Genomic DNA, 61,642 nt, shown 5'->3' on the forward strand with positions numbered 1-61,642 from the left:
AAACAAAAACAACAATAGCATCGTGTGATCTCATGTAGCGACAATAAAACATGCACTGTAACACATGCTTATCGGTGCTAGAAGCTGTTGAGCTGGGTACTCAGAAGCCACCTGCTTATCTGCAGACCATTGCTCCCCTTTCAGCATTCCTTCACTTATGCTGTGTGTTTTATGACATGGCAAGAACCTTTCCTAGCTAGAACTAAGTTTGTAGTTCACCAATTATATCCATTTTGTGCTTTTATTGGACAACAGAGAGAAATTTTAAGGTAATGACTAATGAAAGCCTCACAAATAGGTTGCATTATTTCAGACATTTCTGATAGTGTGTAGGCAAATGTTTTTGTTTTTGAGAATGCAAGACTATTATCATTTTACTTTATTTTTTGCTAGTAGCTGTGAACTTTAGACAGTTTTAACTAGGTTAATTTGGCTGTGAACAATAAGACTAGACAAACGTACATGTACATATTTAAATAACCAGATACATATGACACCATTAAGTATATGAAGGGCTCCTCAGAGCAATGTAGGCTACACACCTGAGTGATCAACTCTCGAACGCCATTGGTAGGCTACCTGCGTATCGCCTGTCTTCAGATGAACGAGATCATGGAGGGTTTATTCATCAAAGCCAGAACCGTGACCGTCACCTTCTCACAATGAAGCCTTAAGTGTCACAAGTGTCATTGCCAGCAGTCGCTGCAGAGCGACCGAGGACCATGGAAATACCAGAACTTGTTCTTTCTGAACAAGAAGATACGGCGGTGAACATCATAAACGAGAGTCCGCTCACAGCACATATAGAGTAACTGTGACAGATCAAAATTCATGGTACAGATCATTGGGAAGTTATTTAAAATTTTCGACATTTTATATAAGCGATAGCGCATATCTCTTTTGCGTTTTAAATGCGTTGGCGTTAGGTTGTTAAATGTCACGCAACCTAATGTCAACTCATTCTGATGTAGAAAAACGGTTTCATAGAGAGAAGACTGCTGGTGGCGTTAAGTGAATCGCCTTAAAATAGCTATTCGATGCAGTACCCTAATCGACAACGTAAAGAATATAGGGTAACCTACGTTTCATAGCCTGATCAATTTTGTGATGTAGCCTACGCTGCGCTTAAATCTCCCATTTACAGCCATCTACAATATCCGGGGCGAATAACGTTACATTAAGCAACTCGAATACATTTTCAACTAAAAAAAATGCGAACAGTCGTGAAAACTATTGTGGTGGTAAATTATTTGGAAATGCAAGATTTCAATATTCTGTGTAGTCTAATATGTGATTAAGAAAAGCCTAATGTGACATAAAACGCACAGAGTAACTTATGTGGGAGAATGCAAGTTTTGTAAGGCATCAAGAGGTCAATGGTCGCTTAAATTAACTGTTAAGATGTAGCCTAGGCTATGCTATCAAGAAGTCAACACAGACGGTACATGCTAAGAATCTTGATTTGTGGTTCAGTAGCCTGTGCTTCAAGTCTTTCTTCTATTCGCACGCCTTTTCTTTTACTGCCAGTTTTAGCGACCTGGTACCTGAATTGCTTGCTGGTAAAGTGCTATTGACAACCCCAGTCCAATGTTTTCATGCCCTGTTTAAGAGGTCATGGTGTCAAAGCTGGCTGCCGGCGCGAGTTCGGAATCCCTGGGAATTCTGCCACATGCGTCCAAGACACAGTATCTGCCCAACTGAGAGCAGAAATACGGTGCGCCCGCTGTCCAGATTGCCAGACAAATTAGAATCCGTGGTGGGGAGGGAAAGATTCGTATTCAGAAGGAATTATAAATAGCATGGTTTCTAAAACGTCACATTATTAGTCTTTCACGCTGAGAGGCCGTTAATTTTCCAAAACTGTTGAATAGGCTACCAAGTTCACGTGCATGTAGGCTATACTACAGGCAGAAAAATAGCATGCTACGAGCTGTTTTATGAGAACTATTACAGTTGGTAGTGGTACGTTTTTAAAATAAAAACAAAAAGTTTGTTAAAAATCGATTTAATATCGTTTCAATTTCATAATGGCCCCGAACCAACAATTTTTGTAATTAGCAGCGCTGTTAATTCCCAATGCATGCATTGCAAAATAACTGGTAGGCTAGTTAATCTTATGATCTCTCGAACTAAAATGACCTTCATTGTTTCTTTCGCCGACGTCCTACCACGGTGCTTAATACAAGACGTCTAAAATATAATAAACTGTTTTATCGACATAGCCCTACGTGAAACACGAAATAGTATTATTATATGATAGAGAAGTCATATGTAGCCAGGATTTGTCATCTATACATCAATAGAAAGTTATAAATTAAATAAAATTCAACAGCCTTTTGGCAACTGTAATCGTCTATTTAGTCAAACGAATACAAACAACGTATTCTATCTGCTCAATATAGACACGTTTTTCGTTCTTCATTGGACAAAGTGCAATAAAGCTCAGTGCGTTGCATTTTGAGTAGGGTCCCAAATGATTGAAAACGACATGCGAGGAAAATAATTTTAAATAATTAATAATAATAAAAAGTTGAGTAGGCCTATTATCGAATGACGAACGGGTCTAAATAACTAAACAACTCAAAATAAACAATTGCCATACAATCTGAATCCATGGCCACCGTCATAGGCTAGCCTATGTACTTGAACGTAAACATTTCTAATGCTGGCAAACAAAAGGTACACAACAGAAATTATAGATTCAAGCTTTAAGAGATTTGGAACACTATTGATTCACTATTCCTCGGACTAATTGATTTTAGTTTTAATCTGGGACTCTTTGGGTGGCCTCCGGCGGTTTCACACAGAGAGATTAGCGCGGTGTATTCGCTCCGTAGCGTCCTGCTTAAACTGTGGTGCCACCCTGCCAATTTTACATTCTCCATTAATAAGCGTGAGAGTACACTTACCAACATCATTTATATATTTCCACCCATGTGGCTAGATGTGCATAGCATGTGCCTCTATCTCGGGAATCTGTGAGTTATAAATAGCACTATTTGAATATTATGAAGGCACTTCTTATTCACAATTAAAATGCAGTCATAGCCGTTCCCAGTCTCCTCCTCTGAAACACAAACACAGTTATTCCAGTAAAAACACGCACGCACGCACACACACACACACGAAGTTGTGATTGGGTTTCTTAAATTATCAGGAAAAATAGCATTAATAGTAGTCCTCCATAACGAGATCCCTAAACTGATGAATGTTGAATTGATCTGACATTTTCAGCGCTAACCATGAACAGAGAAATGTGTCTCTAGCATACATTATGTAGATATCAATGTTGTTTTAGTGGACTTATCCATGCACTGCACAGCCAAATATCATGCTCTTGTAATCTGTGGATAGGGTTTAAATCCTAAATCCAACTAGAGGATAAACAGGTGCACCATGGTGTCCAATGGTCGATTCCTCCCTATGTTTTAGACAAGATATCAGTAGTCATGACTTGAATAAATTGCAGTAAAAATACGTTCTTAGCAGTACAATAAAATAATATTACATTATAATATAGTGACCCCTGGTGGAAGAGTAAAACTCGTGCAATAATATGTTTTTGCATTTATTGTGTATTTATAATCTGTGCATTTATCATACACAATGTTCTTAACCAGAACATTGAACATACGCAGCGTTCTTTACCTGGGAATTCGACACTCACAATGTGTTTTACCTGGGTATTTAGATCACGTTATTATTAGGTTATTATCATGGGTGTTCAATGTTCTTGACATTTTCCGTATACCATGTTGTTAACCTGAACAGTCAGCATACACATTGCAATTTCAGTTTTTATTAAAATAACTTAAGTAATTCTTAAGGCTTTATCCTCCAAATATAAACCTGAATAAACCTGGGGTGAAGAGAACATGCTGCACTTACTTTTGACTTTTAACTTTTTTTAAATTGCTTTATTCTTTATGTTCTAATGATGTTATAATAATAATAATAATTACAACAATAATAATCCTAATAATAATAATAGCTATTATGATTGTTATTGTTGTTGTTATTAGTATTATTATTAGTTGGTCCACCCTTTGCTGCTATGACAACCTCCACTTTTCCGAAGGCTTTATGCTAGATGTTAGGGTATTGCTGCGGGGATTCGCTTCCATTCAGCCAGAAGAGCATTAGTGAGGGCGATCACTGATTAGGCCTGGGTGATTAGGCCTGGCTCGCAGTTGGCTTTCCAGTTAATCCCAAAGGTGTTGAAAGGAGTTGAGCAGGGCTCAGGCCAGTCAAGTTCCTCCACACCATTCTTGACAGAGAAATTTTTATATGGACCTTGCTGTGTGCCCAGGGGCATTATCATGCTGAAATAGGAATGGGCCTTCTCCAAACTGTTGTGGAAGCACAGAATCATCTAGAATGTGACTGCATGCTGTAGGATTACGATTTGTCTTCACTGGAACTCAGGGGCCTATCCAAATCCATGAAAAACAGTCCCAGACCAAGGGATGTCCAGGTACTTTTGGTCATACAGTGTATGTCATGTTATTGATATGAACATATATTCTGAATACAGTCAACATGATAAATAAATAAATACTCTCCAAAGAGCAACTTTTCAGGAAATGAAAAACAGCTTATTAAGTCAGACACATTTTAGTTGCTTGTTGTTTTTGAATATCCGTACCAGGAAAATTAAATATTGACTGTAAACAAGACATGATATGCACTTTCTGTTTAAATATCAAATTGAAACATGAAAATTTCATTTTTGTTTTATGCCGTTCCCCTTTTTTATTCATTTTGAAGACTCAGTCTTACTCACTCAGTTCTCTTTGTTGCAACCTCTGCTGTCATTTAGAGGGAGACAAACATGTCCTCTTCTCCAATGCATGTAATGTCAGCTGGAATTTCTTATCACACCGTAGTGTACCAGATTGGCTTGCACAAACATGGGTCATTAGAAGACAGGCCATGTGCAGTTCAACAGGCAACAAGCTACAAAAGTATATGAAACACAATAACTAAGTTTGGTTTGCTTTTTTGCCATTCTGGAAATTAACAGGCATTCAGCACCACTTTGGAATTCGTTTTTAATGCACTTGACCCCCTCTAGTGGCCAAATCCTGGAAGCACAAACGCTATTAGTAAACGGGGTTATTGAGATAAGTGGTTTTTACGCAGTCAGGAACAACCTGAACCCGTGCAATATATCTAAAAAAAAAAAAGGTTTTCAACATGCGAAAATAATTATCTATCTATAAACGGTATCTATTTTAGAAGCTGTACTTATTTTAAGTTGCAAATATACGAAAACGTGTACATTTTGTAAAATTGGCAACCAAGCATAAACATATCCTTTCTGGAGTGTAATTTTTATCAGCTGTTTAAAAGATTCATTTAAATGGTGTATTCTTCCATGAGGTATTTTTTGTTATTTGACACATGTAATACAAAGTTTGAATGACCCCATTCTATTCAGAATGGAAAATTTCAGGTTTCATGAAATAAGTTTCATGAAATAATTTAGGTTGCATTGCTTTGGAATAGGGCTTGTTTAATGTGTGTGAGCTAAGATAGCCAATATTGTTTGTTGTAACTTGGTCTCATTTTGATGTCAAACCTTTAACGGCAGGCCTAGATTTATCAAGTTTTAATTAATGACTTGTAGACGGTGCTTTGTGTGCATGAGTAACTTGACATTTTTGTTGAGATATCATTTCTTTTTGCGCTGTGTTTGCTCTTAGCTGATAATAATGCATAAAATGTATGAACCATGACATAATTAAATCTAGAGAGAGACATACATACACATACATACATGTAAACATATACATTCTAGCTCAAAGAAACAGATAGATATGAATTAAGTCATTTTTACTTTACCATGAATTACAAATAATGAAAGTTTGTCATACTTTTTATGATATGTGTTTTTAATGTGTTATTGTACACACAATATACTTACTAATTGTTTGTATGGCAGTAGTAATCTATAGGCCTAGCTAACATTAATTTAGAAATGTGGTGTTTTCAAGGTAGCTACAGTAGCCTAGTTAAAAGGTAGTTAACACTAGAAACGGCACAGTGGTGAATTTTACCATTGTCACTTTAAGAAAATTGATAAACCAGCTGTCATGAAATCCTTAAGGCTCCCCTCTTCGAGAGTTTTCCTGAACTTATGTATCGAACATTTTGATATCATTTGAATATCAATATTGTATAAGGAAATACATTTATAAACATATAAATGGCCATTAACAGCTAAATGTACTGTCATTTATCTTGCCTGTCTGCTTGATCATTTTCATCGCTGCATGTAACGTTGTTGCCAAATGACTCCACAAATACCCAGCTCCAGCTGCACAGAACAAGATTCTGGCTGGGTGAAGCCTCCAATAGAGGTCTGAGGTTTTAGGATCTACCTTTTAGTCATGTAGTTGTGTCTGAGTCATTAATAGTGTTGGGTGCCAAATCTCGGTATGACGATTTCCATATGACCAGGTACCTACAAGACCGAATCTCGATGCAGATTTGAGTACTTTTGGGGCTGTTTTCACTGACATTACACTAGTTCTGTCAACTCATTCAGTGACAGCAGGTACCGTTAACAAGTTAGCTAACGCTAAACTTTGTCAAATTGCCAAAAGCAAAAACTTCTAAAGTGTGGCTGTGTTTTACCAAAAGGATTCAAACAATGGGATGTGCCTTTGCAATTAAAGAGATGTTCTTTAATGTTGTCATTTGCTCGTTTTTTTTAAAAGAAGGTAGACTACTGGTTCAGGCACCTTTTAAGCACCATACCATTTCAAAAGTGTCATTTTAGCACGGGTATCATTAAAGTCTAAACGATACCCATCCCTCACCATGAAACAATATTAGGTGGGGTTTGCATGTGATACAATAGAGAATGCATTTCAGAAATATAAATGGGATTATATTATACAGCTGTTAAATCAATAGCTTTAATCTTTTGGTCATTATTAGTTAGCAAGCAAGCGACCTTCCACACAAAACAAAGATGGTGACCGCAAAATGTATAAAAACGTGTTCTACTGGCTGAACTAGCATCACATGCACTTGCATATATGTCCATTTTGCCAATCAAACTACTTTGACCAATTGTTGTTATTGGCAGAAGATATAGCTAAATGTCCAATGGGGATAATTATTGATTGTTGGACTGGAGCATGTGTGATGATGAAATCGGCAGGAAAAAGGAGAAAGATCCGGCAAATCCTCATGCAGACTGGATATTTTGCTTGGTATCTTTCATATATTATATTGATTAAAAATAAATGGCAGATGCATTTATTTTCTCTGGGTACTTGCCGATGTTGGTATAGAGGGAAATGATGAAACAGATATACTGGCCAAACAGACTATAATGCTCCAAAACATAAACCTACAAGTTCTACTTAGTAAAGCTAAGGCTAAGGTTTATATTAAATTTCATATGCACAAAATAAGAAAATGCATACACTGTAATGAGCCGGGATCAGTAGAACACATATTATTTCAATGTAAAGCATACAGTAAAGAATGAAACCGTTTATTTGAATAATTGAGGAATTGAAAACACAGTATATCATTAGCAGGTCTTCTAGGAAGGTCATCAAACAAAATATTCGGTTACATCATCAGCTTTATAAAAGGAAACTGATTTAGTTGAAAGAATTTTGTAGTTTTTCGCTGCCAGATATACCGCCTCACACTCCAGTCCAATTGGTGGCGGTAATGCACCAAAAATATTTTTAAGCAATTAACCACAGAAAAAGAAGGAGGAAGCGGAGGAGGAGGAGGAGAAGACGAAGAAGAATGTGAAGTGATCCCGTGCCCCTTTTTCTTGCTACGTAGTATTTTGCTTCTTCCTTTTTCTTGTGCGCTGCAATCTACCATGATGAAAGTTTGTACACAAACATTCCGAGATGGTTGACAGTATCCAGTTGCAACCGCTGCAGATAAACTCTAAGAAACGTGTTTATTACAACGCAGGGAGTCACAGCAGGTACGGGAAACTGGTTATATTTGTAACTATGGATGAAACGTGTCATTTGCAAGTTGTGAAAAAGTATTCTCGTAAGAACATGGATGTCTCGAGTCGAAGAATAAAAAAATATATAGAAATGAGTGCTACCGGGGTGTATACGTAAAGATATTAAGGATAATGGTAGTTGTTCGTTCTTAACGGGGTATTAATGCATGAACAAGAAAAACCAAGGCCCTCTTCTATAGAAAACACTTAATAAAAGGTATCTCTTCCATGGCACGTTCCAGTTAACGATTACAAAAAGTCCTACGATTTTTGAAAAAGTCTGCGTTAGGGAGTAAAATGCGTGTTTCCACTATTGACGCTAGCTAACTTAGGAACTTTGACGGCACAATGAGTTTTAAACGCTGTCCGCCTATGTAGCCGAGTACGTTTAGCTCGCCGAGTCAAAATGAGCCTATATGTAAATTAGTAAAGTTTCTCTGACGACAGAGAACAGAGTAATTCATTTTAGAATTCTTAAGATTCTTGGGCCTGTATCACGAAACACGATTACTGAGTTAGCTGGATAACGGCACTGAGTAAAACCCAGAACAGTTCCTTTTACTTCAATTCCGGTTTGGGAGGGTTCTGGGTTTTAGGCTACTTAGTGAAATTATCAAGCGAAATCAGTAAACCTGTATACCCTAACACCAACCATAACCTTAGTCACACCTGAATGTGTAGATAGTGGCCATAACCATGGGCTGGACAGACCATAATCATTTACAAGATTGCTTGGATAAGATTACCGTTTTTGAATTGATCTTCCTCTGACATCTGCAACATCCACCTTTTGGCTTAGAGGAACAAGGCCCTCAAAAACGACAATGTCTAGTTGCGTTGACACTCTACCGTGGTGCGATTTCCACATTTAGGATTACTCACCCTTGTGATGCAGACCACTGCGTCATTTCATTGAAAGGAAGCAAACCAAGCTCACGTATGCAGCTGCCCATTCAACACAGGAACTAATATTGTTATTTAGGATTTCCTGCTTAACACAAATAATGTCAGTGTGAATGATCATCACTTTTTTATTTTAAAATTTTCTGGATTCAGATATTTTCATGTATTTTGTGGTAGTACAACTATATTAAAATGTGTGTAAATATACACCGATCAGCCACAACATTAAAACCACCAACCTAATATTGTGAAGGTCCCCCTCGTGCCGCCAGCTCTGACCCGTCGAGGCATGGACTCCACCTCTGAAGGTGTCCACTGGTATATTAGGATTTCTGTATATATTTGTATCTACTGTATATTTGCATCTGATATTTTGTATCTACTGTAAATTTGTATTTGATTGTGTTATTTTGTTGTCTTTGATGCTGCAACAGTGCAAATTACCCCCAGGGATAAATAAAGTACACTACTACTATTGCTACTACTACTACTACTTATTACATTATTGGTTTTATTACATAAAAAATTTGAAATGGATTACATAATTGGGAGTTATTACACTATTCATAGTTTATTACATTATTAGTTGCTACAGGGCTATAAAAAGCTAAGATATTGTTAGAGGGTGAATTATTTCCACATGATTTTAAAATCTCTCGGGTCAGAGCTGTTTTGACGGCACGAGGGGGACCTACACAATATTAGGCAGGTGGTTTTAATGTTGTGGCTGATCGGTGTGTATATATATATATATATATATATATATATGTATATATCGTTTATCGTTTATATTTTTTTGGGGGGGAATTGTATGCACCTAAACCTGCTCACTTCCATTCCACATTTTGAACTCCGATGTGCTGTTTTAGTAGCATCCCTCCGAAAGTGCAGCCAAACATGTTTCTTCCAACCCTGTGTCTCACAGCTCATAAGAGAACAATACCACACTCTTCAGATTATCAGTGAATCAATAAGCACAATTACAATGTTTTTGTGCCTCTATGCTGCCTGACCAGGCACTACAAAGATGTCATTAATGACTCCAGTTCGGCGATGCATTCTTATCGGTCTACGTGTTTATGCATGTTGAATGACAGTGTTCAATATCAGATTGATAACAGAATGTTGGTGACAATGTAGCGATATCCATCAGCCGATCATTCATCGCCTTGTGTAAGGCACCGGCCATACAATTTTAAATATAGTAATTAAGTCAATGAGCACTCAAAGTTCTCCTCACAGAACATTTTTTTATTTTTAAATGCGGTGAAATCTACCACCGTGTTATTTTAACAAACGGATTCTTAATTGACCTTCAATGTGTAGTGGAGCTTTATATAAAAAAACTTGACTGACTTGTTTCAGTTGTATTTTTCTGAAGTCCTTGTTCCCAGGTTATGCTCTGTTATTGATGTTTGCCAGCTTACCTATGTCTACAGGGTCATTTTACAGTCATTAGTCTCTGGTTTTTTAGCATCTTATTGCATGATGCTTTTGCACAGTTTGTACCATGCAAAATTAATCCTGAGTTTTACACCAGTGAAAAACCCCTAAATCTAAGTTTTTCAGCACAAAATGTGTTCACATTTTGTGGAGTGACCCTACCATTAGATAAAGTTAAAATTCATAGCAGTAGCTGTAGCCTACCTAAAAATAAAGTAGGCTATACCACGCAGCCCTAATTTGGAGTGGTGGGTAAGCATTATCAAGCTTTAAGATTCCAATAAAACATAAAAGTAACTGGAAAAGTTGGCATACTTTGAGTGGTGTTTCTTCAGATGCTTTATTAAATTTGTTGTTAGAAGCTGTGCTAATGCCACCTTTTGAAACATGGGTATTGCAAATGTTGCAAGTGGCCATAGGGCTGCTTTAGGATGCCATTTTGTGTACATTCCTCACAGCAGACATTGTAGCAGATTGTACCAACTCGCTTCATAAACCACCTTGTAGAGTTTAGCGTAAAGAGTATAGACAGTCAGAAAGTACAGAGGCAAAGCTTTGCTACTAGCAAGAATTAATATGCATATTAAGCATCACAGTGTCAAGACAGGATAGGATTCAGATCGGGTGTGTCCTATTTATGATCACTCCAAGGGAAATTTTACGTTCATCCAGCACATATCAGCACGCAGCAAATTTGAATGAGAATTAACAACGAATCTCATTTTCTGCTGTGATGTGTAGGTGGTAGGGTCAGAATTTGGCATAAAGGGCAACATCAGTTTTGCACAATCACTTGTACAGTCCCCAGATCCCAGTCCAATGTAACACCTTTAGGATTGTGTGGAACGGGAGGTTCGCTGCATCGATGTGTGGAAAAACGAGCAGGAACTGCATGATGCTATCGAGAGTCAGCATTGACCAGAGTCCCAAAGGAATGTTTTAACACCTTATTGAATCCATGCTGTGAAGAATTTAGCTTGGTCTAAGGGCAAAAGGGGGTCCTAGATAGTTGTGCCTAATTAAGTTAAAGTGGCCTCTGAGTGTCTATTTCTGTTTTAAAGTAATTGTTTTTAAGTTATGTTCTCTGTTTGCTTGGTCTTGAGCTGCTGGTGGTGGGTTGTCTTCACTCGTGTGATTAAATCTGGCTCAACAGGTACCAGGTGGAAGATGAGGCCTCCCACATGGATGAGATGCCCCTAATGATGTCAGAGGAGGGTTTTGGGAGTGATGAGAGCGACTATCACACCCTTCCTCGGGTTGGAGTTAACCAGAGACAGCGGGGGCTGGGTTGGTTCCTGCTGGGGGGCTGGACGCAGTGGTGTAGCAGGTAGAATGGGTGCTTTTATTTGGTGTCTTGTCTTATGCTTTAATTGTGCATGTTATCACTGTTGGGGGTGTGTCTTTCTGTTTCTGTCTTCTTAACCTATTTTTATGTTGGATGATCAGTCTCCATTAAATGGCCTTTCACATGTAGACAGCATTTGACCCCTTTTTCATTGACAGTTGGTATTGTTTGTCCAGTAGAGGCAATTACATTAGTTACATAGGCACAAATTGTGCATTTTATACTAGAGTAGAACCTAAGAAATATGCCCACCTCAGGGATGTGGGGTGTTCGGAAGTCTGAGATGTTTGTCTCGTTCAAGGTGAAGTCAAAATATAACCGGTATAATTTGAATCATTTATTTAAATGGTTTATTCACTACTCTAGCCCTGTGTATTTTTTAAAGAAATGAATCAGGGTGTCCTTTTGTATCAAAGTTTTAGAGATTAGTAATATAAAAAAAAAGCTGTAAAGTGGATCTAATTAACCGCTTCGAGAAGATACAAGACAAAACGTTTAACCAATCAGTTGCATTCTCTGACAGTTAGCAAAGTTCAATGTACTGAGAATCACACCACATTTTCTGCGGACATCACGATGTTTCTCTGTGAGAAATTAGTCCATGGATGAAAGTCGTTTTTACAAATGAAATTGAAACATCAATCTCTTCTTAATCCCAACATAATTGCATAAAATTTGTTGTAAATGAGCTTTAACATCCAAAATACAGATCTGGTCCTTTAAGAGGGTAAATATTCCCTCAAAATACGTAAAGCATAATTAAGAAAAAAATACAGCTTATTGAAATTCTGCGATTGCGGTTGGAGCAAAAACCTGTGTACACAAGGTTCCCCCAGGACCGAACTTGAGAACCACTGATCTAAATGAGTCGCATCAGCCTTTGATTTTATTTTGTGGATTTTTGGCTCTGTCCCTTATATGCAGATGCTGTGATTGCTTGTTATATGCATGCTGCCGTAAGAGAGAGATGAAGGCCCGAACTGTGTGGTTAGGCTGTCCAGAGAAATGTGAGGAGAAGCACCCGAAGAATGCCATAAAAAATCAGAAGTACAATATCATCACCTTTATACCTGGGGTAAGTTGTAATGAGAAATATTTGAAGCTCTCTTTTTAAAAATGTTCTTCTTTGTTTATGCTTGGTGGATTAGAGCTGTCACTGTTTCATTATAATGAGGAATTTGGCTTACCCTTTGAAGCCCTGTTTCCCTGTGTGAAGCCAAGGCCAATTATGGTGACCTTCCTCTGAAAAAGTAACTCTGCTCTTTCACTGAAGGGTTGCTTTGCACCTCAGTGAACCTTTTGTTCTTTCCATCACAGAGAAGTTCTGTGTACGTATGGCATAATTATGTTCAGAGACTCTATTTTTAAGATGCCTCTTGGTGCGTCCCAAGTAAAAACAACCACAAGTACAGAGGAGACGACAACCACATAGGTGGTATTGCAATTAATGAATTATTTTTGTTTATATATTTGTTTTGTTTTGAAATTGGCAAATTCCTTCCCTTGGGTGATGTTAGAACAATGGTTGCATGTAGTGCATCAGAAAGTACCAGTGGGCTTCCTAATCCATGTCTCCTTGGGTTCAGCTGGAAGACAACTGCACATTAATTTGTCTGTTAAAGTAAGTGCACGTCTGTATTTCACCAAAGGAGGCTGAGGGAAGACTGACCCTAAAGTAGGATGTGATTCAATAATGTCCCGATTGGATCTAATGATGCGTGTGATATGTTTAACTTATGTGCTGAATTTTGTGATGGGAAGATTTTAGTTGCCTGTGGGTCTTGCGCAATAGGTCATGATGATAGGTAGTTGCAGCTTTTTCATAAGCCTGTTTGATGATCTCTCGCTAGTAACGTCGTTCGCAGAAACGCTCAGACATATTCTGTGCTTGTGTGGCAAAATGTACTCCTTTGTCACAAATGTGAACTGGTTATTGGGGATCTTCTGTCAACAAGGTGAGGATTATGTTTAGTTTAGTTTAGTTTAAAATCCAGCAGTTTTAACCAATAACAACCTCGTTTGATGTCCAGCACTTTGAATACCAAACTCAAGTGCATCAGTTGTTAAAACACCTCACTTATCCAACATGTAAAATATATTTATTTGATTTAATTTGGTAATTATTATCAAAGATAATCAAAGATTATCAAAGATAGCCAAATTCATTGATTGGCAGAGCAATCTGTTGGATCAGCCTTTATCAAAATGAACAACTCGCCACCAGATGAAAATTACATTACAGGCATTTGGCAGACGCTCTTATCCAGAGCAACGTACAACAAAGTGTATGACCATAACCAGGAACAAGTGTATCGAAAACCCTAGAGAGAAGTACTGTTCCAAGTGCAGGGAACAACCGCATAGTTTAACTTGGACCCTGTAGGTTAGACTGATTAACACTAACACAAACAAGAACAGCAACAACGCAGTCTATGCAAAAATACAAGCAGTAGTTAAGACACAAAATTAAGACATTTATTAAGTTACAACAAATATTCATGTCTAATCTAAAGACGAGGTTCAACTACCTTAAAATAACAGAGGAATAGAAGATGGCTGCAATACCAGCCTGACAGAGCACCACCAAGGAAGATACCCAGCATCTGGTGAGTTCTATGGGTCGCAGACTTGTTGCAGTCATTGACTGCAAAGGATACCAAATACGACAACTTTATTTAAGATTTCTTTTGGTCTCCTAAAATAGGGACCCCAAGTCAGGCTCACAGGCATCCAGGGGATCATCATCATATGTTGAAAAAAAAAAAAAAAGTATTATATTTTGAAATATTTCCCAACCTATATATATGGTCATTACATTTCAAGTCTGGCCAGGTACCCCCCTACAGTACGTTCAAGTACCCCCAGGCCCTAAAATGGGGGAACTACGTATAAAAAGGGTGGTAACTTCTACACGGATTATGCAATATGGATGTAAATATCCTCAAATAAAAGCTGACATTCTGCACTTTAATCGCATATTCATGGTTTAATTCATGGTCTAATTCATGCGAATTTCCAATATGCTGGAGTACAGAGGGAAAAACAACAAAAGTTGTGTCACTGTCCAAATACTTACGTGATGCACTCACATACATATGATGTCTGTGTCATATATATGCATTTTCTAAGTTGCTAACTCTCTTTATTTTTTGTGCTTTGTTTTAGGTTCTGTACCACCAGTTCAAGTTCTTCTTGAATCTTTATTTTCTGGTGGTGGCCTGTTCTCAGTTTGTACCTTCGCTGCAAGTTGGATATCTGTATACCTATTGGGGCCCTTTGGTAAATATATGTCAGACTTTTTCAATGTTTCTATTATTTTAACATATTTGTTTTTTCTCGTTTACTTTTCCTTTACTAACCTATTCATTACAGCCTGAGGTTTGTGGTGGTCAGGTTGGTGACAAGAACCTTTTTTTTGAAAGGGCATGTGACATTCTGCCAGAAGAATTTTTTTTTTTTTTTTCATGTGTGTTGGCTACTTCCCACATATAAAAAAAAAACGTAATATAGCATGTCACTACAAATATGGTACTGCCACTTGTCTGTGGCTCTAATAACTACACATGATAGTGTGGGACCATTGCTGTCACCATTAAGTGGCAATTGAGTTATCAATGTGGATGACTCAGGAAGGATAATGTGCTTTTTTTCAATATATGCATTGAACAAAATGGGGGGTGAGGGGTTCTAATCATTATGACCTTAACTGTATGTGCATGCCTATAGTGGGAACAGCAGTCAGCTTCCAGCCTGTGGATGTACATGTGGTGTGCATGTGTTTCTGTCCCACAGTGCCTTGTGCTGGCTGTGACAATCATACGGGAAGCAGTGGATGAGGTGCGGCGCTGCCGGCGGGACAAGGAGATGAACTCGCTGCTCTACAGCAAGCTGACAGTCCGAGGTGCTGCTCATTTTACCTTACTTCATTATTCATTAACCTTTAATCACCGGTCCTTATCACAATGGTTTTGTGACTTATGAGAGCAATCCCCAGTCTCCTCATGTGGCATAATGTGCATTTTGAAATGGTAATGCATTTAGCCAATACTGTTGTTTCCTCAGGGAAAATTCAAGTGAGGAGCTGTGACATACAGGTTGGAGACCTCATCATTGTTGAAAAGGTTAGTCTCTATTGATCATTACTAAGGCTGGGCTTTTGTCACGGAAGTTGCGGGTATTATGGATTTTGTGATTTTTTAATTTAATTTTTTGGCATTTCCATGATTTCCTCCTACACATCTTTTTGTGTATTTAGTTTTGGATGATAACTGCGAACCTTAACGTAGCCTACAGTGATACCTTATTTGTATAGGCTAACGCTTTTTAGCAATATTGCCAAATGCTGGGAGAAACGGATTCTGGAGTCAACTGGGATCAAGATTCCTGTCATTGTCAGGTGATGCAATCAGGTGTTTGACGGCCCCTGTTAACAATGTCCAGCACTCCTTCCCACGTTAAGGTAACATTTATTGACCAGAGGCGTGCCGTCAAAGACCAAATCTACAATATGCAATATACAATATGTTTTACCAAAACAAACTTTAAAGAAATAAAAACGGACCCACAGTAATTGTTTTATTTTAGTAGTGCAATTTCAGCATGCTCTGTTTCTAACAGCATTATGTTGAAGACAAAATCGCATACTCTTTCTGCAATGGACTCGAATTAAGTGATTAAATGCACCATCAATGTGCCTGTCAATGTATTTTACTTGTTGGCTATTTGTTCCTAGAGCAGCTGGTTACTGTCTGTTGATTTTCAAGCACTTCAAGCTCTTTTTACTGTTGCTTCAGTTGCACATATTATTTCAATCGTTTCCCACTGCTGCGCCTCTAGTATCTATTAATTTAATAAAAAGTCTTTTTAAACGTCATGAATTCTTACATTTTTTTCAAGTTTTCTGTGATTTTCAACTTTTCCATGGCTGCTCCGCACCTTCAGCCAAAGTTTTCCGTGACAAATACCCAGCCTTAATCATCACCCGTGTTAGTCTATCTGTAGAACTTGGACTTGAGGGTTGCTTTTTTAAAATTTATTTTTTTATAAATCTAGTGCATGGATGAGCTCCAAGGTCAAAGGCAAAGAATGTGGGTACTTGTGCTTGAAAGTACAGGTCCTCATGGGTTGATCTTAACACAGATATCTAATATACAAATACCTGAGTTTGGGTCCAGAATTTGAACTAAGCGTTTGGGCCCAATTTTGATGTAGACAGAATGCCTTAGGTCTCATTATGTAATGCACAAGAGACCCACAATTCTCAGCTGCCTTCTGTGAAACTTCACACTGCACTCTATTTTGTAGCTTCTGTGATTGAACTTGTGTTATGCAGAAATCAAGTATTATTTAAACGTAGAATAAGAAATAAGGCATTGTGTGGAGTTTTACCTTTTTTTGTATATAATGCCCCAGAACCAAAGGATTCCTGCAGATATGGTTTTCCTGAGGACGACAGAGAAAACTGGTAAGTATCACTGAATTATCTGTTGATCTGTGTATGTACAGAGAGCTCCATAATGTTTGTAAGCATATTGAATATATAGTAAGAATTCTTAATGTAATGAAGAAAAACTCCCAAACGCCTGTCCAGCAGATCGGAAACACTGTTCAGGAGGTAGGTGTGGATGTGTCAGTGACTACTTTCCGCAGAAGACTTCACTTAAAGAACCAGTAGTTAGCCACAAAAACAGGATGACCAGGTTACAGTTTGCTAAGAAGTACCTAAAAGAGTCTGCAGTTCTGGAAAAGGGTCTTATGGACAGATGAGATCAAGATTCACTTGCATTGAGTGATGACAAGAGCAAAATGTGGAGGATAAAATGAACTGCCCAAGATCCAAAGCAATCTGTGAAACGTGTTGGGGGTGCTTTGGTTTGGCCAAGTATGGCTGCCACAGGTACTGGCTCACTTGTCACTGATAGCAGCAGCAGAATGAATTCTGAAGTTTACAGAAGTATCTTATCTGCTCAAATTTAAGCAACTGGTCAAAACTCACTGGGTCATCCTAGAGCAAGAAAATGTTCCCGAACGTACTGCTCAAGCAACAAAGGAGTCTTTCAAAGCTGAAAACTGGAAAATTTACAGAAAAGCACCACATGCTCAACAAGTCAGCGCTAGGTGAACTCCCAGTGCTACAAGGAATAAGACTGCAGCAGCCTGAACATGAGAAGTATATCCTTTGCATGCAAAGTGAATTAACAATATGCCATAAAAAACACCTCCTCCCTAGTCACACCCTGAGGAAGCCCTGGTGTTTTTGAATCCAGTCTGACTTTTGATGAAAATGTCTTCGTCCCAAACATTATGGAGCTCACTTTATATGTACCTGTGAGTGCGTGTGTCTGTATACTTCTGTCTACTTGACTTAAGAGAAAGATTTGCCCGATTTGTATGCTCCATGCTGTTGGAGCTGTTACAAATAACTTTCACACATCATATAACTGGCTTGTGAAGTTTCAGATTATTCAGAAGCCCAACAAAATACTTTTTCTGTATGCACAGGCCCAGTGACAGAATTAATGTGATGGATGGGCTTTTGATTTTCTGCACCTAATGAAGGCACCAGTGAGCCTAATGTGTCTAAACGTATGAAGATATACTTAAATCTTTTCCTAGGGTCTTGTTTTATCCGAACTGACCAACTGGACGGTGAGACGGACTGGAAACTGAAGGTGGCAGTAGCGTGTACACAGAGACTGCCCGCATTGGGGGTATGTGTTTATGTGTTTTGGATCATTCATTCTCAGATTCATTTTCACATTCCTTTCATTTGTGACCATTACCAATGTGAAAGTTTCAAATAACAGAACACGTGTGCTTATATACCTGGGTAGAGGAGGCTTTGAGATATAAAACTGGGCAGTATGCCCAGGGTCAATAAGCACTTTCTGCAAGTGCAAAGTCTCTGTTTTGTATTTTTCTGAAAAAAGGAGTGCTAATCAAGCTATAGTTAGCGAAAACAGTGCCATCCATAACGTTTGGGAGAAAATTATATATTTTTTTTTCCCCTTTGTTTCTCATTTTGGATCCCCAGATGATTTCTCCAATATTAACATACTGTATCCTTTATTTCACATCACTGCAGGATTTGTTCTCCGTTAATGCCTATGTGTATGCTGAGAAGCCACAGCTGGATATCCACAGTTTTGAAGGGAACTTCACAAGGGTAAGCGAGGGGCCACAGGGGGATTATGTATTTAAAAATAAGGCTGTAATTCATACAAGGCTCACTCAATATGGATGTAAATACCATACGATGATTACTACCCATCAACTGGACCCTTCTGAGTTTGTACTGAACAATGCACCTGGAAATCAACAACTTCTTGTTGCAAATAACCTTGCCAAAATAAGTTTACTTGGCTTCACACATCTAAGACTAATCTCTCCTCCTTTGCCACATTTCTTGCAACTTGAGTACTTATTTTACCTACACTACAGGCCAATGATATTAGGCTACCTGTGGTACCCGTTCCATTTAACTGGCAGTTGACTTAGACTTTTTTAAATGCCTATTGCATTTCACTCATTTGTCAAAAACGACAGGATTTGAAACTTAGGTTTCTTCACGAATTCCCAGTTCTTGGAACTTTGGAACTGGTTCCAATTCAGAACGAGTTCTCGATACCGAGCCATTATTATGATTCATTACAACACGTGCAGTATGGACAAGTTCGTATGTATTCTTAACCTCATTTATATTGTAAAATATGTTGTATTTTCTCTGGTGACTGGTGTGTTATTTTTCCTACAGGAAGACAGTGACCCCACCATCCATGAGAGTCTATCCATCGAGAACACTCTGTGGGCTAGTACTGTTGTGGCGTCCGGTCAGTCTTTCACTTATCACAGTGGTAACCAACCCTGTCTCTGGATATCTACCATGCTGTGAGTTTAATTTCAACCCTAATTTGACACACCTGACTCTGCTAATTAACAACTCAATGATATATTTTGCTGTTGAATGAGGTGTGCTTTGTTAAAGTTAGACTGAAAACCTACAGGATGGTAGATCTCCAGGAACAGGGTTGGTTACCACTTGCTTTTCAGATTTGTTACATTGCTTACACATATTAAGATATGTTTACCTCTTATATTTTAAAGCTATTTTGCTTGGATATCTTAACACTGCAATTCCTTTCCTGTGTGACAGGAACAGCAATAGGGGTTGTGATCTACACTGGCAAAGAGACCAGAAGTGTGCTGAACACATCCCATGCTAAGAATAAGGTAAAGGCATTCTATCTCTTGTGGACTCAGATGAGCACATATACCCCCCCCCCCCCCCCCCCACCATTGCACATAATATCCACTTCTGAGAACAATATTTTAATTCATGATTATGTAAGAGGTTCAAAAGAGTTAATATATTATCATATTATGGATGGAACTTTAAATGATTTATTGAGGACTTGCAGATGTTGTTTTTGACCACATAACGTTTTCTAGTGGATGGCAAAAAACAACATTGTTGGGGCATTTGTTGTGGACAGCATGCAGTGGACAAATCGAGCAAGGAATGACGAGTCGAGCATGTGAAAGATAATCATGAAAATAATACAATTTGATAGAACTTCTCTACATTACTCAATTTAACATAATAACATTACATTTGGATGTAATGTTATTATGTTAAATTTGGTTTCTCAGTGGGGTTCTTCAGGGATAGCATTAATCATGTTGGAAAACAAACACACAGCAGTTGTATGCCTCATTCTGTCTGTCATTAGGAAAAGCTGGAAGGGTAAGTGTATGCATAGATCCTGCTCCCTGAATCATATACTTATACCCTTTTCCAAGTTCAGTAATTATATCAGGGCTTGACATTAAGAACATTTTTCTCCTTTGACCAATCGCTGATGCAAAATGTTGGAAATTGGCTTAGTTTGCCTGGGGATTTTGAGTTTCGAGGCAAGTGGTTGTAGTTTAATCGAGGATAAAACAATTAGGGCAATTAGTCAGCTAATATCTAGTTAGTTTGTTAGCTTGCTAGCAATACATAGATATTGATGAGTTGGGTAAATAGCTGCTGTTGTCGTTTTAATGTTACTTCAGTAAATAGCTGTTTTATCTTACAAGTTAATGTCAAACCAAATGGAAATGTGAGTTGGTACAAATAAAATGAATGATCAAGCTTTAAGGCTTAGGTTAGTTGTTGGTACACAAGTGTTGGTACAAAAAAGTTATTGAATCATTTTGTATCAGATAATGTATTTCAGTATAATAAATGCTAAGATTCACCATATCATAAATAAATGAATTTTTGTCATATGTCTCATCAACCGGTCTTTCTGCAAAGAATGGGTGCAGTCAGCACTCTTTTTATATGATTTATAAAAATATGATCTAAATCCTTAACCTGTTGACTCAGCCCTAATCTGTTTTAATATTACTTGAAATAGCCATTGACTGTTTGTACTATTATCTTGTTCTAAGCCTCAAACATGGAATAATTTGGAATAAAGCAGTGGTTTCTCTCCCCCCTCCCCTCACTTCTCTCAGGTGGGCCTACTGGACCTGGAGTTGAACCGGCTGACCAAGGCCCTCTTTGTGGCCCAGGTGGTGCTGTCCGTTGTCATGGTGGCGCTGCAAGGCTTTCTGGGCCCCTGGTTCCGAAATCTTTTCCGCTTCGTTGTGCTCTTTTCCAACATCATCCCAATCAGGTAATCATGTCCCGGCACCTGTTTTATTCTGCGTACATTTTCAATAACATCAAGATAATACCTGCAAATACAGGCATGAAATGTAATTCATTACTTAATAATAATAATAAATGTATTTTATTTAGCGCTTTTCATAGTCTCAAAGACGCTTTACAATACATGAATACATACAATGAATCATACAATGCAGAAAATAAACAATGCAGAAAAGGCAGTGGGACTAGTGGTGCAGTGGTGGTGGGAGGGGGAATACAAACATCAAGGGAAGGCTAGGGAAAAAAGGTGGGTTTTAAGACATGATTTGAAGGAGGTGAGTGAGTACTTCAGTTTTCTTTAAATCAAACTGCAAACAAATTTCGATTGGAGACCTTTCTGCATTCACTAAAAGATAAGAGGCTACAGTCCCTCATCTGCATGCTTTGACACTCTGCATAAATGTTACAGAGGTAAGCCGAGAACGGTTCATGTTAACTGAAATCAGATAAAGAAATTGGAGTTAGATACACAAATTGAGGATAGATTATATTTATTTAACCCCGTTCCTGAAACACTACATGCCATCCTTCTCTGCTTAGAACAGTGGTGTCATTTTGTGTGTTTAAGCAGAGTCCTACAATAATTAGAAAACATAAGTTTAGACAAAGGGAAACTGAGCCATATTTTTGTTTGATTCTGATTCCTATCTAGCCCTTCTGGTTTGTTAGCTGATGGTATTTTGTGTTTGACCATTGGCTCGTGTTTGTATGTGCAGCTTGCGGGTCAATCTGGACATGGGAAAGTCAGCCTATGGGTGGTTGATCATGAAAGATGAAAATATTCCTGGCACAGCTGTACGAACCAGTACCATCCCAGAAGAGCTTGGGCGACTTGTGTACCTGCTGACAGACAAAACCGGTAGGAGCTGGCTTACATATACTTACAAATTCCACATAGATTCGCTTGCTTTCTATTTTCTCTGTGGCTGAATCACTAAACACAAAATATTCACACTTGAAGGGATCCATTTCATGACATTTTGGGGTGAATTACCCTATAGACATGATTTCAAAGAAACCTTTAATTGTTGTTATACAGTTTATGATTTCATCATTTCTTTGAATTGCAGGAACTCTGACACAGAATGAGATGGTATTCAAACGCCTTCATCTGGGAACTGTGTCATACGGGACAGACACAATGGATGAGATTCAGAGTCATATTGCACAATCATATGCACAGGTAACACTGTTCTCACTGTTTATATAAAACTCTTGATGAAAGATCTCATCAATGATATCTATAATATTATGTATTTTTCCAAAGAAAAAATACTTTTTCTTGCAATGTTTCTTGAAATAATTTGCTCTGTTGGCCTTAGAATTAATTCTGAATATTTGAATTGCCAATCTTTAGTATCATACTGGAGAGACAAAGGGTTGGCGAGATAAAGAGGAAAGATAGGGAGAGGTAGAGGAGGAAGGCGAGGGGAGAATAGAACTGGCGGGTGTAAAACATGAGTAACTTGGTTTAAGTGTTAATGGCTTGTGTTTTGGGCTGGGTGATATACCGCAATAAAGAATATCGAATGCAGTCATCGCCACCGTGTTGTACATTGCCTTTCTTGTCACGCGGCCTTTTAAGTTTGGTTGGTTACTACTTCATCAGGTATAATTGGAGAGAAAAAGACAAAAAGGAATGGCATAAAGTAAGCCTGTGAGATGCTGGTGTAAAGTAAAACTGAGATTCTGGTGTAAAATATTAGATACTTGTTTTACGTGTCAGAGGCTGGAGAAAGGGAGATTTTGACCGGCTTGTTTAAAGTGAGTGTGAGATGCTAGTCTAGAGTGTGCGACTTGGAAAGAGACTGGCACGAATTACAAGAGATTGCTGTAAAATACAGTAGTGAGATTTGTTGTACAGTGTGAGAGGACTGTGTAAAGTATAATTGTAGTAAAAACTTGTAGTAAAAACTAGTTTAGTTTTTACTACAAACAATTGTAGTAAAAACTAAAAACTATTTTTTTTCTTTAATCATACCTGATGTGGTAGTGAACAACTAAATGTCTGAGGCCATGTGAAATGTTTCCGGGAAAAAATATTTCATCACTGATACCTATTGGGTATAAGACAGCCAATCAGCAGCAAGGTCATACAGCTTCTATGTGATCATGTGAATTGTTTTTTCAGTTGCATGCAGGGCTTAACTTTTTGGCTCACCAGCCACTGCGACTAGTGGTTTCCCAAAGTCACTAGCCACTAAGAATTTCCACCAAAAAATGGAATACTTTATAACTAGTTAAAATGGAATTCTTGATATCAAAAAGAAGTTGAATAAAAGCTTAAACAGCTAATAGAGTTCACCTTTTTTTAAAGCATAGGTTACTATTGGCTTGTCTTAGGGGGCAAGACCTGAGAGGGGCAATGGGATTACCATAGTGTGCACCCAGACTTTATGGGAGCTGCTGTATCATGTAATATCAGCTCAAATGGAATTGATTGTTTCAGATACCTTTTGTAAACTACAGTGTTTTTGTCATAGAAAATACAAAGGTCACTATCAAAGTGGTTAGTAAGAGTGACGGAGTTGCACACCACTGCTGAATTCTACTCGCATTTGGTGGATGGCGGGTATTAATGTCAAGCCCTGATCTCATGGAAGCTGCAAGGCCTTGCTGCCATCAAGATGCTTGCTGCTGATATCAGTGATATCATGTTTTTTTTTGGTAGCATTTGACATAGGCTCTTGTGTTTGGTTTTTACGACTGCATCAGGTATGATTTTTTTTTAAAAGACAAAAGATGGCCTGTATGCCTTTGGCGGCGATTATTCTTATTTCGCTTTCAAAATTCAATATATCGGGGCTTCTAGTGGTGCAGCCCGTAGAGCGCTAACCACAAGCTCAATGCGAGCCGCGATGTTGGCGGTTTCGAATCCGACCGCCGACCTTTGTCGCACATCTCTGCCTCTCTCTCCTCCTAATTCTTCCTGTCTCTCTACACTGTTCTATCAAATAAAGGAAAACCCCCCCCCCCAAAAAAATTCAATATATTGTGCAACCCTAGGAAAAAACAGTTTGAAAACAGTGTTTTTTCTGTCTTCTCAGGTCGGTGGCTCCAGCTCCAATCCTTCCTCTAATCAGCAGCCAGCTGCACCCAAACTTCGCCGGAGTGTTGGTTCACGCATCCACGAGGCGGTGAAAGCCATTTCACTGTGCCACAATGTCACTCCTGTATATGAACCCCACGTGGCAGTCAGTGGTGAGACTGAGTACACAGAGGTGGATCAGGATTTAATTGACGAGAACCGCAACTACCAAGCTTCCAGCCCAGATGAGGTCAGCATCTCATTCTATGATCATGTGTGTCTGCACGATATTATTTTCCAAGTGAAACATCTGAGTACTGTTCTTACTAAATGTTTTTTTTATTGCTCTCTTTCTTCCCAAATTGTTAACACTATCAGCTCAGAGTTTATATACTGCTCATACAAGATAAGCATGTTATGATTATGTTATATGGGAAGATATATGCTATTCAGAGGCCTCGTTATTTTACGAGGTTTATTTTAATTCCATCTCGGAGGATTTTATTCTTGCAAATGTAAATTATTACAAGTAGGATGCATTAAAATGAATTGGAGAAAATTGATGTAAAGAAAATATTATAGAAATTACACATACAACATTATATCTCTGAAGTAAGCCATGCTCATTTTAAACACTTAACACGTATTTAATATGAAATAAATATTCGATCTTACCATTGGTTTTACGCATAAAGATGTCAAGATTAATTGGTAATTTATTGTCTTGAACAATCAGTTTGAGAAATAAACATGCAAATAGAGACCTGGGGTAGGGATTTACAATGTGCAAAACCGCACTTGCATTTTAAACTCCTTTCAGTTTGTTCTGATTTGACCAATAACTGTTTTATCATGTTGAGGACAGTAGAAGCTTTCCTACAGCATATTTTAACTATTAGCTGTTAGCACCCCTAATTTCTTGTTATTATTCAAAAGTTTTTAAAATCAGTGTTTCATCATGAGATGTCTCCCTCCCCCATTTGATGCAAGTCCATTGTGACAGTTGTATGCTGGTGTATATTTGACCTCTGACCTCTTACCTGTCCTCAGGTGGCATTGGTGTGCTGGACTGAGAGTGTGGGCCTTACACTGGTTAACAGGGACCTGACCTCCATGCAGCTGAAGACCCCTCAGGGACAAATCCTCACCTTCTACATCCTACAGATTTTCCCCTTTACATCAGAGAGCAAGAGGATGGGCATCATTGTCAGGGTGAATCATATTACACCCCCCACCCGTGTGCCTCCTCGAAGTGAATGAGCATGATGCCACTGGCAGCATGCGTTGGAATATAGATATTAGCTGGCTTCCTCAAGTGAATCCATAAACCTAATCACAATATTCTGAAACTTGTTGGCACAGTTTGACTGATTGTTTAATATTCAATCTGTATAATGTTTAATATTTAATAACTTTGTCTTGTTTGTGTTATTGATTTAATGTGATTATTTAACTTTATTGTGAGAATATTTTGTGTTAAATGTTTGATCTGTTCATTCTAATCGATGTAATTCTTTTTTATGTTTAACCCAGGAAGAGTCTACGGGTGAAATTACCTTTTATATGAAAGGAGCAGATGTTGCAATGGCGACCATTGTGCAGTATAATGACTGGTTGGAGGAGGAGGTAAGGAGTCAAACGCAACCACTCACACGTTTAAAGACACCCACTCTTACAGTAATGCACACACACACACTCACACATATTCAAATGCACACACCCTGACAGGCACACTTGCATACTTGCACAGAAACATACCCTGACACATGAACATGCAAATCCACACCACCTCATATGTAATGAGTGTGACGTGTGCTACCAGCCTACATTTGCCATTGATTGTTGTTTGGTCCACAAGAATAATCAAATATGTAAGCCGGGTAGTTTCCAGCATGTAAAGAACGATGAATAATTACTCTCTCCATTTGTCTCTTGTTCTAGTGTGGTAACATGGCCAGGGAAGGTCTGCGCACATTGGTCGTTGCCAGAAAATCCTTATCTGAGGAGCAGTACCAAGACTTTGAGGTAAAAATGTTGCTGACATGTCAAGCTATACACTAAAAGCATAAGCACTAACCCATGCCCATCAAACTACACACAAAACGCATGACACCTGAGCAATGCATGCCAGGCTAAACACTATAACCTTACATGTACAGAGCAAACTGAGCACTGAGATGTGTATTGCAAATGACATGCTAAAAGAACAAACGCTGTATCATCAGGCTAATGCGGTTTCTCATTCTGCAGAGCCGTTACAACCAGGCCAAGCTCAGCCTGCATGACCGGGCTCTCAAGGTGGCGGCTGTGGTTGAGAGCTTGGAGAGGGAGATGGAGCTACTCTGTCTCACAGGAGTGGAGGATCAGCTGCAGGCCGAAGTGCGACCCACCCTGGAGCTGCTGCGCAACGCAGGCATCAAGGTGCAATTACCCAGCTGTGCCCTCAGCCACACAAACCACACCAATCACACGCCCACGTTCTGCATCAGTCTCACACACCCTCGTTCTGCATCAGTCTCACACACCCATACTCAACCACCAGTTGTGCTCACCAGTTGCAGTACTATAGTTCTGGGTTTAAGTAATTATTTAGAGGATTTGTCAGTACTCGTGTCTTAAGCAGTTTAGACCCCTATTGGAGTGCCTGGGTCCTTTCTCTTTTTTAAAAATGGCCACACTTCTCTTAACTGAGCATGTCACTGCCTAATCAAGCACCATGCTAATCTACTTCAAGTTCTTCATCAGAATTCAGAACAGAAATCTTCTTCCGTTGTGTGATGATGTTATTATCACCTCTGTTTCAGATATGGATGTTGACAGGAGACAAACTTGAAACAGCCACCTGCATTGCAAAAAGTTCACATTTGGTTTCAAGGAGCCAGGACATTCACATCTTCAGACCAGTATGATTTTTCTCCTTTATATGTGTACTGTTAAATAGTGTGCCATGTGACAGTAAACTATTTAAATAAGTTTAGACAATACAGTGAATTGTCTACGTAGGTATGTTTTTATGTAAGCTGGCATTTAGGATACATGCCATAAAACAAAAAAATAAAGCTTTACCAGATTATCCTGGTGCCTTATATCATTAGCTTATGTTAGCTTTTCTCTGCCATAGTGAGATGAGATCTACCATAGAACCTCAGATATACCATCACTACAGGAATGTATATCTTTCCCTTATTTCTGTGTTGTGTTTTCCATTTTAATCAGAGTACATGGTTACTGCTTCACTAGCAGAATGAGTAGACATGCCATGTGCATTCTTTACACATTTCCTACAGCATGACTACTGTCTTGCTCTTTCTTTGCATAGGACCTAAAATTCTGCTTTTATAGGTCTCTAACAGAGGGGAAGCGCATTTGGAGCTCAATGCATTCAGAAGAAAGCATGAATGTGCCCTGGTCATTTCAGGAGATGCACTGGAGGTATGTTTAACACAATGTTATGACTGTTCTGCGGAAAAAGACAAATGATCAGTGTCTGTCATAGCAATTTTGAAATGCTGCAAATTGTAAAACTATATAATTGTTTTGTTTGCTCAAGGCAGATGTTGTCTCTAAGCGCTGACACAGGACCAGCTAACTCGACCCAAATCCTAACTTTACCCATTAGGAGGAAAATGCAAAACTGGCTTCACACACTTACACCTGAACAGTTCTGTTTAGATGTTTAATAAATGCAAATATTCATTTTTTGATCTTGTAAATTAAGTTCTTAATTAAATTAAGTTGGATAAAAAGAATCAAAAAGATTTTAAAAAGATGTATGTGCTGCATACAGGACATATACTAAGATATAAATCCTAAATAAATTGAGTGCCTATTTGCTCTGGTACTATTTAGTTTTGACATTTTTTGCTCCATTATACTGTTCATTTTATTATACAAGTTTATTTTATTTTTTGTCAAACTTGAATGTTCAAACTTTAAATTGAATTGTATCAGTGAGAAGAGTGTGTTCCTAGGCTTACTGGGCTCTTTGTGATTTCTAAGCTGACCAGTGCTCTCTTTCTCCTAAATGATGTTCCAAACAGTTGATTTTGGTTAGCTTAAGGTTTGGCCTATGCCAAACCTGACTGTTTTTAATGCCTCCGCGACGGCACAGCCGTGGCCAGAGGAATTATGTTTCCGTCCGTCCGTCCGTCCCATTCTCTCATGAACGCAAATTTGGCACAAACGTCCACTTGGACTCAAGGATGAACTGATTAGATTTTGGTGATCAAGGTCACTGTGACCTCAGTTTTTGGCCATAACTCAAGAATTCATACACTAATTATAAGTTTCACACAAATGTCTAATAGGATAAAATGATGAAGTGATGACATTTTATATTCAAATGGTCAAACAGAGCACTGACTACTGGTTGGCGAAGGCATACAACCGCGAGGCGGTATTTCTAGTTTGTTTTTTCTTTTATTTCTTCCTTGATTTTTGTGTGCATAGCTCTGGTCCTCATGCTGACACATGCCAATTAGAGACTCCAAAGGCAATCAAATTAGAAACTAGATACTGAAAGCTCTCTTATTCCAGCACTAAGGAATAAATTGAAGACGCCTGACTAAGCAGAAACACCTGTGACATCATTTGTCCCAAACATTGACACCCTGAAATGGGGAGACTATTTATAAAAAGTGCCGTAATTTCGACACGGTGAAACCAAAATGTATAAAATAAAAATTCCCAAACATCGTGGCGCTCAATGTATGCTTGGTGCCCTAACTGAACAGTTGTGAAAGGCAGTGCATATATTATTTTTATCAACCATTAAAGCTGGTGATGAATATGTATCCGTTCCTGATCCTTTTCTGCAGCCAGGCCGATAACCTATCACATTCATGTTTGGTTTTTCAGTATGCGAGCTAGTATGAAATCAAACTGAGCCAACAGTGAATTCAGTGCATTTGCTTTGTTTATAAGAGGTCATGTTGTTGTTGTGTGTGTGTGTGTGTGTGTGTTTTTCCAGGTGTGTTTGCGGTATTATGAGCATGAGTTTGTGGAGCTGGCGTGTCAGTGCCCAGCTGTGGTGTGCTGCCGCTGCTCACCTACGCAGAAGGCCCAGATCGTCGAGCTTCTGAAGCGACACACAGGCAATCCCACTTGTGCAATAGGTGAGCGTCATATCTTAATATGAGCATAAATTGCAACTAGGTACAGTTTGTGGGTAATCGTCCTGATGATTTCTTGATAAATGAGGGGTATTCTATATATCGAGTATACAGCGGGGGATGGGGGTACTCTTTCACCACATCTGTAAATAGCTATGGATATACATGTTGCTGACATATACCTATTCACAGGCATACACAGTTGAGGTATTATTGTCATAGTTATTATTAGTAGTGGTAGTAGTAGTAGTAGTAGTAGTAGTGGTGGTGGTAGTAGTAGTGGTGGTAACAGTAATAATAGTTGTGGTATGATGGCAGTAATTGTAATCATTTTAATAATTAATATATTCTATACTTTACATCTTAACAGCGAAGTGCACATACCACGTTTTGCCCAATTGTGCTCATGCTGCAAAGCTCATCATAACATCCACTGTCTATTTGGGGGAGTGCAAACAAGCGTTTGTTCTCCTCTTAAGCATGTGGTGTCTGCTGCGGCTTCTTACAGAGTTCCAAGTCAGACTCTCACAGACATGAGTCTGTCAGTTTCAGTCATTGTGGAAATACGATATTTTAGGGATGTGAATTTATGCTAATCTCTGTGAATGCGCTTTATGATTTACATTCATTGACGTTTGTTTGGCGTTTATGAACATACGCATGTGGATATGGAAAAAAAACCGTGTCTGTGTGTATTTGATAAATCCAGCAGAATTTGTTAGGTCATTTACGATTACGCGTAAATTCACACACAGTTTTGTGAAAATATTGATAAATGCGGCCTATTGATTTTCTTCATCAAAAAGATGAAGCTGTTAAGATCACTACGAGAGCCCAGCGGGAAGCTATGGGCCCACCCTCAGCAGTGAACTTGAGTGACCCATCAACCAAGGTGCTTACTGTGTGATTATGGGATAAGAAGGCATTGTGTGGATTTGGTTTAGATTAACATTGGCACTTCTCTGGTCAGAGAGTGGACAAGCAGCAGTCTGAGGCCTAGATTGAATCAACATTGCTTGAAACGGAGACAGATTGGCGATTTAATTCTGGTCGTCACCAAACTGTACTTAAGATGAAACGTGCAAAGTATTTTTTATTGTGAATCACAGTTAAGGACAAATGTTGATTGAATTTTGGCCTTGTGGCATTAGGCTTGAACCCGCCAGTTTTTTCTCAAGCTGGCTGGACTGAGGAAATGTAGCTAGCTCTATGTCCGATACTGGGAATTTAACCCAGACTGTCCCTGTGTCCCTCAGGTGATGGAGGCAATGATGTTAGCATGATCCAGGCAGCAGACTGTGGTATTGGCATAGAGGGAAAGGTAAGGAAATGCATCTGTCCAATCAGCTCTCAGAAGCCCCTTTCAGTCTTTTACTGTTTCTGCTGCTGTTGATGCCATCATTCTCTACAGAATGTATTTTCACTCCTTCCATTGTTATTGTGACTGCAACTGGACATGACACTGCTATCTTTAATTAATATTGAAACTCTGAAAAACTTTTTTTGTTTTTGCAAGCCTTTGGTCTGCATGGTTGTGGGCAAACATAGTGGTTCACTCTGATTTGTTTGAATCATTCTTAATACTTACCTAGCTATGTAATTCTACCTGCTTTTCAAGCAAAACATGTTTTATAGTAGTTATTGACCAGAGAAGTGTGGCTAGTGTGTAAATTATTTGCCCAAGTACCACCAAAGAATGTTGTGACTGAGTAATAACTTGTAACTGGGATTCCAGTTATAGTCCTTTCGTGATTTATAAGATGTGGTAATTTAATCTATCTTTAATTTATCCGGGATCCCATTGAGATACAATATCTCTTCTTCTAGGGAGCCCTGGTCAAGATTGTAGCAGTCTAAAGTCTAAAAGTTTCACATTTAAAGAGATTGGATGATCAGCACATCCCCAGATTAGCTGGGGGTTATACCACATTGAAGAGTGAACACCACAAGGTCACTACATCGTACGCCTTCCTTTATTTAATTCCATTTGGAACTCCATTAGTACTCTCCGTAGAACTTCGCAATGATAACTGAACTTAATCTTGCACGGACTAAATGTGGTGATGGCACCAGCTCTTAGAAGGGAACGCAGGCAGGCTTTTGCACATTTACTCTTGACTGTTACGGCCTTGAAATTGGTGGAGGCTTGCTGCTCGGCGCTGGAGCTCACAGCTTGATGGTCCTTTGACTGCAGGAGGGGAAACAGGCATCCTTGGCGGCAGACTTCTCCATCACTCAGTTTAAACACATCGGCCGGCTACTGATGGTCCATGGACGCAACAGCTACAAGCGCTCTGCTGCACTTGGGCAGTTCGTCATGCACAGGGGCCTGATCATCTCCACCATGCAGGTATCCAAGTTAGTTGGCATCATATTTACTGTGAAACTTTTTTTTTAATGAGCTATTTCATCATTACTTGTGTAGCAGTAATTGCAGAATGAACTTAATTTCAAACTGTTAGTGAATTTCAAATTTTAGTTAAAGAAATTTAAACGGTACAGTGTAGATTCAATGAAAATCATTTGTGTTGTTGCTTATGACAGTAATAATTTTTTTTTGTAATGCCAAATAGAAGTGCTGGTTTGTGCTAATTGGAAGTTGTTTATTGTTTAAAGCTAACTTTCTCTTTACAGGCTGTCTTTTCTTCCATATTCTACTTTGCCCCTGTTCCCCTATACCAGGGTTTCCTGATGGTGGGGTAAGGTTATGTTTTACCAGACTTCCCTGATGGTAGAGTGTTTGTCATACCAGGGTCTCCTGTTGTATCGTATAAGGCTTATTTGTATGCACAAGCCATTTCACACGGTTCCTTCAACATTTCTCCTGCCTCAGGTATGCCACCATATACACCATGTTCCCAGTCTTCTCTCTGGTTCTGGACCAGGATGTGAAGCCAGAGACTGCACTCCTCTATCCTGAGTTATATAAGGACCTTACCAAGGTCTGACACAGATTAAGAGCTAATAGTGATGATTAACTAATTATGTCATGAAAAGGTGTATTTGTATTGCATTTCATTTATGAAGTATATTTTTGTCATTTAATTGTTTTGTTTAAATACTGTAATTGCAACATAATTTTGACTGTATACACTGTAATTGTGTTTAATTTTGTTTCTTCACTTTTGTAGGGACGTTCCTTGTCTTTTAAGACTTTCCTTATTTGGGTATTAATAAGCATATACCAAGGTAAATGCTATATGCCGTATCCCTTTTTATTAAGCTGTTACTGCATTTTAAGCTTTTCATTTTTAAATTCTAAAGTTGCTTTTCACATTATGTAAGAAAAACTATGCACACCATGATTAAACGTATTCTGCTTATTGTGCTATATTGCAAGCAATTACATAAAAAGAGGTAACACAATAATTTAACTGATCAAATTAAAGCCTGACATGAATCAGTAGGCTCCTAATTTTGTCACATGGCCACTAATACTACTGTAACCTACTATTTACTGTGGTAAATAATGTAGAATTCAAAGACACAGAAAATGATAATGAGCCCAACCTCCATTCTGTTAATGATATTAAGGGGAAAAAAATTAAGAACGATTTTAAATGTGTTCAACTTCATTAGGAGCCTCATGATTTGATCATTAATTTGATCAGTTAAAACTTTTTACCTCTTTTTATCTGCAATACCACCGTAAGCATAATGTGAACATTAGATCTTTATTCTTCATGGCATGCATAGCTATTTCTGACAATGTGGTTTACAGAGATAAATAATCCCCCTAAACATGAAAAGTGACTAATTAAGAAAAATTGACAGCACCATTGCCAGCTATAGCCAGAGGTACACACTGGTGATGCAACAATTCTGGGCCATATGTCTACCATCTCCTCCTGACGTTGGCAGGAAAGGTTGCTGGCGGCAGATTAACTAGCTTGGTTGAGTTTGGGGTTGGGAAAAATGGGATAAAATCGGGGATAAAATATAAAATAAAAAAGAAAATTTCATTAATTCCATTAATTCCATTCAGTAGTTTAATGAATTCAGTAGTTTATGTATAATCTTTGTGAAATGATGCTTCAATTCTGTCATACTCTTTTTATTTATTTAGAGAACTTTGGGGAGCTATAGTTGATTTTAGTTGCTTTAGGTGTTTTCCTGAGAACGCATATGTTGGAGTATTATTCGGATGTATTTTTTGTTCATTTTCTTTGATGTTTTGTGTTTGGACTCCGGTCTCTGACAGGTGCCATCCTGATGTATGGGGCATTTCTGCTGTTTGAGTCAGAGTTTGTGCATGTGGTGGCCATCTCCTTCACCGCGCTCATCCTCACAGAGCTCCTGATGGTTGCCCTGACTGTGCGCACCTGGCACTGGCTCATGGTCTTTGGAGAATTCCTCAGTCTGGGGTGCTATCTGGCCTCCCTCGCTTTCCTCACTGAATATTTTGGTGAGTGATAACCTCAGCACTCATGGGACTGTCAAAGTTTCCTGTATTAAAGGCAGTAGCCACTAGCTTGTGGATGCCTGGTGCATCTTTTGGAGTTAATTTAAAAAAAAACGTTGAGGTATGCTAGCTGACTTTGCATGATCCAACCCCTGGGATGTGCAGACAATTGTGCCCTCCCACCACAAATTCCCAGTCATACCTTCTCTTGCTAAGTTCGTTTTACCAAGGAATATTTATCCATTTCAAAGCTTATTCAGTAAAAATAGGACATTGTAACTATGGATCTGTATATGATACACAGTCATGGTGTTTCATGTGTTTTCTGCAACATGTCATAACTCTCTAAAATGTTGACTCTGCTGGAATCAACTGCAACACTGCTTTTTACTTGCAGTGGGGGATAAGAATTATCAAATTTATAAAAACAATGGAACTTCCAGACAAAATACAGTATTTACATTTATGTCTGGAATCACAATGTAGATTGGATACAGATATGATAGTTGTATGTTGTGAGGGGTTCAACTCATCAGCCATTTCCTCTCTTCTCAGATCCAGCATTTATCACGACCCCGGCATTCCTTTGGAAAGTGTCCCTGATAACCGTTATCAGCTGTCTTCCTCTCTATATAATCAAATACTTGAAGCGCAAACTATCCCCACCAAGCTATTCAAAGCTTACTTCATGAGTGAAGACTTTGAGCAGCAATTCAGTTTACCTCATGAGGAATGTGATGAGTTACTCCAGGCATGCCTTGTGAGCAAGGATTTGGAGAATATCCCTTTCTTTCCAAGTTGGGTATTCCTTGTTGCTGAACTGTGCTGAATGGGCCAAGCCGAAGACACTGGAATGTTGAAGGAGCAAGAGAGAGGAAAAACTTGAGATTCACCTTAAAATTTGTATTGCACTATTTACAGCCCTGCCACACTTCGTATTAACTTGCATTCTGTTTCATATGTGGCATTCTTAAATTGTTCATTTTTAAAAGGTAATTATTGATTTTGTTTAAGGGTTTTTGTAAACAAAAAACTATATAAATAATAATATACTGGTATATGTACAGGTTTGTACTGTTTTAGCCGCAGGTTTTACAACTTTTGCTACACAAGTATGTGACTTGAACCTATGTACTGTTAACATTCTGTTTGTGAAATTTTCTGAACAAATGATGCAGTCATAGGAGAGTGTTATTTGGCAAATGTATTTGTTCTAAGAACAATTAGCCTTTTGCTTCTGCTTTTTTCCCTCAGTAACAAATTGCAGAATTACTTAATTATGAATCATGATTTTGAAGTCATATAGTACCATTCATTCACTCCAACATAAAGATGGTCATATTTAACACTCTGCTCCTGAACATACAATTTTTTGTGTGTGTTGAAACTTGAGATGCTTTTCCATTTTTCTTGGTGCACATTTCTACCATTCTGATTTTAAGTATTTTATGTTGATTTAACTAATTTTGATTAAAGAACTATACATTTCTGTTTTATCTAAAAAGGTCTTATGTAACAAGTTTTCAGAATTTTTGCCCAATGTTGAAACAGAGTGCAATGATGACTGTCTGCTGCAGTATGATTTCATGTTGCTAGGTAGTTGCTGATTTATTTTGCCTGCTTAAAGTGAGGCATGCAGTATTTTTGCTTTCTTAATGATAGCCGGTCTCCTCCATCCATGCTTTTTTTTGTTCTGTTTACTTTTTTGTTTAGCACTTTTATCCTTTTTTTTTTTTTTTACATTACCAACATTGTACATTACCATTTGATGGAGTCGTGTTTTTTTTTTTTTTTTTTTAACAATTGAAAACAACCCCACCCACACCACACAGCCTTGAATTTGGGGGTATTATTATCCCAAAAACAAATAAATGTAATTGATCCATATATAAATGCAGCTGATCCACGAATAAATGTAGCTGATGCACAGATAAATGCAGCAGATTCACAAATAAATTCAGCCAATCTGCAAATAAATGCAGCTGGTTCACGTTTGTGCATTGCCTGCCCTTATTTGTAGATTGATACAATCCTTGTAGCAGAATTTGCAAAAAAAAAAAAAAAAATTCCTAGTCCAGCCAATCTGATTTTAAGACATCCTTTTGCCACTTCCAACATCACTCTGACCAATCACAGCATGTACTTCAGAATTGCATTATGTAGCTCCAAGACATCCGCTCACATGAGAAGATTACTGTCTTTTCGATCAGCGAATGAAGCCTTCAAACCTTGAACCAAAGTGAAACCACATCATATATTTGTACTACCCCATTAGATTTGGAGAGGGGCTGATGAAAAAGCTGTAAGGTAAGGTCAACATGGCCTGTAAGGACTTGCCACACAGCTTCTTAAATTTAACTAGTTAGCTTGCTTACTGTTGGCCCTGCGCAAACACTCATTCTAAAACGAAGCTATAGACGGGGCTACTGTCATTACAATGCAGGTATCCGCCTAACTCCGTAATCCTGCTTTATGAAATACCCCCCCGGGAGTCATGTTCATCGTATTAGAGCACCACTAATACCTCCATCACTACCCACAACAATTGAGAGGAGGCATTCATGTTAGAATTCTTTTTATTTTAAGGAGGGTTTTTGAAAACTTGTTAGCACTACTTTACAATCCACCTGTGAGTCAAATGGTGTTTGAATTGTCACTGTGCGCCTCAGCAGGTAAATAGCCTACAGCCTTTTGCCCATCCTTGATCGAAATAGCAGTGTCACCACCCCGCCCTTCCCCCCACCCCATGCAAACACACATACACACACACACACACACACACACACATTTTCCCCACGGTGCATTGCTACAAATGTGTGCATAGTTAAATCATGTTTATGTAATCAGACTGTGAACCAGAGTACAATATAGTGCCCAAATGCTTGGCTATAACTAAAACTGCTGAAATGTTTCCCCTATGTTGAAATATTCCTGGATATCTGTAGTTCTGTGGGTTCTCACTCCAACCCTAACAAACATCTCATTCAACAGCTAGAGATATCATTAAACTGGAATTATTAGAATCAGGTGTGCCAAATTAGGGTTGAAATGAAAACCTAGCATGCTTCCCATTACTTTTCACTCCTGACCTCCTTTCCCCCACTACTACTACTACTACCAAAAATTGCTCTGTTTTCTTTATTCTGTAGTGATAGCATGTACTTCTGATACTGGACAAAACCAGATTTTGTTTTACAATCTTACTCCAGGATGTTTTCGACACCAGGAAAAACGTTTGGAGTCGATTTAACAAAGCAGCAAAATTTGATGTGTTTTACCAAAGGTGTGCCCAAGTGTCCACAAAACCTCTCCAAATGGCACCAAGCCTCTCCAAATTGGAACCATGTGAATTCATTTTTTTTCCCAGCCATCTTCTACTACCAGAAGCTAATTCTGTAAAGGGTGGTACCCTTTGGAACCACACAAATGTGAGGGGGCGGCGTGGTTGTGGTGCTGGCTGCAGGTGGAGAGATGGGGGAGTGGCTTAGCCGGCTGGCAGTCGCAGCTGTGGGCAGTTACAAGATTAGTTCTAACCTTTATCTCTGCTGCCGGGGAGACCGAGGAGTTCACAACGAATGCACATGGACAGCGACAGAAGCCAGAACAGCAACAACGACGACGTTACAGCACACTTCCTCTTTTTGGCTAAGCCCGGTATTTATGTCAGAAGGTGTCCTTTTGGAAAGCTTCTGTGCATAAAACCTATTCATAATTGTTGTCACACCAACAATCAAACCACTTGGTTTTCCCTTTCCTATTTGTTCCCAACTGTCAGGAAGGGGAGTGAGTGGGAACGAGCTGTAAGTAGCCCTGTAATTTGCATATGCAAATAGCGGCTGTGTGAAATGAGGCAGAGTCTCAGGCACTACCAAAGCCAGTGACAGGAATTTTTATATACAGGTGTCCATTCTTGAAGCACAATATTTAATAAATATACTGCTACTGCAACTGATAATAATAACAATAATTAGTCAACCAGAGGGGTGTACTACAAAGCAAAATTATGGGGTTAGTGACCTAACTTAAGTTTAACCTTGGGTTTTCCGTGTCACAATGCTGACTTACATCAAATCGGGGTATAACGCCATGGTAACTTATGCTGCACAACTACTTATGCTAACTTATGCTGTCTGGTCCGGAGCAGGTTATGTTCAGCCTATCAAATTTAAATGTGAAAAAGCACTAACTTCTGACCAATCAACCCCTTAGAAAAGGGCGTCTCCATTACTGCAGTATCCTGTAGAGATTGGTGTTTTTACAGAGCAGAATTTATTTAGAGACTAAATTAATCCCCTTGGTTTCTTCAAGGATTCACTATACAAAATATATAAACTCTCAGCAGAGAAAGTACAGTACATATGCAAGCTTCTTGAAACGTATGAAGTCATATCTACTTCCTTTAATTATGGGACAATGGCCTGAGTCCCATAATTCTGAGTTAATGAATAAACTAAACTGGTGTGATTGCTTCAGGCAGTACTTTAAAATATTCTGTATCAATTTTAAGGTTTATGAGCACTAGAATGAGCAGTTGTCACATTAGAAATAAACTGTACGACCATTAGTGAGAGTGTAGGTTTGTCTGTGAGTAGTGGTTTGGGATGTAAGGTATTAATGAATTTACACTATTAACAATACTTCTCCAAGCCATTGTCCCTGGCTTCGTTGGTGTCTGTTATATGTGCTTATGCATTTAATAGCAGTTCAGAGTATTTGGCCTTCTTGGAGAAGATGGGAGGGATGCTGGAAAAGACCCCACCTACTGTTTCTATTGTCCTGCAGGGAGACTTCAGTGCTCACGTTGGCAATGACTATGAAACTTGGAGGGGTGTGATTGGGAGGAACGGCCTCTTTGATCTGAACCCGAGCGGTGCTATGTTATTGGACTCCTGTGCTGGTTATGGTTTGTCCATAACAAACACCATGTTTGAACACAGAACACCTTCGGCCAAAGTTTGATAATCGACTTTGTAGTTACTTCATCAGCCCTGCAGCCATTTGTTTTGGACAACAGAGGAGCGGTGCTGTCAACTGATCATGATCTGGTGGTGAGTTGGATCAATTGGCGGGGGAAGCTGCCCGACAGATCAAGTAGGCCCAAGCGTGTAGCAAGGGTCTGCTGGGAACACCTAACAGAAGGGTCTGTTCATAATGATTTTACCTCCCTCCTCTCAGAGAGTTTCTCCCATATCCTGGAAAAGGTTGGGGACATTTGAGACTGAATGGACCTTGTGCAAAACTTCTGTTGTGGAAGCAGCTGCTCAGTTTTGTGGTTAAAATCTGGTTGGTACAAGTCCCAGCAGCAACCCAATAACCAATTGGTCAAGCTTTAGTGAGGCCTTTCTGGTCCTGGTTGGCACAGAGAACCTCTGAATCAGCAGGCAAGTACAAGCAAAAGAAGGTCACAACTGGTGCAGTTGCAGAAGCAAAAGCTAGTGCATGTCATTATAAATGTCATTATCAATGTATTCATTTAATTTTGACCGATTTAGTCTGCCATAGTCACTAGTTTTTGTATATACAAATGTAACTTCTATTTTGATATTTTCAGCTCTCGCGCTCACCGGAAGTCACTTTCTTATTCTGGCATCGTCACACTTCTCTCGGAAGCGTGCTCAAATTCTGTATAGAAGGGAAGGTTAGCCGTGCATATCCCGGGAAAACTTGATACCTGCCATTTTATCAAAGTAATAATGGCTGCTTCAAATAGTTCCTTGAAGATTAACAAAAAATTGCTGGATCCAAACTTTGAAAGTTATCGGCTGTCTTTGGATCCTTTGCCAACGTATAACGTAGAGTTAGATGCTGGTGAGTAAAGCAGCAATTCGGATGTTTTCTAGATTCCTTGTCATACTCCTTAAGGCTGCATCGCTGCATCACCCAGCAATCTGGTGAAAATGTGTTGCCGTTTTGATGATGGTTTTAATTGTACCAGTAGATAACATGCACAGGCTTTGATGCAGTCAGGAATAGGAACCTAGCTCGTCCAAAAATGTCAACAATGTTTCCCTAAAAGCCATGGGCTGTCATAATACAGGCAGCCTAGTCGTACGAATTGTTTAAGTAGGTGTTCAGAAACAAAAAGTTGGTGCTCGTGTGTGACCACTGCCATGTGGAGTCAGTTGTATGCCAAAGCAGTGTTTCCCATACATTGACTTTACTTGAGCGGCCCGCCCAAGTAGATATGTCCCCACCCAAAAAAGATTTTTTAAATTTAGTTGTTTATCTCTGTAAGCAACGCCCACCAATCGCTGACAGTTTCTAGTTTATCGCAATGCAAATGCAGGTCAAAGTGAAAACGCTGATGTGCAACGTTGCCTAAATGTATAATTATTTTGGCTTTTAATTATCCGGTTTTAATTTCCCATTAAACTTGTAGTTAAATTGCTTCAACTAAATGACAACTGTGCAACATCCATCCCTGCATGCTTATCGTTTTTTTTTTTCTCCTGTAGGAGTCTCACACAGTTAACATACATATTTATTGTGAAAAACATCAGAGAAATCTAAAAATCATTTTGTATTTTCTGAATTCTGCAGTGATTACATGTACTTATGATACAGGACGAAACCAGATTTGTTTTTCCAATCATAGCCCATGATGTATACAGCATCAGGAAAAGAGTTTGGAGTCCACTGAACAAAGCAGCAAAAATGTTCCTTTGTTTTACCAAGGGGGGCCCAAGTGCCCCCAAAACCTCTCCAAATGGCACCAAACCTCTTCAAATTGAAACATTGTGAACGTCCATTTTCCACTTCCAGACGCTAAGTCTATTCAGGGTGGTACCCTCTGGAATCACACCAACCATATTCCCTCTTATGAACAAAATCACTTCCTTCTATCAAAATCATAGTGTCAGGCAAAAGCCGTGGTGGGGTTAGTACTTGATCATCTATTGTATGCTTTATCATATGTTAAATGCAGGAGCAAGGAAGAACAAGAGAACAAAAATGTTAGCCCAGGAACCAACTATGAGTTGCCAAAGTTTTCATAGATTGTTTCAAAAATCTTAGATTTCACAAGCTGTAGAACCAGAAAAAATACAGTCATTTGGTCCTTAGCATCAGTGACATCTTCATTTTCCCGTCTTTTCTTCAGCTGTGGCAGAAGTGAAACTGAAGGACAATCAGTACACATTGGATCATATGCGTGCATTTGGAATGTACAATTACCTGCAAATTGATCCCTGGTATGATGATAGCGTGTACTTCATGGACTGCATGGGCAGGGTGCTCAATCTCAGTGTAACATTGGTAAGTAGGCCAGTCAAGGTGTTTCTCACATAAAACATTAGGGATGTGTATTGTTTTTTTCGTCGATACTGATGCAAAAAATAATACTTCAAAAGCTATGCTGGAGCCTGAACGGTGCCTGAACAGATACCTTCTTTAAAATAAAGAGGGGAAACAATGACATTAAAGAATGTCCTTTTTTACTGCAAAGGCAAAAAAATGCAATTTAATTTGAACAATTTAATTGTTTAAATTCTGATTTATACTTTATACCATTTCGCTTTTGGCATTTTGACCAAGTTTAACATTCGCTAGCTCGCTAATGGTACCTGCTGTCAATTACGGAGTCAACAGAGCAAGTGTAACTTTAGCTAGTGAAGGCTTGTGGCACCAAAATGAGGCACCGAAAATTTGCATTGTGATTTGGTCCAGTCGGTACCGGTAGTATGCGAACCGGCACCATAGTGGTGCCTGGTTTCAGTACCCAACCATCCAAAGCATCCATCCACACTCTATGTGTCTCTAAAACACAATTCCTAGCTCCTTTTTGATATACCATCACAGTTTTTTTCAAAAGCAAAAATGACTGCATTGTAATAAGTTTCAATGGCGATAATCTTTTCTCTCTGCCACTAGAGGGGGATGCTTTCCTTGTCCCGAATGTGCCGCTTGAAAGACCTCCTGTCCTTCAGTAGCACTTACTCTAAAAGTACTGGGAGACACTTCCCAGCTAGAAATTCACATCAATGGGCAAAGAGGATTGAAACATATGGAATTAAATTTCTGTGGAAGTCATAGTGCACATCCACCTCAATCCCGTAGATCTGTGAACATTGTATCTTTACCATGCTGGGCTTCAAACAAGATTGCATATTAAATCTCTCTTTTGTGGAATCCATTATAATAGAATTAAAATTTTCTTTTTTGAATTTATTGGTCTTTCATTATGCAGTATATTTGTGCAAATTAATATTGAACTTGTTTTAATAATGGGATGTATTTGCTCAAATTTTGCTGTGCAGTATACAGTAAATGTCATACACAAAGTCATCAGCCAATCCAAGTCAAGTATTCATCCAAGCCATAGAGTGCATGTGTGTTTGAACACTTTATTTTACACTAAAAATAACTACTTTTTGCAGGAAAGTTTGTTTTAAAAATTACATATTTCCTTTCTTTTTTCTCCAAAACAATATCAAAGTCATGTAGAATAATGGCAATAACTCATTATATAGTAATGGCCATCTCAGAAAATAACAGGATTTATGTTGTTTTTTCATTTCATTAAATGTTTATTCATTTTCACTGGTAGTATTTCTGCCAGTCTTTTTTACAGTGTCGGTCTTATGGGTTATCCTTGTTAAATTTATTTTTTGGTGAATTATATGAATTGATCCTGAAAACAATTTAACTGATGGAACTGAAAGAGAGCAATTTGAATTCAATTTTGAAATCATCCCAATCCTGATATGTACCCTACAAGCAGTAGTTAATTATCTAAATGGCAAACCAGCAGTTAGCTCGCTAGAAAACAAATAATTTTTACCAAATCCAATACTGCATCTGCATTATTCAAATTTCTCCATGTTTAAAGTACTATACAATTATTTTGTATTTATGTATTTTTTATTTTAGGTGCATACAGTGCTTTGGTAATCTTATATTACCAAAGGACTGAATAAAAGGAACAAGAACAGGCTTTCACACTTGATGTCTTTTGTCCAGGACACAGCACTGGGGAAGCCTAGGGAGGTGTACTGTATGCTCTCAGACCAAAACCGGTCTGAGAATCGCCTGTGTGCTTCTCTCAGCCTCACCTCAGCTACCTGGGCTGCTCTCTCTGACGGAATGGGCAGGCTGTACCTGTTGCACACTGGAAAGAGGGGCGAGGGTGCCGTCAGCAGGTGGGAGGTAGGTAATACACACACATTCTCACACAGATACACATGTGCTTGTAGTCACTCAAAATTCTCCAAAATAAAAATGCAGACTCGCGTGTACCTTCTGCCCACACTTACTCCCACACAATCCTGTGCCCACACAAAACACAAAAATGCATGTATAGGCAAGTTTGTGTGCTTGTGTGGGAGGATGAGACTGTATTATTGCACGCACAGGTGCGTGCATGCCAGGAACACAAGACTGTCACACCGGCACTGAATAGTCGATGGCAGAAGAAATGGTAGCACGTCAGTACTCCGGTGCCAGTCAAAGTGAAGTTTTATTTACAGTGCTACCACATAAATGACTAAATGCAACAACAAGAAAAACATTTAAAAAATACCACCAGCCAAACAAACAGGAACATTAACCAAAACACCATCCTCAGAGCAGGGGGGCATTTCATGATGCTGGCTAAGAAAATCCGGGTTTGAATTAGCCGTGTTAGATCCATAGCCTGGATCAATTCCGATTCAGAGCTACATGAAGCTAATTCAGGCCTGATGAAAGCCAGGTTTTGGAAATGAAGTTACGTGCATGTTCATGGACTATTTAAACAGCCTGTTTAAAGTGTATGTGGACTGAAACATTCGATCAGAGAAAAATTAAAAACAGTCAAAAAATTCTATTGTAAATATTTTAATGAAATGACAACATAAAAAGGAATTACTTGGAGGCGGGGGCGAGAATGTCTGTAACGTGTTGCATCTAAGCCAGTGGTCCATCCGAGTTGGTGATGATGTCACTAACACCTGCTGCAAATAAGTCAAGCTTGAACCACGTTTGCCTGCTCCTGACCAGGCTAGCCCCAACGCATATGTTGGCTAAGTGACAACTGGCATCTAGTCGAGCTTGCTTCATGAAAGAGTTGTCTGAGAACCTAACCAGACTTATAGAAATAAGTCAGATTTGCTGCTTAATCACAGTTTGTGAAATGGCCTCAGGGCCCAAATGTCCCAAACGACCGACCTACACCCAGAACCTTATGTACTGTTGGCCTCACCCTTTACCTGGACTGATACATGCCTACAGGCAGGGCAGTGAATCAGAACTGGTTTTAAATAAGATTATTAATACAGAAATAAAGTACTCAAAATAGCAAACTGAAGAAAAAATTAAACCAAAAATGTTGCACACCATTGCTGTCGCACAGCTTGCCTTGTGGGACACCAGTTCTCACTCACATGAGAAGACTGGGACTATTGAAAAGGCCTGTTTGCTCTTTTTCACAGGCGCATGCACTCACTGACACACCATACGCACTTAATAGAATAGGGAACACACACACCTAAATGTACACAATTGCTTGCACACACATATCTGCTCATAAACTCACAAAGGGACTTCATGGTAGACCATTGTGATGCCTGAAATCATTGGGGCCATCCTGAGTTTGAAAGCCTGTTGATTTGTGATGGTTCCCTTTCCCCAGCTTATGTTCTGTGAGGATATGGGAGAGCCCTTCATCATCGTCCACAGCCTCTCCCACCTCCACGATGCAGCCCATTCAGTGGAACTGGCCCTGCTGCGTATCCAGAGGGAACAATCAGCTGACAGCGGAAGTGGCTTCTTTGTTTCTCTGGAATGGCTCACAATCAGTAACTCAAAAGATCATGGTAAGTGCCTCTGTAGTCTACTTTAGTGAACAATGCATGGAGTGGAGCAGTCGCCTCCATCCCTGTGTGATGCTATGTGCAATTATGTACTGCCCTGTTGGGCTACCTGTACTCACGACAGATCACTGTGTGAATGATACTGTTTTTGAATGTTTAATTCAAACTTAACACTGCAAATGAAATGTTTGTGAATAAAATAATTTGTTAGTGGACAAATACTGTAGTTATTGGACAAATAATCTAGAAATAACTTTTAATAATACATATCTTTGAAAGAGTGTTTAGTGTGTAGAATGTGTAGTTGGACAGGTGAGCCATAACAATTGTTTGTTTAGCAATAATAGCAGCAAATTTGGTCCCTGGGGGGAATGGCTGCTATTTAGCATTCTCACTTGTGTTCCTGGATACCAGGATGGGCCACCGGGGTTTTTTTAATTTTTTTATTTTTTTTTTATATAAAGCTTTTAATACTTTTAAGGGTGCTTTAACTGGTTGAACACAGGGGAGCTGATTTTCCTCTGGTCTCTACCCAGTGATAAAGCTGACATGGTTGAAATTTTAAGGAAATTTCCCTTTGGAACAGCCAATGGGGTCAGTGAGACAGACAAGCTAATTCACCATGGCATAGTGGACATGGTCCAGAGCATGGAACCATGGAGCAAGGTCTGTGAAGTCTCCCAAAGTTCTGAAAACTGCCTTCTAAATGTGAAGACCACCACCACATATCTTTGTAGGCCAGACAACCTGTTCATTGTGAAATTGAGGACTTGCACTGTTTCCCATCTGCACTGAGAGGTTAAGTACACAGAGTCATAGGAGATGCAAACACCCAAAGGGTGCCTACCATTTCCCTCTTGTTTGCATGGGCATGCAACATCATTCCCATGTGAATGGGAGCTGGTGTCTCCTGGGCACTGATATGCCAGTTTTTCGGTTTATGTATATATGGCCATGTGTCAAATATGTATGTCTATATGTGTATATACTATATATGTTTGGACAGAAAAAAAGTATTTTTTCATCCCATAATATTAGTCAGATGTAGGCTGTTTTAAATGTCGAATGCTGTATATATTAGTGATGATCCTTTCTCTTCCTCCGAAGCTACTTTTTTGAATGGATAGTTGACTTCTCTGCATCCAAGGCTGTGGTTTTAACCGTCACTCATTTGATGTGAAATCAAGTCTGTCAGTTAAATGGAAATACGTTAATGCAAATCAATGACCATGAAAACCACACCTGGATACCAAAAACTGTCAGTTTAATCATTTGAATACTGCTTGGCTCCCTTCGTAATGCGTCCAAACTGTTTTCTGTGGACATTGGCATTTAGCCCATTTGCTATTCAGCTGGCTAGTCAGTGTAGCCTATCAGATACCATAATGGCGCAAGTGTAATAGGTCTGTGTCTTGTCACTCATCTGTATTATTTTTATATGACCATGACCTATTTTGGTTTTTATAAATGTTTTTTTTTTTTAAATATATATCAAAACTCATAGTATGGCAGTAGCAAGATATGGCAGACGCCAGTATGGGTTAATTTATGTTATATATTAATGAATGACCAGAAATTGGCTTTTAAATGGTAACCTTTCTCCTGAGGGAGCATGAACCCAGACCCCCCTAACTTTAACAAGTACTTGGATTTGTCACCTTTTTGACACTGATCTGTTTGCATCCCTGATTAACAAATGCCCACAAACATCGATTAGCAGTTATTTTAAGGAAGAGTGGGCCAGAATTCCTCTGAGTTTTGCAAGAGACAGAAATATAGAAAATTGTTTTTGCTGATGAATGGGGTTCTAAAAATCATGGCATGCACTTTTTCTGCATGTGGGCTTATTTTTGGTTGAATAAATAGTGACAAATTCATGTATTTTGTGTCATTTGTCAAATGAGGTTCGATTAAATCTATTGTCAGTGCTTGGTAAGGACTAGATGAGCATTAGTTCTGAGTTTACACATTAATATGTCAAACCGAGGCATTGAAGGAGGGTGTATTTCCTTTTTCAAATCACTGTAAATCACAGTGCCTGCAGCACTGTTTGTCATTCAATTAGTAAATGTGTTGCTGACTACACTGTGAACATGTACTGTTTTGAGGCTTCCCTATATCATGTTTTAGGTGAGGGGAAAAAATATGAAGTGAGCAGGAGGAGGTTGTTGCAGGGGAAGTGTGTTCCTCATTATGCTGCTGTGGAGCCTCAGGGGCTTGGGCTGATGGTGCTGTCAGAAAAGCCCTTCAGATTGACACAGGTTGATGGGGAACCGGTGGGGCAGTCTGCACCAGAGGCCATGGAGCTGGAGCAAAAAACAGGTAAAACTACATTTGCTCTCTGTCATTCAAAGTGATGAGATGATTTATCACTGGATCAAATGTCACGACCCAGTAAATTCCTGATATGGACCAGGGCTCTCGATTATGCAAAATGACAAAGAAGCTTAATCACTGCATTAACTGCCAAAAAGTCAGTGACACAGATTTACACAATACACATGAAAACATTCAAGCCAGTTTTTTGTAGGTCAAGTGTTAAGAAAACAGGACATGGAACATGGTGCTACTTGGAATTTTTTTTTTTAGAAAATTCTTAACTCCTTAAGTTTTGTATGTTGAAATTTTCAATCAGTCTAGTCACATGATACACCATATGAAAGTGTTAAAACTCACGGTTCTATATCTAGAAACTATTTTATAATGCCAATGTTTTAGCGACAACGGTTCCTTATTTTGTAACGTGGGGTGGCAAAACAAGCTTGGGGGGGTCCTCACATTCTTTGCATTTTGGAAATCCACAGACGACACGCATCATAATAAAATCGGTATGATTGACTCAGCAAGAATCCAGTAAACGAAATCTATAGTCATTTTAGTCCCAAAAACGTGCTAACTTCCATTGTAACCTCCATTGTTTACTTAGGAATTCTCTGGAGGAAATATCATTGTTGTCCATTTCACCATGCTGAACATACGGTGTATAAAAGAATGCTGTTATCTCCAGTATGTATAGATTCTGAATGGTCATTTTGGTGGCATTGTCATCAAATTTGAACCAGGATTTGTTCTGCATTGTGGTTGTGTCTGTATTGTGTTAGCCCACCAGGCAGAGCCTCAAGCATCTGTATCCACACAAAAAAAAAATCTTTTAGTTGAGAAAAAAAAAACTTCCACTTGCACTGTGTTTGAACTTCTGTTACTTTGTTTCAGTAATATTTAGAGTAATTCTATCGGAAAACAAACTCCCGAGGGTCTCCTTTCAGAAGAGACCAGGATTATGCCTGTATTCAAAACAGTTCAAGAATAGTAACCATTTTTATTTTGGGTATGCCATTTTCAGGCTTGTGTTAAATGGGGCGATACAGAAGGGGTTAAATGATGTTATGCTTCAACTGAAAACGGTGATATATGCCATTAAGACCTCTTAATGTAATTTCAGATCCCATCTATGTTTGGCAACAAACAGCTGAAGACATAACAGTGACAGTTCATCTGCCAAATGAGGCCACTAAGGAAGACATCCAGTTCAAGTTATCCATGGATAGCCTGTCTGTGGGGGTTCAGGGTTACACCCCTCTAATAGACGGCCACCTGCATGCTCCAGTGGATCCCACAGCCAGCACATGGAATATGAAAGATGACAAAATGTAAGTACTACAGCCACTGCTGCACTACTGAAAAAGCATAGTAAACAGTTCACCTGTTTAAATATTTACCTCCGTTCCTTTTTAAAGCTATGCAAATTTGAGGTTGGAGAAGCTTTGGAGAACAGGAAGGCATTCTTGTTCAGGGATCATGCCCAGGTTGTTTCCAAAGTAACAATTAGGGATGTGCATGTCTGGATCAGTGCTCTTGCCTGTTTGCTTGTGTCTTACACACACTTCCTGCTTGTGGTGGAGAGAGAGAGAGAGAGAGAGAGAGAGAGAGAGAGAGATGCAGGGGGGCGGAGCCACAGCATTATCACACATTCTGTCACATTGCACTGCTCGGCTTCCTCTTTCTTACATTTCTGAGTGTGTGTGTGTGTGTGTGTGTGTGGAAGGCGCCTGGTGGAGTTTGGAGCATTTCTCTTGCAGGATTGTATTGTACATTCAAGTGTGTATTTTATATTAGTTCAGGGTTTATAAAGCCCATATCATAAGTAAGGTAAGACTGTTTCGGACATGCAGTTTACTGATAATTGGACTATTTGTTTTCAAAATTCTGAACATACTTTTCAGCAGTTTGCTATTCAGCATGGCATGCTCATAGATGAACTAACCTACTAGTGATTGTTTAAACTTGTAATGTTGAAAGGTAAACGCTCCAGCTTAATTTGATTAAGCAGCCATTTTTTTGTCAAAGGAACTTCTTCACGATTTCGTTAGAAGCTAGTACAAAGATTCAACCTTTCTTAATAATGCAGCATTGCTTTGAGCAATAATTAAATATTGACAATAATAATTTTATTATTACTGGTAGTAGTAGTATTATTGAACAAAATGTTATTTTTATTTCACTTATTTCTTATTAAAATGTAGTATTAAAAGCAAGATACACCAAATAATGGCAAAACTTATTTTATCATGTCTTTTGAACATTCACTGCAGCCATTTGCAAACCTTACGCAGGTTTTTTGTATCTATAGTTCTGATCATATTTGTAAACTAACATGAGGATATACTCTTCTGTGTGTTAAACATTAAACATCTTTTTCTCAGCCTGGAAGTCTTTCTGCAGAAGAAGAACATAGGGCCCATGTGGCCAGAGCTGGTGATCAGGGATAGGACAGAGGAAAGTGTGGTGAACCCAAGCCTGGATGATGTCAATGCAGAAGACTTGGTGAGCTCCTGGAACTTTCTCTTTCATGTGTTCAGCTGATTGAGACAATTCAAAAATTCAATTTCAAGTCAGCTGCTGCCCATTTCCATGCCATGAACTGTCAAATGAAAGGACAAGTTGGTGGTTATCATAGCCCTAATGTTATTTCTGGGGTGTTATATGTAGAGTGTTGCTACTACATTGATTGTTGCTACTGTCTTGTTCAAAGCATTGTTCTGCAGTCTAAAGCACTGCAGTCTAAAACCAATTAATACATCTTCTTTTATCCAAATGGGCCTGTTCACCTGGTGAATAGATGAAATTGTGTTCGTATCCCAAGAGATTTTTTTCTTTACTCTTTAAGGAAAAATGTAAATAGTTTTAAAATCCGAAAATACAAGATGCACTTACTGATTTTATTTTAGATTTGTTAAATTCAGCATATGTAAAGTAATTTGTGTGGTTGCTTCAGCTTTTGTTGCACATTAATTACTACATTACGGACCCAGTTCAGTTTTGCCTTAACCAGCCCACACTGCCCAGGGTAGACAGGATCTTTTTGCCCTTCTTTCCCATTCTTTGGAGGGACTTTGATTGTTCAAAACTGGTTCAACAATGAATATAAAGAGTGTAGCCTCCACAGCATTGACTGTAGCATGAGAGAATTATATTTTTTGCCAAAACAAAACCTGAGATGCCCGAAATACTTCACTCACCTGGCCCTGGTGCATTGTGTAGTGTACACCCACATGCAGTACCATACTATATAGTAAAAGAATATGTGCTGTTTTTTTATTTATTTACGAAAATTCATTTTTGGCTGGACCGCAACAGTAGGGCCAGCCCTATAAATGCGAATGTCTGTGACTGAGTGATGAAGTTACACCATTGGTCGGCCAAGTTATGAAGTTACACCATTGGTCGGCCAGATGAAGTGTGTTAGGTCCAGCCATATACTAGGTTTAGACCTGGTCTTGTTTCCTTTGGTGATCATAATTATGAGACTGGGTTGCAAGTCTGCTGTCTGTCGTGATGCTGTGCATTTCACATATAATCCAAATTACTGGAGGTTGTGCATTTGGAGCTATATATGGCTGTTTTACAAAACAAAAACATAAGTTAACGTAAAAAAACAGATAACATAACATAATTTTGATTCTGCTGATATAAATGCATTTTGCCAGCTTTGTTTGGATCTAAAATGCTGTTAAGGGTAATGTGTCTTCAACAAAATTAAAATAATATTCATTTATTTTATTTCCAGATTGACGACCCAGAGAAAGATAAACCTCCATGCAATGTGCAAGAATTGGAAGACTGTGATATCTTCCCTGAGGACAGCTCAAGTCTGATGCGGTTTGATGGAGAGACAATGAAACCTACCCATGTGGTGAGATCTTTTCTGTCCTTTATTATCAGGCCTTTTCATCTGAACCTCTGTAATATTGATGAATTACTTAAAGGCAATTAAGTGTGCCAAGCATTCTAATGTACTGATGACAGTACACCTTCTTTCAATTCTGTTGTCTTGCATATTAGGATATAACTAGCCCTCAACTAGTCATCAACAAGTCCTAACAGTAGATAATTCCAACCTTGCGTGGAAGGGGGGGGGGGGGGGGGGGGGGGGGCAGGGGTCAGGGATTTGGGATGTGGGATGTGGGGAGTGTTCCCTTTTCTACTATAGTTCCAACTGAAGAGTGCCAGCTGGCCATTGTTAACTTAAAATAACACAAACACACAATGTTCTGTAGAAGTCAAACCAGCTTTTGAGACAACCAGCCGTATTGCACAAAAGAGGTTTTTTTTTTTTTTTTTTTTTTTTTTGGAAAGCTAAAATACTGAGCAATTGGTGCACTTCGTATTTGCGAGGTACCAAGCCTTTATGTCTTGTCACCTTACTTCCTATCACCACCTCGCTTCGGACCTCATCTCTGGATTTCTGATCTAAAGCTTCCAATTTGTTAGCCAACTTTAGCTCACTAGCTAGTGGTGTTAGGCAGCTATCGAGTGCGAGTAGATCCCCCACAGAGTATGGCAAACTAGCAAGCAAATTAGCTAGGTTCTACAGTTTGCAGCATGCATACATAACAGGAGGCAAAAAGTTGTCACAATCATCCAAAAACTATAATTTCAGCAAACCTAGTTGCTAGGTAACTTACTGTAATAATCTCAGGACACAGTCACACTCGCAGAATACAGCAGAGTGCCAGGAAACCCAACAAATAATAAGCCTTCTGAGTGCTCGCAGAGAGAGAGGCTTGCATTCCCACTGGCTGCGTATCTACAACAAACGCAACGTCAGCGTTTGAAATTAATAGAACTTCAGAGCCTTCTTCAAAAGTTGCCCAACTGAGCCAATTTGAAACAGAACTGCATCCGCACTTAATATTTACTACCTGGACATCATCACACCCCATTTCCAGCCCTGCCTGTAGGTGACTCAAAGACTGCGCAGACTAGCGAGTGCAGTGTTTGCACGTGTCGCTCACCAAAATACAAACTAACCTGCTTAAGGTAGCATGAAGATAGATTATTATACCTAAAATCTACCTTTGAATTGTCAAATGTTTGTCCTTCACATACTGCATGTATTTTTTATTCAGTGATGGCCTACTCGGAGCGTAATCAATAGTTATTCCGCGTTAACAGAAGAGCAACACTTTCCTGCATTACACAGTATGTTGCTTTCTGGCTGAGTGACTATACTAAATGATCTGGCAGATTCCGGCCCTCTGTTTGGTACAGTGAAGAGGGGTTGGCACTTGGACCAATAGGAGAGCAGAATCATTTTTTCAAAGGCAGATTGTCAGTAAAACTGATAAATAGCTGGGTTTCCGCCAGTGCATTTCAAGCTCGGCGGCCCGCCGGGCCTAAGCATCGGAGATTAAAAAAAAAAAAAAAATGTATGTATTTTTAAGATGCTTTTAAACTACAGTTACAGTGGGGCGGCTCGGTTGGAAAGCTCACCAGCGACATCTGTTGGTTAAAACGTGAAACAGCAGGTCTTACCCTCATTGTGCATAGAGTGACGTTCAACACTTGATGCTTCCAACTATCACAAGCTAACGGTACCTAACAAGGGACCATTTCTTTAGTAGGCTAACTAACCTCGTTACAAACTGTGTTATCACTTCATCTCGTCGGTGAGTACATTCTTTTTATATTAACTTAAGCAGTGTGTAGGTAACGTTAAACTAGTAGCATGAATGTAACGTTCGATACATTGTAACATTACATGATTTATTAAGCGCCATCGAAATAACGACTTCACTTATTAAAAACGTTAGCTTGATGACATTGATGTGCACGACAATGTGGTCATTTAGCTAACTTAGCTAGCTAGCCAAACAGTCAGTAACACAGATACATAGGTATTTTGTTGTTGTTGAAATGTGCCCAGCATTCCAAGGGTGTACATTGTTGTAAGATTCAGTAGCCAATCAGTAGGCAGTGTTGTGCATATCCTGCTCTTACAGCTCGTTTCCAGCCCAAACCACTGCAAAGAGAGCAAACCTTTTTTTTTATCAGTGACATTTCCTTCTGACATCTACGACGGCAATCACAAACACGACATTTATTTTGCCTTTTTGTATAGCTATTTCCATGGATAAAATCGCATTTATTATTATTATTTATTGGTAAAAACATTGACTATATTTTTAAATATTTACTATTTACTATTACATATCCAGGGAGATAGCCAACTACTTGCACGTTACATGACATGTGTAGCCATTTAGTAATACGATCGCATTTCAGGCTAGAAAATAACCTGTTAATCCAGAGAAATTGCTGAGTTGTCTTAGAATCTTTATCGCAACAGAATGTTTTAAGGCTGGCAGCCCGGATCAAATTTGTTGTAACCGCTGCCGTCCAAAAGAGAGAGGCTGCCTGCGTGCGTGCCTCCCCCAAGGCGTTACGTCATTGTTTTGCAATGCGCAGCTGTCGTAAAAACATGCTGGCTTTGATAGGCGGAATCGATAAGCTCTGAGCCATACGATTCCAATGAATAGGACAACTTGGACCCGGTTCGTAATTGATATTATTTAATTTAATTTCTTTTGTTGTTGTTGAAAACACAGCATTCCAAGTCTGTACATTGTTGTCAGATTCTTTGTAAGACTATGCTATGCTGTAAATAGTTGTTGATTTTTTTAAAATGTGTGTTGAATAAATTACTTATTTATAACAACATTCACATTGCGTAGTTATATTTTCAAATCTCCAGTCAGCATTTAGCACTGACTTAATGTAGGGCCCTATGGAATCTGCGTTATAGCTTTTTTATATTCTCAATTCTGCGATTTCGTCCGTAATTCTGTTATCACAGATACTATAGGGCCCTACCTTAATGGTGCCATCAGTCTGTCGCTGGCCCGCGCCGGGCCCCCATCAAAAAAGACACTTGGCCGCCGGCCCCGTCAAAAGATACTTGCCACCACCATACTTGCCAGAAAGCTAAAAATGTGTTCCTCATGACTTTTGTGTAACTTCCGGTTTAAACCACCCCAACTTCCAGTGTCTATCTGAATGCAGATACAAATACTTTTATCAGTTTAAAAATATATTAAAAATAGTGGCATCTCTGCACACCCCAATGTACAGGTAGGCTACAAATAAACCCTAGCTCATTACATATTCAATTCAAGCAAAGAATGAACATGTGAGAATGTAAGTGTAGAAGCATGGTCTCTTAATAGAAGCTCTTAACATCGATATGAGTCTCAGGAATACTGAAGTGCGATACTGTATGTGCAAGATGGCCCATTTATAATCATTAGGTGTAAAGTTAACTGAACAAACCAACAGGAAGTATTGTAAGCAGAATACCGCTATGCAGATAACCCATCTTTAAAAAGCTTTACCTATAACATTATACAAAAAATATTAAGAGAATCATTTAAGAGGGTCAGATGAGCCATGGGGCATTCTGAAGAGATGAGTCTTCACAGATTGAGCTGGTACACCATTTTTTGTCCAAGATGTGGAGAGATTAAAAAAAGGTTCCTTGTTCTTGATTATACAAGTATACTGTAAGGTGATGAATATCTTCTTAACCCTTACAGACCTAAGGAGAATATTTGAAAGACTGTGTGGTAAGACTGCTAGCTTAGTTTTCCCTGAAAACAAGACCATTCTTGCGTGGATTAGCTTCTCACAAACAAAACAATTCCCAATTGAACAGCAAAATCAAGGATTTCTCTTTTTTTCTATTGCACATCCTCTACACAGCACAACTACTTTGCCAGAGGAATAAATGAGAACGTTGAAATAACAGAGCAGTTTCTTGTTACGGAATCAATGATGGGAAACTGCTGGATTGGACCTGTTTAACTGCATGTCTGCATGCTTCAGAAGATTCAATCTGATATTGAACAAATGCAACCACAGATTGATCTTCAAATCTTTCTGGGAAAAATGTGGGTCTTCTGAAAAGAATAAAAGACAAAGTAAAAGAGGATTCAGCGAACACGGATTTCTGCACTGTATCATACACCAAGAGGCCCTGTGTAAATCTATATTACAACTGGAATACGGAAAGTAGTTGTGAAAGTATTAGTAAATCAACTTTGTAAAAGCAAGGGGGCTAAATCTTTGTAAATTTGTTTAGTTACTGGACAGCAGTGCAGGCTGATGATTTGCTTTACCACTTAAATGTCCGCTGGTTAAGTTTGGGTAAAGTTTTCCAGCGGTTGTGATGGTTGAGTGGGGAAAATAGTGGCTTTTTGGAGAGTGTAGGCAAGACCGATGATTTCACAGAGCTGAAAAACCAAAGCTGGCTGCATGACTTTGCGTTTGAGGTACATATTCTGGGACCCACAATGATGTCAAACTACAGGGGAAGGGTATGTTTGCAATTAAATATTGCTGTGTGAATGCATTGTTTGGCTCCTGTTGTAGCCTACGCAACATGAATCTCATTTTGATTAGCTTGATTTATAAGCGGTCGGGTTATGGTGGGCCACAGTTTCTGAGTTTTTTTTATCCAGAAGAAACATTACCACTTATTTATTAAAGTTATATTTTTTTAAGGTAAGCAAGATAGGAGGTACAAAAATGTTAAAAACTATTCTTGCTTTTAACGTCTAGCTGTAACGTGTGTACCTGTTCCAAATGAAAACTGGAGAAAAAAAAAATATTTATTTGAAATTGCTTCCCTTTCAATGAAAAGGGGTGGTGTGTAATTCAGTCCACAAGTTAGGTATAGCTGTTTATTTCTCTTATAACTAGGTGAATTTGGGAAGTCACCAGTTTCTCTTTGCTGTTGACGTCAGTCCGTCTGAGATGCCCTGTTTCTGTGTACGCCATGATGTGGATGCCCTAGTGTGGCAGCCCCGCCCCACCCAGCCAGACAACATGTGGGAGCATATTGCCACCTTCAATGCCCTCGGTGAGTCAGTCCTGAATCCCACTGCGGAAAGATGCATTTTTCATTCTCTGTTTGACTTGAGCAGTGGCATAAAGTTAGAGAAATTGCATTCATGAACTAAATGTTTACAGAAGTGTTTTGCTAGTGTCGTTAATATTTCTTGTTGTATTGCAGCAGCACAGGTAATTATCATCTGTGAAACATGGTAGTGATGGTGGTATAGTTTGGGCATGAATAGCTGCCACAGGTACTGGCTCAGTTGTCTTCATTGATGATGTGACTGCAGCAGAAATAATTCTGGAGTATACAGAACCATCTTAATTGTTTAAGTTCTACCAAATGCCCCCAAACCCATTGGATGGTGCTTCATCCTACAGCAAGACAATGATCCCAAACCCAATCTGAATCCAATTGTACATTGGTTTCATAAGCTGAAGAGAACTTAAAGCAGTCCACCCTGAAACAACAGGGAGCTTAAAATGGCTGCAGTACAGGCCTAGCAGAGCATCACAACATGATACTCAGCACCAGGTGATGTATATGGGTCACAGACTTCAAGCAGTCATCGCATGTAAAGGTTATGCAACAAAGTACTAAACTTGACTACTTTCATTTACGTAGCATTGATATGTCCCAAACATCATGATTACGACTCACCTCTTGGAGCATGAAAATGTCACAAAATAGCTCAATTATAAGGAAACTGTATTAAATATAATAAAAAATGAACAAAGAAAAAATGAGTTTGTCCCAAACATTATGGAGCTCATTGTGAATTGTTGCTTCTCATAGCTTCTGGGTTCACTAGAGTATGGGTATAGTTAGTCAGTTTATCTGCACATGCAACCACATTTGAATTTTTATTTGTCAAAATTAGTCAAATCAGAAAAATGTTTAAATGAGGACTAAAAATACTAAATTTACATTTCTTTGAGAGTAAAAAAAAATTATTAAAAACTTTAATATTTTCTACTTTTGGGGCTGGAACAAAAAAATAGAACTGATGAGCATCAGATAAGTTGGTCCTGATACGGTAGACTTACAGGCTTTTCATTCCTAAAATTAACTTATGAAGACTAATTAAAGCTTTTTTTCTGTAACATTTCAGGATATGTCCAGGCATCAAAACGTGATAAGAAGTTTGCCACCTGTGCTCCTAACTTTTCCTACGCTGCACTGGGAGAGTGTCTGCGGAGGGTATTTATTTATCGGCAGCCATCTCCTGTGGACACTGTGCTGTTCAACAGGAAGCAAGGCAAGAAAGTGGGACAGGTTGCCAAGCAACAGGTTGCAAGTCTGGACTCCAACGATACAGTCCTGGGCTTCAGAGCCACCAATGAACGACTCTTTGTCTTGACCTCAAGAAACCTTTTTGTTTTGAGAGTAAATAATTAGTTTTCATCTCCCATTCCACAGAGAAATGTGTTTCACTTATGTCTAATGTTCTTTATTTCATGTTTTTATCCAAAGTATGATTCCCATATAATATGGCCTTCTGGGCGTCCTGTGATTGTAATAACTGCATACACTTCTGCTTTATTATTCAAATTGTAAAGAGGAATGTAATAAAAAATTCTCAGATTTCAGTTCCAGTTTCTGCATGCATTTTTGCCATTGCTTCGGAAAACCATTTATTGTGGTTTTTGTCGACCCATCTCATAGCTACAAGGTCTTTCAGTTTAGAAAAGCACAGTGTGCATTCCGCCAGCTGCTGTTTCTTCTCACTCCTTAGTCTACTAAATATGCAGTCATTGCATCATAGGAGTATATGTCATATAAAGTTGGCACAGCAAGACACCAATTGACCCAAGCAGGCACAACTCCCTAGGCCTCTGAAGGAAACTGTTTTGTAAATGAGAATTTTGCTCATTCCATATGTTTGTGGAAATAATAGGTGTGTTAAAAAACCAAATGTTTTGATGATTGGAGTTTGGAAGAGGTAGAGAAAGCATGGAGCATATTCATTTCAACTAGGTTAACGCACCCAACCAGAGGTAATTTTACCCTCTGAATGTAAATGCTCAAAATTCAGATACGACTTCACACAGCTGCAAAATAAAGCTCCAAACTTCTTTTGTTCTTTTTCTCTGCCTGCAGTCCCACAATTAATTCATCCCGTTGGTCAATGTCCAGTTGAACCAAAATGTCTTTTTCAGAAGTACTTCAGCCAATTACGACATCTGTAAATAGTACCAATAATAGGACACAAGATATAATTTCAACCAATAACACATCTTGAACAAAAACTTTAAGCTACTATTTTTCTCACTTTGTTTCTTGCTTGCTTGCCAATAATGACACAAAAATGAATAGGCTTATCATTGCATATAAACATGTCGGGCTACAAAAATGCATTTAGAAAATTCTTTATCATTTTTTTTGTGTGGCTAGCTGGAAAACCACCTCTGATCCGGCTAGCTGCTCTGGTACACAGCAGGGTAGATAGCTTGTTGGATTCTATTAGTTCACTTGGACAAACCCAAGATGGCTGCCACTGCCTTTCCCCTGTTCAGAGTCTCTCTGCAATCCTTCAGAAATCACCAAAATATGGTGCCATACTTTCAAAATTAAATCATTGCTGATGGCACAGTAATGTTTTACTTCCATTTTTTGGAAATTGTGTCAATTTGGTGTTTTTTTTTATCAAGGACATTGTTAAGGGCCTGGGAGCACATGGTGATTGGCAACAGAGCAGTATTTCCTTAAGCTTACCCAGAATTTATTCTTTTTTTCTTCTTTTTTGTGACCTTCTTGAAAAAAGATGGCGATTACAACCAAAAAGCTGGCAGAGGAATTAGAAGAGATTAAAAAATCCCTCAATTTTATCTCTGAGGAGATCAGCAAAGTGGTAAAACAGCAAGTTAACCTCATGGGTCTAATTGAGGAGGTCCATGAGCTGAGGGTTACAATCAACCAAAGACCAGAGGATCGAACTGCTGGAACAAAGGATTGACGACTTGGAGCAGTACTCCCATGCGGATGACCTTATCATCACTGGGCTGGATACCAAACATCGCAGCTATGCCAGGGCTGCAGCCGGTGTCTGACAAGGTGAGGAGGCACCACTTGAGGAGCTGCACACTTTAGAGCAACAAGTGGTTCAATTCCTGAGCAGTAAGAACATTCAGCTAGAGAGACAGCAAATTTCAGCCTGTAACATTATCCCACGCAAGGATAAAAAAAACAAGCCAACAATTGTCCGGTTTGCAAATCGAAAGTATAAGGTTGAAGTGTTGAGACAGTCCAAAAAACTTAAGGATACTGGGATGTATGTAAATGAGCACCTGACGAAGAAAAATGCTGAAATTGCTATAAATGGCCGTATTCTCAGAAAGCAAAACAAAATACAAGCAACATGGACAAGGAATGGAAAAGTGTTTATAAGGTTAAATGGACCACCAGAGCAAGCCAAGGTGGTTGTGGTATGGAATCTGAGAGATCTGGATTAATATAAGTGACAATGTTTATAGATGGGGTCGGGTTGCAATGGAGCCACTTTTTTTCTTCATAAAATGACAGATGAAGATTTTCATTTTCTTATTGAAGAAACTGAGAGTAGTGATCTCTCTGAGAATGAAAATTCCTTAGTTGAGAATATATGTAACAAGAAAAAATGTGAGGAGGAGTTAAATCTAAGTTTTCTAAATTTGATTGAACATAAATCATTTAGTTTTGAAAATAACATTGATCCTGAGGCAAATTTTTATAATGATTACAAATCAAATTCTGAATATTATTCTGAGAATCTGTTTAATAGTCTTCATTTGGAGGGTTTTTCAATCATATATTTTAATAGCAGAAGCCTCTATACAAATTTTGTTCAAATCAAAGATTATTTAAAATCATTAAAACATACATTTCAGGTCATTGCCATAAGTGAGACTTGGTTAACAAATGAAAAGGGTGCTGATTTTGTGTTAGAAGGGTATGACAATTTTAATGCAAACCGGATAAATAAAAGGGGTGGTGGCGTTGCCTTTTATGTACAGAAAGATTTTCAGTGTAAGGTAATTGACAGTACAATTGTTAATGATATCATGGAGAGTTTGACAATTGAAATTCATTCTACTAAATTTAAGAGTATAATTTTGAGTTGCATATATAGAACGCCTGGTTCTTGCATTGATTAATTTATGAATACCATAGTTGATATTTTTGGGAAAGTATGTCATAAGAAATCACTTTTTGTTTGTGGTGACTTTAATATAGACTTGTTAAAATATAATGAACATAAACTAACAACAGACTTTTGTAATGTAATGTTTAGTTTTGGTCTCTGGCCCCTTATTGATAAACCTAGTAGGATAACTAAAGAAAGTGCCACACTTATTGATAACATTTTTACTAATGTTCATGGCCAAGCAACAAGTGGTTTGTTTTTAAGTGATATCAGTGATCATCTTCCTATTTTTGTGATTTCACATACTTTAAAGGTTAAATGTTCAGTTGGTGTGAGTGAGCCTTCTTGTAAATTAGTAAGAATAAGGACACCAGAAAGAATTGAGGCCTTAAAGATGGACCTTATAAATTACAACTGGGATGAGGTGTATGTTGATGATCCTAATCAGGCCTATGATGCATTTTTGTTCACATTCATAGAGTTATATAACAAACATTGTCCTATTAGAAAGTGCTGGTTGAAGGATAAATATAAAGGAAAGCCATGGATGACAAAAAGTCTGCAAAGGGCATGCAAAAAGAAAAATTTACTTTATAAGAAATATTTACAATTGAGAACCAGTGAAAGTGAAGAAAAATATAAGTTGTATAAGAATAAATTGATTTCCATTATGAGATTACAGAAGAAGGAATACTACAATAAAATATTAGAGGAGAGTAAAAACAACATTCAAAGGACTTGGAAAGTAATTAATCATATTATTCGGAATAGATCTTATAACTGAATTTCCAAGTTATTTTTTAAATAGCTCTGATGCTACAGTGGACAATATAAAAAGCATTGTTGATGATTTCAATGACTATTTTGTGGGTGTTGGCACTACTTTGGCCAGCAAAATTGTTGTGCCTGATGATAAAAAAGATTTGTTTGATAATCTGATTAATGGTAATATCAGTTCTATGTTCCTTTATGGGGTAAATGAAACTGATATAATTGAAATTGTAAGAAAATTCAAAAACAAAACATCAACTGATATAAATTCCATTGACATGGTAATTATTAAAGAAGTAATTGATTTTATTGTAAGACCTCTGACCTATATATGTAATCTGTCTTTTCAAAGAGGTGTTTTTCCTAATAATATGAAATCAGCAAAGGTAATACCAATATTTAAAAATGGAGATAAGCACTACATGGATAATTATAGACCGGTGTTCCTTCTTCCTCATTTTTCAAAAATATTAGAGAAATTATTTGTGAAACAATTGGATCTCTTCATTGGTAAATATGAATTATTGAGTGAACACCTGTATGGATTTAGGGAAAATAGAACTACTACATATGCAGTAATGGAGATGGTAGAAGAAATAACAAAGGCAGTTGAAAATGATGAGTGTTCTATTGGTATTTATATTGACCTACAGAAGGCTTTTGATACTATAGATCGCAGCCAATTATTGAGAAAATTGGAGAAGTATGGAATAAGAGGTATAGCTTACTCTTGGCTGGAAAGCTACTTGGAAAATAGACAGCAATGTGTGCAAATTAATGAGACTGTGTCAGGATTTAGGAAGGTCACCTGTGGGGTACCCCAAGGATCGGTGATTGGTCCAAAACTTTTCTTACTTTATATTAAT

General features: G+C 38.6%; 2 protein-coding genes across 3 annotated transcripts; both read left to right on the forward strand.

The window, feature by feature from the left end:
* Positions 1-7,740: 7,740 nt before the first annotated feature.
* atp9b (ATPase phospholipid transporting 9B) lies at positions 7,741-35,691 on the forward strand. The gene is made up of 29 exons (XM_035430235.1): positions 7,741-7,966; positions 11,493-11,666; positions 12,609-12,759; positions 14,850-14,963; positions 15,477-15,585; positions 15,747-15,805; positions 17,097-17,148; positions 18,300-18,394; positions 18,769-18,849; positions 19,438-19,513; positions 19,837-19,913; positions 21,186-21,346; positions 22,098-22,240; positions 22,452-22,564; positions 24,429-24,659; positions 25,460-25,621; positions 25,943-26,035; positions 26,351-26,434; positions 26,660-26,830; positions 27,214-27,312; positions 27,752-27,841; positions 29,379-29,523; positions 30,777-30,841; positions 31,715-31,870; positions 32,155-32,219; positions 32,354-32,462; positions 32,652-32,709; positions 33,722-33,925; positions 34,478-35,691. Exons 1-29 carry the CDS (start codon positions 7,887-7,889, stop codon positions 34,612-34,614), a joined length of 3,354 nt encoding a protein of 1,117 aa, XP_035286126.1. The 5' UTR covers positions 7,741-7,886; the 3' UTR covers positions 34,615-35,691.
* A 3,831-nt stretch (positions 35,692-39,522) lies between these two features.
* On the forward strand, positions 39,523-57,471 carry nudcd1 (NudC domain containing 1). Of its 2 annotated transcripts, none has more exons than XM_035431294.1 (10): positions 39,523-39,730; positions 41,022-41,176; positions 42,881-43,066; positions 44,529-44,712; positions 46,840-47,031; positions 48,164-48,359; positions 49,413-49,533; positions 50,777-50,902; positions 55,747-55,906; positions 56,994-57,471. In XM_035431294.1, the coding sequence occupies exons 1-10, from the start codon at positions 39,616-39,618 to the stop codon at positions 57,278-57,280; spliced, it is 1,722 nt and encodes a 573-aa protein (XP_035287185.1). In that variant the 5' UTR covers positions 39,523-39,615; the 3' UTR covers positions 57,281-57,471. The 2 variants fall into 2 exon arrangements, with proteins under 2 accessions (XP_035287185.1, XP_035287184.1); XM_035431293.1 differs by having other exon boundaries at positions 39,524-39,730; positions 48,152-48,359.
* Positions 57,472-61,642: the final 4,171 nt, after the last annotated feature.

This window comes from Anguilla anguilla, chromosome 8 (genome assembly GCF_013347855.1).
Source record: "Anguilla anguilla isolate fAngAng1 chromosome 8, fAngAng1.pri, whole genome shotgun sequence".
NCBI lineage: Eukaryota > Metazoa > Chordata > Actinopteri > Anguilliformes > Anguillidae > Anguilla > Anguilla anguilla.

What these genes read in the sequence shown, in the direction of transcription:
- nudcd1 (XM_035431293.1), top strand. Translation starts at nt 39,616, where the DNA reads ATGGCTGCTTCAAATAGTTCCTTGAAGATTAACAAAAAATTGCTGGAT. An exon ending in TCAATCTCAGTGTAACATTG is followed by an intron (nt 41,177 to 42,880) that starts GTAAGTAGGCCA and finishes TCTTTTGTCCAG; the next exon opens with GACACAGCACTGGGGAAGCC. An exon ending in AATATGAAAGATGACAAAAT is followed by an intron (nt 48,360 to 49,412) that starts GTAAGTACTACA and finishes TCTTTTTCTCAG; the next exon opens with CCTGGAAGTCTTTCTGCAGA.
- atp9b (XM_035430235.1), top strand. Translation starts at nt 7,887, where the DNA reads ATGGTTGACAGTATCCAGTTGCAACCGCTGCAGATAAACTCTAAGAAA. An exon ending in CAATCCCACTTGTGCAATAG is followed by an intron (nt 29,524 to 30,776) that starts GTGAGCGTCATA and finishes TGTGTCCCTCAG; the next exon opens with GTGATGGAGGCAATGATGTT. An exon ending in CAGGGTTTCCTGATGGTGGG is followed by an intron (nt 32,220 to 32,353) that starts GTAAGGTTATGT and finishes CTCCTGCCTCAG; the next exon opens with GTATGCCACCATATACACCA.